A 72,089-nucleotide genomic window follows, 5' to 3' on the forward strand; every position below is an offset into this window, starting at 1 on the left:
GTCAGTTTGTACTGGTGTAAGAATTGGGACGTGTGGTCCTTCTTCTACGGATCGCCATACATCTCTACCAAGTCTCCTTAAGTATCTTTCCATTCTTTGTGACCAGTGATGATATTCATTTGCTACCAGTATTGGGGCTCGATTAGAACCCCCAACATTGTTGGAAACATTCAGAGATAACGATTGTGCCATATTTTTTTTTGAAGTTTTTTTTTAAGAAATGAGCTTCAGTGGTTTAGAAGGCCCTTTGAAAATCAGAGTTCCGTTTTTCAAAAAGCACCCACTATGGCTCTGATACCAATTGTTGAGAGAAAAACTTTGAGACACACTTGAACAAACGTTAGAACAAGTATATTGCGGAATAGTTAATCTCGAAGGATCTAAAAGCTCAACAATAATATTAATAAGTTAGAGTTAGATAGTTAGAGAGTTAGTTGCGGAAAAGTAAAGAAATGGAAATGACAACAAGTGTTATATCAAGTATACATATAAGTTGATTCATAACAAGGAATGCATTCAAACCAAGTTAATAAGGAAGATCAAACTTAGTGATTAAGTCACAAGAGACTTGCTTCGAAGAGAGATTATAATCAGTTATATTCTAGTAAGGTTTGAGAGTAAGAAGTGATGCGTAATATAGAGAGATAGAAAAGATAGCTTCAGAGTTGTATTGAATAAGAACGAATGAGCTCTATTTATAGAGTCTCGTGAAATACACTAGATTACCTCTCTAAGAGTAGCCATGCAAGACATACCGGACAATAGAGAGTATTACAGAAAATAGACAGAGTAAAAGTAATCTAGTAAAAGAGACTGCGGTTGATGATGACTCCGGGTGAGGTTGCTGATGATACCTTGACTGCGGGTGCTTGTAGGCTGCGGTAGCTGAAGTTCAAGAGGGTCACTTTTCATGATTCAACAGGTAATATCATACTTCAAACCTAGAGATATGACTTGTTGACTATGAGTTGGTTATGCATTGATAGTGCGAAAAAGCATTGGTAACTCGATGTTATAAAACGTACGCTTGGGTGTGATTTAACAAGTAGTAGAACAAGCATATGAGTCGAAGTTTATCTGTTCCTTCTTGGATTAGAAGCGATATCTGGGACCCATGTACCGAGCCCGGTCAGAACTAAGTTGATGTGTTCAATTAAGTTCTATGTCAAACAACTCGGAAATCGGGAAACACACTACTAGACAAAAGTAAGACATTGTTCCATGTATTTGTCCAGCTGATATCTAGAACAGAGGGTTATATGATCACTTATCTGAAATGGCATATCATCATCTTTTTAGTTCCGAGAAACCTTGAAAAGAGCTACGATTGCTGATCGGTTCTTGAAGTCATACTTGCAGCTATAGTTATTAGACTTATCCTAGTGGGAGACTGTTGGATAAGGTGTCTAAGTCCATAACTATTTCTGGTATGTACTTGACCCACCCCGGTATGGTCCATTTGGGTTTCATGGCATCATGAATTTGGATAGACTAAATGAGAGAAATAACACTTATGGTTTATTAATATATTATAAGTTCTAATATATTAATAGTATTATTTAATTAGTATTGATTAAGAATTAATTTGGAATTAATTAAATGATCAAAAGATGACTAATTAAATATATGGGTTGATTATGTAAATCATCCATAACTTGTATAGTGGGCTAAAATGCTCCATGGATTATCAAGTTGGGTTAAAACCATTGCATGCTCCATGGAGGCTCCATGGGAGTTACAAACCCATGCGTCATGGAAATGAAGAGTTATGTCACATTAGGGTTTACATGGTGTAACCCTAGATGTGACACACTATATAAGGAATATGATACTCACCAAAATTGGCTACACGAAGAACAAGAGAGGGCAAGCCGATTTTTACAAGTGTTATACATTCTCTAAAGTTATTCCAAAGCATTTGGTGTTGTGTGAAACATTTGAGGCATCACACTTGGGGTGCTAGGCTCTCAAGGTTTTCAAGGAATCATAACAACTACAAGGTATGTAATTCTAGCCATCTTTTTGATTAAAAGTTCCCCATGTATGCCAGATAGGATTATGAACATTGGAAATCATATTTTGCATGTATTATAGACAAACATAGATCCAAGGTTTTCTAGAGTTGCATGTATGCTTAGGAGTGTTAGAAATGCTCAAAACCCATCAAGAAGAACATAAGCGGCCCTCAAGACTACTACAACAACCAAAGTTACCTGAGTGGAAGTGGGAGAAAATTTCAAAGGATTTTGTAACCAAGTTGCCCAAGACTACTACTGGTTACAACATTATATGGGTAGTTGTCGATAGATTAACCAAGTCTGCCCACTTCCTACCAATAAAAGAAACTGACAAGATGGAGAAGCTAACCATGATATACCTTAGAGATATTGTCATATTACATGGAGTACTGCTATCTATCATCTCTGATAGGGATTGCAGATTTACCTCCCAATTTAGGAAAGGTTTTTAGAAGGCTCTTGATAATCGTTTGGATTTGAGTACAACCTATCATCCCCAAATGGACGAACAAAGTGATAGATTTTGGAGGTGCATGGGATATTCATCTACACTTGGTTGAGTTCTGATACAACAACAGTTATGACATGAGCATCAAGGTTGCACCGTTTGAAGCCTTGTATGGTCGGAAATGTCGTTCTCCTATTTAACGGGCAGAATTTGGAGATACTCAGCTAGCCAAGAAGTTCGCAGGTGATACCTTATTAACTGGTCCATAGATAATCCACGAGACGACTGAGAAGATATGACAAATTTGTGAGTGCATGAAGGCAACACGAGATCGACAGAAGAGCTATGAGGATACAAGATGCAAAATCCTCGAATTCCAAGCTGGAGATAGGGTTATGCTTAAGGTCTCTCCTTGGAAAGGAGTAATAATATTTGGAAAGTTAAACCCTAGATATATTGGACCTTTCAAGATCCTCGACAAGATCGGTCCAATAGCCTATCGACTTAAACGTCCCCAAGAGCTCGATAACATGCATAATGTCTTACATGTGTAGGATCTTAGGAAGTGTCTCTCCGACGAAACCCTAGTCATTCCGCTCAACGAAATTCAGATTAACCGTGAACTGAACTTTATCGAAGAGCTAGTCAAAATCATGGATATAGAGGTCAAGCGACTCAAGCAGATTCGAATTCCCATAGTCATGGTACGATGGAACTCTAAGAAGGACTAGAATAGACATGGGAAAGAAAGGACCAAATGAATAACAAGTACTCTCACTTGTTTGAAGCCCGATGATAAGATAAATTTCGAGACGAAATTTCCTAAATGGGGGGAGAATGTGACAACTTGGAAAAATCCACTCACCGATCATGATTAGGAAAGAGTAGGAAAAGATTAGATTTTAATAGCTTAGTCTTTTACTTTTTTATTTATATCATAATATAATCAAATATGTTGTTACATTTAGAGTTAAATCAATTGTTAGGCTAAAAATTAGCGTGCAAAAAGTTGTACAATCTTTTAAAACGGTTTAGATATTTAGATAGTACTCTTCGATGTGATCTGAAAAATATAAAATTCATAAAAATCCAACTCCGATGGGAGGAGTTATGGATTTAGTTAAAAGTAAAAATCAACCACGTAGTTAAAGTTAATTACGTCAAAATGGCATCAAGAGATTGGTTGAGTTTTTGCTAGTGCAGTCAAAAGGATAGTTGTAGTACTCCTTGAGATAAAAACTTTAAGATAAAGAATGTAGAAATTGGGATCCGCATGAGAGAGATATGATTTTTGTAAAGTCGTTTAATCTTGCCTTCGTTTGGCTTAAAAATAAAAGTTAAAACTAGCTAACGCAACCTAAAGGAAAGTTATAGTACTAGTTGATAGAATTACATAGATATAAAGAGGGCTTAGATCGGATCTCGCACGAAAAAGTTATGATTTTTGAAAATTCTTTTCGTGCGCGTGAGGGGTGCGTCTATGCCCGTCGCGCACCTGACACCGGATTCGAGTAGATTGCGAGCGACGTGGCTAATTGGGGGGGGGGTGACATGTCTCAACTTCCTATGGAGCCACGGTGTTCATGCCTGTCCTACAGGGATCTTGCTCGCCGCACACCTCCAAAACTCGACTATAATTAGGAGAAGTGCCATTCCATCTCTACACACCTATCTAGTCTCTCTTTCACTCTCTACCTCGAAGTTGATGCTTCCTAGGCAGTTCCCCAGAGTCTCGAGCTCGATCGTACCCTACACCAGCAGTTTCAAACAGCTAGGGTGAGTTTCACGGCCCCATTTTACTATTTCAAAAGGTTTCGCGGGGAGGGGGGGTTACATGTTATATTTAAACTACTTTATAAAAATATATTTTCTAAATATATTAGTAGTTTTTATAAATGCATATAACTTTAGGATGATATATAGATACCATGCCTAGATGTAAGCTATGATATTATGCCTAAGAGTTACGATGCTCAATAGTCTATGAAATGATTTTACATAGATGTTACGCTTGTCAAATTCCTAGGATAACTTAGTGCCTAGAGGCTATAATGATCAAATTATTAGGATATGCATTGTACCTAGTTGTTACTCTGCCAAATATCCTGTTTTCAAAATAAACATAATTATAGGGTATATATATATGTTAAAAGATTATATATATATATATATATATATATATATATATATATATATATATATATATATATATATATATATATATACAAATATAATTATGAGATAAATAAATAATAATTATCATATATAATAAAGGTATATAGTGATAATTATGAAGAACTTTTATAAAATAAAAGATTCAAAGATAAGATAAAATACGCATAGTTAAAGTGTAAGTGAGCTTAAATTATTCATCCTTTAGCCTTGATTAAATTCGGCTACCCCGACATATAATCGTTAATTTTAAAGAGAGCTGGAAAGATATGTATAGATCTATATGAGGTTTGACACCCCCACATGCGATTGCTAGCTACAATCCCAGCAAGATACCTTTCTTTTATCAGTTAATTTATGGCATTCGATGAAGCGTCATGCGGGGTTATTATAAGTCTACAATGTCGAATATAGGGGATAATGGTAATGCGATTAATAACCTTAAGGGAAACGACTACGAACGACGACACCTTCAAGTAGTAAAAATGTTAAGATATCCTATGATAAGATAAATCTAGGATAAATAAAACACCCTAAAATACTTAGGAGGTCAGGATTCTCAAATAATAAAATAAGATGTTTTAAAAGAGATTATTCCAAAAAGAAAAGGATTGTTAAATCTAAAAGATCATATAAAGCAGAATACTAATAAAAAATTGTGAACTCACCAAAAACTTGTTGACGTTTTCAAAATACATGTATTCTTAGGGAGATGAGTGTAGAGAACGAGCGGTCTAAAGAAGGAGTTTTCATGGAAGAATTTTGGAAGTTGTTTCTGTTTGTTTTATGTTTAATTTCGTTTAAGATGTATGGTTGGTCTACTAAAACAATGTAATGCCTACATTAAAATAAATAAAAGTATCGTTTGTAATATACTTGTGTGTAATGTTCAATATATCTAATTGTCAAGAACCAATTAACCCTACGTCGCACTGCCTGACATTTCTGCCACCGGCTGGGCAGGGTGTGACATAACACATATTCTGCCTCTCCTCATTAACCCTCCCATCGATCAACTGCATGTGTCTATCTCGGTCCTTCTACCGATCACAAGGGATATACGTGTCTTGATATTTTGACTCGGTATGTGTGATCATATCTCATCATGTCATTTTTTATGGAGATCACTTTCCTTACTCTAACTTTCATCTTGTTCCTATTTCATCTAACTATGATCAGTTAACTCCTGATGACAACCCCCACTCACTTTAACTTCCACCTCAGTTTCCTTTTAAACCAAACATGTGACTACCCCACCATCATTTCCCCTCCTCCTGTTTCTCCTTCTTCGTCTGCTGGTCATCACATGACCACTTGTTCTCGAACTGGTTCCCTCAAACTGTGTACTATCCGTAATCTCTCTGCTACATCGACATTTCTCCCATTCTTATATCTACAGATCTTGTTATGTGTGATCCAAATTGGAAGTTAGCCATGGATGCAAAAATATCATATGTTACTGACAATCAAACATGGGATCTTGTTCATCGTCCTCCAACCACCAATATTGTTGGCCGTCGATGGCTCTATTGTCACAAATTTATTTCTCACAGTAATCTCGATCACCACAAGGGTCACTTAGTCGCTCAACGTTTCTCTCAACAATCTAGACTAGACTTTGATCACACCTTCAGTCAAGTTGTTAAACCTGCTACCATTCGCACGGTTCACAGTATCAATGTTTCTCATCATTGGACCATTTATAAGATTGATGTCAAAAACGCCTTTCTTCATGGTGACTTAATAGAAGAGGTCTACATGAAAGAACCACCTGGCTATGTTCATCCAGATCACCCTAATCATGCGTGCCTCATGCGCAAGGCTTTATATGGTCTTAAACAGGCTTCGCGTGCCTGGTACTAGCGGTTTGCTATGTATATCTCCTATGTTGGTTTCACCAGCAATCGATCTGATAGCTCTCTTTTTACATTTCATCATGCATCACAGACTATATGTCTCCTCATTTATGTGTATGATATCATTATCACGGATTCCAGCCCATGACTCATTACGAGAGTCATTACTCGCCTCTCCACTATGTTTACAATAACTGACTAAGGTCTGCAGCCTTGTTTTCTCTGCAATGCTGCTACTCGCACTACACACAATATGTTTCTTTCCTAGACTACCTTTTCTAAGGAGATCTTATCCCAAGCTGGTATGACCTCTTGCAACCCGTGTAGCACTCCCACGAACTTTGAACCGAAACACTCTTTATCCGAGAAACCGGTCTCTGATCCGACCCTATATTGAAGTTTTTTTGGGGTCCTATAATATCTGGCCTTCACTCGTTCGGATATTGCCTATGTGGGTTAGCATACCCCTCTCTTTATGCATGATCCTAGTGAACCTCATTTTCAAGCCCTTAAGCGCATCCTCTGTTATCTTTAATATAGTTGCTGAAACTGCATGACTTTGAAAACTCCTTTTAGAGATTTCATTCTCTTTGTCTCGTTTCTAACCCAGTTCAGCATCAAAGAACCAAACATGTGGAAATAGATTTACATTTTGTTAGGGAACACGTTGCCATTTGTCAGGTTCACGTATTGCATGTTCCATCAGCACATCAGTTTGCCGATATATTTACCAAAGGACTACCTACATGACTATTTATGGATTCTTGCGACATTTTAAACATTAGAGAACCCCATGCTCAAACTGATGGGGAGTGTTAATTTATAATTATTTGTTTATTTATTGATGTTGGTGTAGGTTTTACATACATATATAGTATAGGGTCCTTTGCGTATTTATTTATGTAACATTGTATTAAATATTGAGGGTAATCTAAAGCAAACCCTATGAGGGTTATTTCCACAAGCACTTCTTATCACGATGAATTATATTTGTTCGATACAATGTTATCGATATAAAGGGCAAGAAAAGAATACGATGGAAAAAAATATAATAACTTAAATTAAAATAATAATAAAAAAAACTTGTGTTGGATTGATACTGCATATATACTATAATTTTTAGTTTTTAAATAAAGAAAAAAGTAAAAAAAAAAAGGATTTATACAATGAATATTGTATTGAATTAATATAAGTCAATAAAGAACTTCGGTTCCTTGTTTCTTACTTTGCATTAGAATTCGAATGAAAACCACCCTACTACCCTACTGGAGGCAATAATTTTTTATTTTGTAAGGATCAATCAAATAAGGTTTTCGTTATAAAAAGATAAATATAATCCCTTGGCAAATACTTTATTATTGTGACGGATTATCCATTGGGTAAATTAAACAAATCCTTAGCTAAATCTGTTGGTAAATTACCAACGGAAATGACCAGTAGTAGACCAGACAGGTTAAGACCATGGACCATTCAACCCGAACTGGGGTACTTTTGTGCACCTCTACTGATCAACATATGATCAATACCGAACCGATTGTGCACTGATCTATCACAAATCCCAAATACCGTATATAAGGATCTGGCTAAGGATAGAAGCTTTTTTATAATGTTTTCTTTACGACGAGATAATGAAGTTTAAAGGAAAGTACATACACCCATATAACTATACAATTTTCATTCACTGCAACCTGCAATTCCGTATGGTACTATTTATAAAATGAATAAGAGCCAAGGACATTGGGATGCTGTCTTTGTGGGCTTTAGAATGATTTTACTGTCTCATAATTAATGTGTAGGGCTCTCAAAAAGCTGTAAGAAAGTCTTGAGTGAAGGTTTCCCGTTTATGGTGATTTCCGAGAGAAACGGTTACCCTTATTTCATATATATCTCAATTATTGAAGATAGAACAAAGGACGCTCTCCCATGTCTTGGCTTTATTAGGACAATTTCGTCAACAAGAAAGACAGCTAAAAGTGTTTTTTGTCCTTTGAATAAGAATTGGAGTTACCCTCTTTTACTTCAGTACTGTAGGAAAAACGTCAATCCTATTGCGCGTAAACCGACTATCGTTCTTTTGCTATAATGTGAAGATGGACCCTACCGATGGACCATCCTTGCTCCTCGTAAGCAAGAAATGAAAGTTTCCGACTTATATATGTGTACCGGATACTTCACATTAACTTCATGGATTAGAAGGACACAACGTGTCCATACCATAATTCTTAAAAAGAAAGAGTAAATAACACATATTGTCCTATGGTATGAGACAATTTACATGTTTGGTCTTTAATCTTTTTCTTTTCATCCTTAAGGTCCAGTTAGTTTTATATTTATATGTTTTGTCATTCCCAAACATAAAAAGACTATTTTACCTTTATTTAATATTTTTTTTTAAACTTTAAGTTATATTATTATTATCATTATTATTGTTTATTCTTTTATAGGGACCTACCATCTTACTCCACCCCATCCTGCCTCCGTTTTAAAGAATACAATGATACATCTGTTTAGTTTACATCCGACAACCACCATCAAGCGTCATGTAATCAAAATAAGACCCGATCAAATCATAATCAAATCGATCAAAATCAAATCGTTTCTACAAAAGAATCTAAAAGCAAAACTCAATTTCAAAGTAATTATTGTGTTATTGTATTCATAACTGTGGGCCAATCAATTTTACTTATTTTAAGAAAGTGATTAATATATATTATTGAAGTAAAATAGATTTAATAAAGGAAAATTGCATATTTTAAGGGATCATAGATTCTATTAATTTTAAAAATCCGATTTTACGAATTATAACTATTTTAATTCGGACATTCTGACAGAATATGTTTATTTATTTAATTATTTACTCAAAAATAAAAATATTCTTGAACCATAAATTCTTGAACTTCTTGTAGAATAACAATTTCTTGAACAATCAATTGAAGAATAAAAACAAAAAATACATTATTTCTTATAGAATACGGTTAACAAATTATTGGCCCACATTTATGAATACAATAACACAATACTTAGTTTAAACAAATGAACCTATATATATATATATATATATATATATATATATATATATATATATATATATATATATATATATATATATATATATATATATATATAAACTAGATGGAAACCGCGTTGTCGGTCCTCTCAAAATCAATTGTTCCCAAAAAAAAAAAGAAACTACACCTCTTCCCCTTTGTGTTGGAAAGAAGACGAATAGATAAAAACCCTAGATCTTTAAGCCCCCAACTTTTTTACGGTTGGAAAGAGTATCTAAGGTCATTAACTGTTGGTAATATTTTTAATAATAATATGAGTCTTTTGAGTTATCCTCATGACTCAAATTGAGTAGAATAAATAAAGGAGAAAATAGCTTATTAATTATTAAGGTTTATTAATTAATCAAAAAATATTTAGGAATTAATTTGAGAATTAATATAATTCAAAAGGGGTTGAATTTAATTGATCAGTAGTTGGTTAATTGTAATATTCTAGAAACCCTAAAGGGATAGGAATAATGAAATTTGCATTTATCCCACATGGGATGGAGATTCAGTTAGGGTAAGGATCCAAGGCCTATAAATATGGTGCTTAGGATCTCATTCTTTTCGCTCAATTGGCTTGATTTTCCACCTCCTTCTTTCTCTTCATCTAGGGAATGAAATTCTTAACCCTTATTAGGGTTTGTAGAATTTTGATCCATTCTCCTAGTTATTATTATTTTCTCTTTAGTGTTTATTGGGTGCGATACCATTAGATGGATTCTGGTTTGGGTCCTATCATCGAAGCAACCTAGAGGAGGACAAAATCTCAAGCATGGAGATCAATGACTATATAAGAGGTATGCTATTCTTCAATCTTGATATTTTATGTTAAAGTAGAGTTGAAGTAATAACATGAAACTTAGTTCCTTAGGGTGCACAAACACATAAGATTATATGTTTCCGTTGCACATAATTGTGTGTTTAGATGTATAGAAAACTCAACAGTGGTATCAAATCCTTAGTTTATTATTACTTGCACTATATTCTCCATTTGATTTGTTAAAACTTGTTTTTTCAATTGGAAAAAGATGTAAAAAACTGAAACTGGTAAAACCTACTAATCGCATAGGCCATACAGCTTCTTCTGGCCACGGTGCGACTTGTCGGATTCGGGTTTTATATTTCCCTTTAAAATTTGAACTTTAAGGATTTTTCTAATGTTGATAATTATCTTACTTAAAGTGTTTTAAATCTATATTATGTTTGGGTAAATATTATTTAATTAAGCGTTTTTAAATTTGAATATTTATCTTATATTAATTTAACATTATTTAAATAGTGATTTAAATTAGATTGTTTGAAAAGTCACCCCTTATTTGTTTTTCAATTTAACCACTAAAACCCGTAAATACTTACAAAACAACTCTTCCACCCGGTTAGTGCTAGTTTCAAGGGTTAAACTGTAAAAAATAAATAAATAAATAAATAAATAAATAAATAAATAAATAAAATCATGGATTACTTTTTCGATAATAAGGTTAAAGTTTAAGGTCTTTTCTGGAGATTTTTTTTTATTAATGACTTTTCTAAAGATTCTTTTTTATATATACAAAATTTATTTAAAGACAACTTATATTTAGTTTTTAGAAAACATAAAATAAATATATCATCCATATCCATTTCACTAAAAAACTCATAATTTTTTTTAAAAAAAAAACACAATAATGATAACTTATATATAATTTTGTTGATAAAGATATCATCTAAATACAATTCCTAAATAAAGGTCCATGATATATGTGTCCTAAAAAGAACAATAGGTGGATGATGATGATGGTGTTGATGGTGGGTCGGAGATGAAGATTACAGAAGGTGGGTCGGACATGGTGTTGATGGGGGCTACCAAAGTTTTGTGGTGAAGATCGTGTTGTTGGTGGCAAAGGGTGGTGGTGGTGATAGAGTATGGTGGTGGTGGTGGTGACAGAGTATGGTGGCGGTGGTGGTGGTGGTGGTGCTGACAGAGTATGGTGGTGGTGATAGAGTGTGGTGTTGTTGGTGGCTAAATACAATTAATAGAACTTTTGTTCATTTGTCGTAAGAAATGTGTTTCTAGGCTACATAATGTATGTTGGAGCTCTATTTAGGAATACCAACATCTGATAATCCTTTATTTGCTGGAATGGCGTTCGATTGTGAAATGAACTTCAGTAAGTTATAGTTTTATGGTAAACGTTTTACACTCAAGACCTAAAAATTCAACAATGAAGTAACATTTGGCATAGAAATGCACTTCTTGCGACAAATTAACAAAGTTTTCGTAAGTTATATATGACATCTAAGGTATGATTATGATTGTAGTAATGATATTTACTAAAAAGTATCACAAAAAAATCCAAAAATTATATAAAAATTATCATTATTAAAGTTTTTAATAAAAAAATTATCTATATTTTGAGTTTTTTTATAAATAAATATAATTTTTCTTCAAATAAATTTAGTATATATGAAAAAGAAAATCTCTATAAAAGTCTTTCAACTTTAACCTTAATTACGAAAAAGTCATCTACGATTTTGTAATTGTTGTTATTGTTGTTGTTTAACCCTTAAAACCAGTTACAAAGTTTATTTTGTAAGTGTTTATCGATTTCAATGGTTAAATAAAAAAAATCAGGGTTGACTTTTTTGTGAATACATCTAAAATATAGACTTTTTTTTCTTGCAATTTTTCCATAATTTTAATATTGATTATAATTTAGATTGATGAACTTGAATATTAAACCCTCATAATTTATGAATTGTTAAAATATTGCATCCTTGCAATTTATTTAAAAGTAATAACAGACAATTAAATTTAAAGAGTTTTAAATTTACCCGTTTATATATGTTTCAAAATAATATTTATCCTATATATAAAAGATTTACAATAATTGTCCTCATATGTTTAAGTATTGACATTATCAGTCTTATCATGACTAGGCTCACCTACTTTAATGTTATAAGAGAGGATTAAACAGGTCTCTTTGATTCCGAATGAGGTTGGTTTTTTAAAAGCCCTTAGGCTTACTCGCCTGTCACACACCCGGCCGCTGGCGGAAACGTCAACGTGCACAATGTAAATTAGTTATCATAGTTATTGAAAACACATTGAACAATACAAATATAATCTTCTATTATTACCAAAATAGAAATTACATTGTCAATGACAATTTGCTAAATCATGACACACACCTAACAATTCGGCGTTTACCAATGTGTAGTAAAGTAACGAAAGTCTTTTGTGTAAACTCTTTGTGTAAACTCTTCTAAGCTAGTAATATACCTAATAATACATGCATTAAGATACATCAACATAAGATTGGTGGTAAGTTCTACAGGTTTTGACACGAAGTACTTTTATAACCAAAAGAACTTTATACAATTTTATCTGGTTGGCCAACTTTTATAAGAACATACTTCTCTATCAAAAGTATAAAATAGATGAGTTATAAAAGTGTTTTTAGACTAAAATAGAAATGTTGTTTGTTCAAATCCAAAAATACAAAATTTAATAAATATATAAGTAAGTCAAACTTAAATCAAATTTTACGGTTCCCATGACCAAAATGTATTTTATATAAGTATTTTAAATACCAATTTATTATAAATAGTGACACGTCATACCTTGTGAAAATATTAAATAATCAACATCACTCTTGTAATTCCATACAAGGGATTGTATTTTTTATATATATTAATCACAAATTTCGAGTTTATGGCCTTTGTATGGTCGTTTCGTAGTGTTTATTAAGTGTTATCTTACTTAATTCGGGAATCGACACTTAATTAGTGGGGAAAACTCCTCCCACATAAAAGTTATGTGTTTGTGTCGCAATAATTATTAAGTATCATTTTACTTAATTTGGAAAGTGATATTAATCAGTGGGGCAAAATCCTCCCACGTAAATGTTATGTTTTCGTGCAGAAATGTAGGGTTTATATTAATAACTTATTACATGTAAGTTAATAAACCTTGACCAGTCGTGTCATAATATTAATTGAGTGTTATATAATTTAACTTTTGGTAATGATATTTATTGTTTTGAGTCACAAACTATCACACTACATATGGTATCTTTCAACTAGTAAAAGTGAATAAAAACACCGTATAAATCTTATTTCAAATCTATACGGTAATGAAAATAATATGGAGTCTATAATGAGTTCGTAACCGAACTGTGACACAAACCTCTGCACCAATACTACAAAGGGGCATGCTAAAAGTCCACAATAACGCTTTATCAACGTCATGGGTTAAGTAGTGTAAAAAAGCCACCGACTGATTTCAACTAGCCAGACGATGCTTGTAGCTCGCAACCCTGGGCGGGATGCATCTCGTATATGTCTATACAACTGATCTTATAACTGGCGTTCCACTTTACATACATATTAACGGTTATAACGCATAGGGATTAAACTAAGATATATTGTCTTAGTGTAGTTACAAACATAGCCCATATAGTTTAGCAAATGATCCTAGCTCCTACGGCTTTTAGAAGCGAACATAGCTCATATAGGAGACCCATGTGTGTTGGATCCTAACAATGTGTCTAGTCATCCGACTCCTAAATTTTCCATTATAACATTATTGAACACATATAATTATTTGATGTTTAAGAATAATTATTGGTTGAAGTCTTATAGTGTATGAGATTCGTTAGACTTAACATATTTCCAAATCTTATTGTTTGTCGTGATGAAATTTGGGCAACATAACATTTTCTTTTATAACAATTTCCAAGTATCAACCAACGTGACACCAATAATATCCATAAATTCAATAAGTTACACAATCAATATGATACATAATTTCATAATAAAGTGACTCTCAAATCCGGAAATCAATTATGCTATCATATGTAGCAAGATTCATAATTTAGTAAAAAAATGATTTATATTTTTAAAATAATTATAAAAATATAATAAAAATCAGTTATTTTAAACTCATTTTTACATAACTTTATAGAATATATAAATAATAGTTGATTTTTGATATTTTTCAACTAATTATTATATAATTGTTCAAAGTTTGTTTTTCAACCAATTTAGGCAATGTATTTTCTTTTTTTTACATAATTATGTTGAATAACAACTTTGGTTATATATATATATATATATATATATATATATATATATATATGTATATATATATGTATGTATATATATATGTGTATATATATATATATATATATATAATGTTTTTTCATACATTATTGACATGTTCATGCTTATATATAACAAAGATCATAGTTTTATAAATCATAAAATATACATGTGTTCTTATAGTAATCTACTAATGATCTTGTGGTTTATCTTAACATTTACCCTCATATTTGTTAACAAGGTATAAGTATATCATCTTTTAGCATTTTACTTTAACTTGTAAGGTTTATTGGTGATTTATAACATTTTAGAATGCTATGACACAAACCTTCAACCAATAACAAAGTATGATGCTTTTTAAGGTATGAAAACTTGTAAACCATCAAAAATTCAATAAGTAAGCATGTATTCTTCCCCAAAGTCGTAAGATCATAAAAGAAGGGCCATAAAAACTCACCCTAGTTGCGTGAGTTCAATTTGTTCGGGAAATCGGAAACCGATTCATGTTTTCTCGTTTTTCAACCAGGGAACCTTTTGGACATGCTGAGTACACAGGGTTGTAGATATGCACGATAGGAGTTTCGAAAACCAATTTTTATAGCCTAAGACTACCAGAACAAAGCTCGTCAGAGCTTCATATGCCACTGACCATGGTGGCGTGTGGTGGTGGTTTTGGCCGATTTCTGAGTTGCTTTTAAAGGGAAATACAAGGAAACTCCCCTAGGACTATTATGGAGATGTAGGATGTCGAGAGGAGATTGGAGGTGACCTGAATTGATCGCAAAAGAAATGCCAGTTGGCCTTCAATGGCGACTGTTTTATCGAACTAAACAACCTCTACATGGGCTATTTTGGTCCTTCAATGGCAAAAATCTGCAAGGTATCATACTAGAGTGAGTTTTAATTAGACAGGTTGCTAATTATCCTAAGTAATATAAACGAAAGTCATAGTAATTGTAAAGCCGAGAACGTGCGTATAGACAACGTCCAAATCAGACTTCATATGAGGAAGTTATGATTTTTCAAAAAATTTACCATAGAAGTGCAGAAATAGAAATCGAAACTCAGATCGGTCGATTATTAGCCGAAACAACCTAAAAAAATGATGAACATCTCGTATATAGGAGTCTATCAAAATAAAGATAGTCGAGAATGGATGTCGTATGAAAAAATATTAATTTTAAACGGAGTTTAGCAGTCTTAGGCTTCTAAAATAATTAATAAAAAATAAAGTGAGATCTAGCGACAGAATCTAAATGAAAGTTGTAGATCTTGTCGATAGCTACACATGGGTATAAATAATGTCAAAGACGAAGCTTGTATGAAGAAGATAAGTTTTTTCAGAAGGTGCGACGTAGCCAAACAATATTTCAACACATGTTGACTTCCTGGAGGATGGGCTTGCCGACCAAGACAGGGCGCATCACACTCCTTGTCTGGGCGCGACACACACCTCTAAAAAGTGCTCTATAAATAGATCGGCAAACCTAATTTGTTCCCCGCACCGTTCCAAGTCTCTCTCTCTCTCTCTCTCTCTCACGAGTTTCCCTATATTTTAGCCCTAATATCTCCTTCAGTTTTTAAGTTTCTAGCACAGCTCTGAGGTTCCTGAGAGCCCAACAATTAGAAGCTATTGAGTCAGAGTTCTGTGCGGTAATTTTTCAGATTTCGTTAAAATTCCTGCAAGTTAAGCTGCACTTAGTTTATTTAAAGTGTAACTTATATTTATGTTCATAGTCGTTATTATGAACCTATAAATAAGATTTATCAGTGATTCCAAGTCATTATACTGATTGATCTGCTTCCAAGAATGATGTCTAGGCTGGATTTAGTGAGGAGTTTAAAGTGGGATTTCCAAACAGTATACTATGTATATCAAATGGACCCTATCTCCAATATGATCCTACCGGATTGTTCCTAAGTTGATAGATCTTGATGTAGAAATTAGGATTAGTGAGAAATATAGACTATCATTAGTTGGCAGGAATATAAGACTAAGACTTAGTGACATTTGTACTTAGGTCACATCAAGGGAAGAGCCAAGGTGTTAAGTGGAGTGCTGTCGAATTCTCCAGCCACCCACCTAAGCCAAGTGAGTGCATAGTCTCTTTCATTACCATGATTTTATACAAGTATTAATTAAAGTATTAAATATTTTACAAAGAGTTTATATGTGAGTATATTTTTATTTCCTGGAATATGCGTTAAAGACGTATTTGATTGTATACTATATGCCAACTAGTTATGGTTCTATATATGTTAAAGGATATATATCTGTTATTACATAATTTTAATAATAGAGGTATTAAAAGAGATAAAGATAAAATTATAATAATACCTAAAATACTCGGTGTCAAATATATTGTAACGTCCGGTTCTTGGTAGGTATTTTAACTAAGAATTCTCATTTTTCAAAGGGACTCGACGAGTTGGAGGCCCCAAACTCGTCGAGTAGAAATGGGAATAATTTTGGACGCGGGTTGAGAAACCTACTCGACGAGTTGGGGAGGACCAACTCGATGAGTTGGAGCTGAAAGATGAGCACTTAGGGAGGTGGTTCAGATGAGCACTTAGGGAGGTGGTTTAGATTCGGGTTTCGACTCAGGTGCGAGTGCTGAGTCGATTAGCAAGTAGATGCAGGAGTTCATCTCGTCGGAGATTACTTGTGGTATTTTGGAGCAGACCGCTATGATTTTTGGTTCAGTTAAGGAGGGGATCTTGGAGTGATTGGATAGTCGCCTCAGGAACTTTCGGGCCGAGATCGATGTGAGGCAATTGGGGGCTCAACTGGAGCCCAATTCTTATGGATCCCTGAGATCCTTTAGGAAGGAGGACCCTACTATTAACTATGGTCATTTGGGACTGGGGGTGGGTTATGCACCTTCTCTTGAGGAGAGTCTACCACATGATTGGATCACTGTGGAGGTTTCGCGCGCCCTACGAGAGGAGTTACCGGACATCATTGGGCGTGTCACTGATAAAGTGGTGGCCAGACTCGAGGGGTGGACCTCAGTTATACAGGTGGTTGATGAAGTGGTCAAGGTAACTCAGGAGAATAAGATTGGTTTGGATGGACAGTTAGGTAAGAGGAAGCGGGAACATGGTCTGGGTCGACAGACCAATTAGTTGGGTGCGGCGGCATCAAGTTTCAGAGACCCGAGGGGTAGTGGCGGTTACATGAAGGACGAAGGGGTACAAAACGATGTTTGTAGCAGGTCTAAGTGCAGAAGGTGCGGGTGGAAGGGTCACAATCGCCAAGAATGCACGTTGGAGGTGGAGTTGTGCCATCATTGTCATCAGGCTGGTCATATCAGGGCGAATTGCCCCCGCATAGAGGTTAGGGCTGCTCAGGATTTATCGCAGGTACTTCTACAGGAAGTCAAGATCGAGCCGCAATAGATCGCTTATATGTAATTTGAATTCCTATTTCTGTAATGAAATTATGGTGTAATTACTCTTATTCAGCAGTTGTATTTGCTTTGAAATCTCATTGAATTTTAGGTAAGTGTATCCATGGGTTTATTTCTCTATTTGTATGTGGATTATAATTTCAAGAAATATCATATGCCAATTGCATACCATGAATTGTTAACAGATTAGAAGAGGGATTGTACTTAGTATAGAGAGTTCCAAGTGTTCAGTGTTCTTTCGATTCGTAGTGGAGATCGGTCAAGGGTACTATGAGGAAGGCATGTGGTTAGTTTCATCAAGCTAGTCTACCCGTATCGATGGGATATAGTGGTTTTATCATCTGTTCGGGTACGAACAACATTTTCCTATAAGAGAACTTATGGGTTCTAGCACTACCGACGTTAGGAGACGAGTGGTAGCAGAAGGATGCGGGTGTAGTCACATGGGTTGTTTGACCATTGGATGTTCCAAGGAAATTGCATTCTTCGCATGGGTCATGATTGATTAGAGTTCAGTGGTTATGCGAGGATTCGTCAGCCAAAGTAAAAGTTAAGGATTCTAGTCGCCAGCATTGAAACCCAAGGTGTTGGTATAATCTCGTGGAAGGTGGGTTAAAGTATCGAACTGGATCCGATTTCAAGAGTACTCTTCAAGATTTCAGAGGGTGAATGATCATAGGGTCGACTAGTAATTGATCACTAGCATTCGTAAGCACAGGTTGTCGACAGTGGATTATTAGGAAGCAAGAAGAATTGGGAATCCTTCAATTCTCATGTGCCGTAAAGACTTCGTTGAATCAAAGTGGGGGAGAGTCGATCAGATATTCAGGAGTAGAAATTGGTGTGAAAATAGGATGAGTTTCGCATCACCGATAGGGACAAAGGTGGTCGAGTGGTCGTCTAGGATGAGGATTATGAGTTGGGAGTTCGGAAAACGTTCCAACATTTGGTTCACACTTTTTCATTTGCATTGGATAGCAGGCCTCGGGAAAAAGGTTAGGGATTTCAGTCCGTACATGAGTTCAGCTTGGGATATTAGATCGTCTTTATATGCTCGACTTTGGATATGTTCGGATTAGTAATCAGCGGAAAGACCATGGTTAGCGGTTGAGTTAGCATGAGAAGTGTTGTAAGTCTGCGGGTGTGTCCGTAGCATTCACAAGGCTTTCAGATAGTGCTAGAAGTGTTGTAAGTCTGCGGGTGTAGACGTAGAATTCACAAGGTTTTCAAATAGTGATAGAAGTGTTGTAAGTGTGCGGGTGTAGCCGTAGCATTCACAAGGTTGTCAGATAGTGATAGAAGTGTTGTAAGTCTGTGGGTGTAGCCGTAGCATTCACAAGGTTGTCAGATAGTGTTGGAAGTGTTGTAAGTGTTGGGTTTTGAGCATTCTAACACTCCTATGGTGTACATGCAACCCTAAATACCTTGGATCTATGTTTTCTCTAATATACTTGCAAATGCTAATATTCCAAGGTATTACCCTATCTAGCATACAATCATAGATATTTGGGTAATAATATAGATAGAATACATGCCTTTTGTACTGTAGCTTAACTCCATGGGGCTTGAGTTCCTAGTGCCTCAAATGTGACACCTCAAATGGCTCACACAACATCAAATGCTCTTCGAATAACTTAGAGAGAAATCCACACTTCAAGAAATCGGCTAGCCCTTCTTTTTCCCACACTAGTGCCAATTTTGGTGAATAATATGATACTTATATAGTATGTTACAATTAGGGTTACACCATGTAACACTAATTGTCGTGACCTTTCGTTTCCATGACCCATGGGTTATGTAACCTCCATGGAGCATCCTATGGGTTTCACCCAACTTGATTATCCATGGAGCTTTGGCCCACTATATAAGTTATGGATGATTTACACAATCAACCCATATATTTAATTAGTCTTCTTTTGATCACATAATTAATTCTAAATTAATTCTTGATCAATGCTAATTAAATATTATTATTCTTATTATTAATATATTAGAACTTATAATATATTAATAACCATAAGTGTCTTATTTCTCTCATTTAGTCTATCCAAGTGCATGATGCCATGCAACCCAAATGGACCATGCCTGGTCGGGTCAAGTACATACCAAATATAGTTATGGACTTAGACACTAATCCAATAGTCTCCCACTTGGATAAGTCTAAAACTATTATTTCGTATGACTTCAAGAACCAACTGGCAATCGTACATCTCAAAAGCCGCTGTCGAACTCTGACCTTGTAACTGAACTCTGACCTTGTCAATGACTTGTCCATTAGATAAGGGATCATATATTCCTCCATTCTAGATATCATATGGACCGAGACATGGATTATAAATCATTCTCTCTGTCCATCTGCTGTTTCCCGATTTCCGATTCATGATGACTGACTGATTGAACAAATCAAATCAGTCCTGGCTTGGCCAAGCACTCACATGTGTCATCACTAAATCATCGAGGGGCCCACATATATCGCTTTTATCCCGAAGGTAAAAGGAATGGATAAACTTCGACTCATATGGCTTGTTCTACTACTTGTTGAATCATACACAAAGGCACGTTTTATAACATCGAGTTACCAATGCGTTTTCGTGCAATCAATGTACTATCAACTCATAGTAACAACTCATATCTCTAGGTTTGAAGAATATACGATATTATCGTCTCATGATCACTCGTGATAAAATCCATGAAGTGATTCAAATGAGCGCGGGTTGAATCCAATACTCAGAACTTATGAGCACTCATGAGTGTTGTAGCACCACTTTGTCCACCAACTTGGACCTCTACAAGCCAAACCATGACAGTCTTGATTCATATCTACTTCCAACATATGACCGACTGTGGATGGTTTGAATAACTTAGTCATTCAGGAAGAATAACCTAGTTTATTCTGGAAGTCAAAACATGCAGAATGAAACACAAGAATAAATGAATCTAATATGGTATCAAACTATGAATATAAATAAAACACTTTTTATTTATCACCATACTGATTACTCATTATTCATTGTTTCAGTTTTATCAACTTTATACTTGAATTTAGAAAACACTAGTTGTCCCATGCTCCAAGCATGTACACTATGTTTTCTAAACAATAGCTTTGCAATGCACTCTATGTTTGTCTATGATCCTCACTTTGTGAAATAGATCGATTGAACGTACTTTCAATGATTCTCTTTTCACACTCCCAAATCCTTATCGAAAAATGTAAGAATTCCAAATTCCTAACATTTACCAAAATCTGTTTAGATTTTAAACTTATATGCCCAGACCCTCTTGTAATGAATATGTACAAAGTCACAAAGACTTGTCATCAGTCATTACAGGTTATTCCAATGGAGATCAATTCCATGGAGACGAAGTATCAAAGCACATTGCTTTGAATATCCTTCTTGCATTAAGTTTTCTAATCTTACACATATAACTTCCACATATGGAGACAACTCCATATTCCTATTTTGACTACTACTTCTGAACAAGAGTTGTCTCTTTTCCAGAATATGTCAATATGGTCCTTCTAATATTAATAGTATACTTCCAACTGTCCTTGAGCAACCAATCTTTGGTAAAACCTTAGATTGTCCTCGACAATTGCTTAATCACTTTATTCATATCCAATTCTAGACATTTTTCCCCTTAATGCCCCAAGGCATTTGGAAAAATTCAGAAAGGATAAATATTATAGCACATGTAATCGATCTTGTACCCAAAGTAAATGGGACACAATTCATGATGTTTCACATAAAGACATGATTCTAGACCAGTCTTTTGCTACAATATTTTTATTTGCCATGTTCTCAAAATTTGACTATGAAGAGGGATGCCGTAATCATAATCGAATTTTGAGAACGCAATATATAGAATTTCCTTAAGTTGAACCAATCCAACATGAAATTCACATATATATTCTTGACTAAAACGATTAAAATCTCAATCTAAGCCTTTTAGAATTGAAATGAAGTATAATTTCCTCTCCCTTAATTATAGCAAAACAACTTTTTCAACCCCTGCAACCTCACGAATTGAAACTTTTGTTTTCTATAATTAACATTGCTAACTTGCAATACTTATCATAATTATCATGCTCCCACTAACATGATGATTATCAGCATAATACTTATGCTCCCACTAGCTTTGACATGTATTCAGAAATTAGTGGACTTCTAGAAATCAATACTTTATTGACTTTCTTACCAAAGTTCAAATTTCTGATACTAGATTGCTTTGATAACACTTTATCAAAATCATACACCTTATTGTAGATAGCCCACTGGTGTGTCTAAACAATTTAAGAACTATGAAAAGGGATGTCGTAATCATAGTCTCAATTGGTTAGACCTTTGCTATTTCTCATAAGTCCATGTTAGTGTACTCTACTAACGACTTTGAGAATGCAAAGATTACTATCTACTTAAAAAACTACTTAGTGAAAGTGTTTCCTCACCATCATTTTCATGAATCGGAGAGAAACCTTATGACACTTAGATTTTTATGGTGTATGAGTTCCTACCCATATGAATTTGTCAAAACCATAATCACAAGACAAGGTTAGTGACAAATCCAAACTCATATGGATTAAACTTGTGCAATATTAAGTTCTTGCCACCTGGCAGCACAAAGGCCTGCCATAGCTTCCAAGTAGTCGTGCAACCAATTGAGAACTCTCATAACTACTATGCAAAGTCAACTTGAATAGGCACAAAATGTCAACACGATAGGTTATACACCTCAAGTCGTGTGCTAGTGAAGAATTCCAGGTTTTAATCTTGATTAGGTCTTGAAACTTTCAAGAGCTTTAGGACTCCCACTGTCCTCTTGACATATAAGACTCACTTGCCAAATATACAAGAGATAGTACGGATTCCTTATCAAGACAAACACTTCACACACTTGGTCTAAGTTGGTCTCTGTTTTATCCAAAACATCACAACTTACCAATTTCAAATGTACAAGAGTAGATAACCTTTTACTCTTCCATTTGACTAGTGTTAATAAACCTTCTTTAAGATATGTCACTCAAGTTACAATCTTGTAGTATGACTCTAAGAATTGTTTTGGAACGAAGTATGACTCATCTTTTTTATTTAACCATTTCAACAATTCATGACTCCTCTTCTTAGTCATAAAAATGCACTAAGATGACCTTAGAGGATCAATTGTGATATGGTATCTTAATCATTAAGATGATCATAAACATGATACTAAAGTACTCTCCCATCTTTTCAGATTTGAGAAACTTTTATCTTCCTGCCAAATTTGATTTTTCTCATTCGTTCTGCCATACATTGAAGTATTTTCAATGTTTTTCAGAATTATACTTAAACTTGTAAGTATAACCATATTTACTAAGCTTTAGTAAATCATGACGAATATTCTTTGTGGTGGACCTGACCAGCACACACCCAAGTGTACCCGATCCCTTTTTCCTTCCCTTGACTAATATATACATGTGAACAAGGAATTAGTCTTAATTTTCCAAAGATGAAAATTTTCATTCATCATACTATACAACTCACATGATTCCAAGTTTTGGTCCAATTTAAACTTGGGTGATGAGAAACTTTCCTTATTTGGTATATTTAGACACTACCACAAATGAAAGAATCAAAACCATTTTCCTATATTACTAGCAATGGAATCATATAAGCAACAAATTTTTTTTCCACAAATGCCATTGTAAGGATACTTAAAATAAATAAAATCAAAAATTTCCTTTTATTTTAAAAATCTTTGCGGAAAAACTCATCCTTACAATCCATATGAAAACCTTGTTGTTATCTATTCTTAAGCAATGAGTCATAACTCCTAAGTAACAGCTCAAAAATTCTGATGCGATCAAAGTCCATCTTCGCGATCAGAATCAGCATGTACTTCCTTTAAGCTTTCTCTCGTTTCTTTGATTCTTATAACATCAACATGTGACCCAGTCACATCATGTAATAAGAATCTCCAAGTAGGAAGTTAATAGAGTTAGACAATGGACTTTACCTGAAATAAAGTCAAACTCATTGACTTTACCATCCTTAGGTAAGTTTGGCAGCTTCGTAACCAAAGCCCCTTCCTTTGGCAATAGAAACATATGGACCCTTAGGTAATAGTACATGGGACTATCTCAGACTTAGCCTTTCTCTTTACCATTTGGTAAACCAAGTTGACTATGGCCAATCCCTTTCCATTGGGAAGAGAATGCTTTTCTGGATTTCCTGTGTCACTATTGTCCCTGTCCATAACTTGTTGGGAAGTCGATCTTCTAATCAAATTTGCTTACTAGCCTTCCAAATCATTGATGATTCAGCAGTACCAAGCAAATAGATAAGATCATTAAGGGTCTTGTCATAGTCTGTTTCATAGGAGTCCCAAAGGAACTCACTATGTGACTTAAAAAGTGATTGAACAACCAACTTTCTCAAGACTTTTACACCCAACTTTCCCGGCTTGTCAATATGTGACTTCATCTCCAAGATGTGATCACACCTAGACCTTGCCTTGCCAATAGGGCTTGAGTGACCTTGAACTTTTCAAGAACTTGTGGGTTAGGGAGAATAACTGGAGGAGGTGAAAGAAGTAAAGTTCTAAGAGATTTGGGAAGATCATAGATGTCTGAACTTAGACATCTTTTGGGAGATATTCAAGATAGTTGATCTAAAGTCCTTAATATGACACCCAATATGAAATATTAAGGCTAGGACCCAACAAACTATTTTATAACTTAGAAGAGGGATGCCGTAATCCAAGCTATAAAATATTTGAAGGGAGGTGAATGACGATTCACCAATTTCCACCAAGATAAACGAAATGTATTATTAGGTTTTAATTGGATTTGAAACTCCTAGATCTTTTGAGATTCATTGAACTTTTCAATGGCATGTTTCAATCTCGAGTGTGCCCTTCAGGTTTTGTGACTGGGATGCCGAGGATCACAAAACAAGGTGTGAAGTAACCATGCAAATTACTTGGTACCCTTAAGTGTTTACCCTCAATCGATGTGTCGGTTAACCACACACGCTCCATCGATACTATGATAAACATTAAGTTACCCTTTGCCTACCTTGTTAAGTCCAGGTTAGTGTTCCGGTTAACCACACACGCTCCACTAACGTCTTAAACAAAGTGCAAAGTGTAATTTCATGGATTAGCACCTTATTCACATTTTCCTAAGTAACTAATATTGGGAATTTATAAGTGTTCAGTTACTTAGTATTTATCATTAATACTTTTAATGAAGGGAGAATTATAGTCCTTGTCCTACCTGTTCGGCTAACGACCCTCCACTAGTCAAGGAAGCGATGGGTGAGAGTAGACACCCATTAAGCTGTCATTTTATAGGCAACAACCTTATAACACCTTATAGACCGACTTCGTGAATGAGGCCTACTAATGGTAAGACTGACTTGCTCTTATATATATATATATATATATATATATATATATATATATATATATATATATATATATATATATATATATTATTAACTTATAATATTATAAAGTATAAGGGTTGAATATTAACTTTTAAAACTCTAAGGGCTTAACTTGGAATTAAAGTATTCTTGAGGGAAACTTTACATATTCCAAAACTTGAGGGCAAGTTTTGAAAATATTCAAAACTAATTAATTCCATAACTTATGTGTTTAAAGTAGTTTTAATTAAAAAACTCTTCAAGTTCCATAACTTGAGGACAAGTTATGGAAGACTTTAAACTAATAAAAGAATGTAACTTTTCTTTATTTTTGTAACTTATGGAACTAATTAAGGTTACACATTTTATTACTTAATGAAGTGACTCTTGAACCACCATAACTTGAGGACAAGTTATGGAGTCATAAAACTATTCAATGAAGACAAGACTCTTCATTTTGTAACCTTTGCCAACTTTTATGAGTTTTAAGAAACTTTAATGTGAATTTTCATGTAACTTGAGGACAAGTTACACAAACACATTTTAGAATCAACTTTTAGATTAAAATGGATTGAAAACAACTATTCAATTAACTTTTCTATTAATCTAAGCAACTCATATGAACAAAGATAATTCACATCAAACTTTTCCATGTAATTAGCAATACTCTTAAACTAATACACAACATGAATCTATTGACAATTATCTTTGAAATTGGATTAGCATGAACATTACCACATCAAAAATAGGTTTATAAGTTCAAAAACAGCTTAGGGTAATGTTCCTAGTCCAATTCCAGCCAAAACACTCAAAAATCTGCCAACAGGAAGTCAAACTCGTCGAGTTCAACATGGAACTCGTCGAGTTCATGCTCAAATACATGAACTCGTCGAGCTTTTATTCCAGAACTCGTCAAGTTTTCTGTTCTGACAGATTCTTGGCTTCGAAAAATCAATTTGCATCAAGTATAAGAGAAAGCAAACCTGGCTTTGATACCACTGTTGGGTTTTGAGCATTCTAACACTCCTATGGTGTACATGCAACCCTAAATACCTTGGATCTATGTTTTCTCTAATATACATGCAAATGCTAATATTCCAAGGTATTACCCTATCTAGCATACAATCATAGATACTTGGGTAATAATATAGATAGAATACATACCTTTTGTAGTGTAGCTTGACTCCATGGGGCTTGAGTGCCTAGTGCCTCAAATGTGACACCTCAAATGGCTCACACAACATCAAATGCTCTTCGAATAACTTAGAGAGAAATCCACACTTCAAGAAATCGGCTAGCCCTTCTTTTTCCCACACTAGTGCTAATTTTGGTGAATAATATGATACTTATATAGTATGTTACAATTAGGGTTACACCATGTAACCCTAATTGTCGTGACCTTTCGTTTCCATGACCCATGGGTTATGTAACCTCCATGGAGCATCCTATGGGTTTAACCCAACTTGATTATCCATGGAGCTTTGGCCCACTATATAAGTTATGCATGATTTACACAATCAACCCATATATTTAATTAGTCTTCTTTTGATCACATAATTAATTCTAAATTAATTCTTGATCAATGCTAATTAAATATTATTATTCTTATTATTAATATATTAGAACTTATAATATATTAATAACCATAAGTGTCTTATTTCTCTCATTTAGTCTATCCAAGTGCATGATGCCATGCAACCCAAATGGACCATGCCTGGTCGGGTCAAGTACATACCAAATATAGTTATGGACTTAGACACTAATCCAACAGTAAGTCTGCGGGGGTAGCCGTAGCATTCACAAGGTTGTCAGATAGTGTTAGAGTGTTGTTAGCCTGCGGGGTAGCCGTAGCTTTCACTAGGTTGATAGATAGATAGTATGGGAGTGATGTTAGATCACGGGATGAACCGTAGCACCTACCAGTTCGGGTACAACAGTGAGGGCGTGGAAAATCCACACATTAGTTTACAACTTTTCCCAGATGAATTAGACCTGGTTGAGCCAATTTCTAGACCGTAAGGACACCATTGCGGTCATGGGAGCAAGGAAGAGATGGGTCGTATAAGGTCATTTGTGATATAAGGTTATCTTGGTCATGTAGCATTCACTTTTAGCTTGGATTTGGTGACGATAGGATTCGATATATGGACCTGATCGGTTGGATAAGGAGGACGTTAGAGCCACAGTGGCAAGTAACTAGTGGCAAGTATTGTCAGGTGAGGATTTCATTCGGAAGTCGCGAGAGGTGACTGTATGGGAGCCTCTGACTCAGTAACCAGGTGGGAACTCGGTACTTCATATGACGGGCGGACGAGTTGAGGTTAGGGAGGTCTCGGCGGATTTTGGAAAGCAGTCGGGAGGCAGTTCAGTGTTTCGGGCAGTTTCGTTGTTTCGGGCAGTATTGGTGTATTTAGGATTTCACATACAGATGGAGTAACTGATTGATTGGGAAGTGATAAGTCACTCGCAGTGGGATTAAATAATCTTAGAGTAGTTGATTTGACTCTGTTACGCATCTCTCGTATGAGTCTAACCGTTGTAGGAATGAATCTTCTACTCGAAGGATTATCTGATCCTTCGAGTAAGTGTTCTGTAGCCGTTTATGGACATTGACTTGTTTCCTTTTCAGCAGCAGCATGAGGGGTGACAGTTTGGTCTGAGAGGTCTGATAGGGAGCCAGATCACTGAGACCTTAGGGTTCGGATTTCAGGGAAAGTATGATTGGTTTTACTTGAGGAATTGGTGAAGAGTTCTTTCAGGTTGTTTCAGCACGGGCGAGCTATCGGAAAGCTAGATTACGATAAGTTTCAGGTCACAGAAGGTAGGAGTAGTTTACAAGGGTTGAAGGTTCGGGTGACATATCCTGGATAGAAGTTTCAGTTGCCTTGGGAAGGCTACTGATCGCGCGTATTGATGGTTGTACCCTCAGGATGGCAAGTGCCAGTGCTCGTAAGAAACGTCAGCTCTTTCATGACAAACATAGGGAACTACGGGCTTATAGCGTGAGTCATTTTAGGGATAGGTGATTGTGGTAGACTTTGAGGACGAAGTCCAAGATAAGTCGGGGAGAGTTGTAACGCCTGGTTCATGGTAGGTATTTTAACTAAGAATTGTCCTTTTTCAAAGGGACTCGACGAGTTGCAGGCCCCAAACTCGTCGAGTAGAAATGGGAATAAGTTTGGACGCGGGTTGAGAAACCTACTCGACGAGTTGGGGAGGACCAACTCGACGAGTTGGAGCTGAAAGATGAAACCCTAATTTTGGGGTTTTGCACCCTATTTAAGCATCCTATTCTCCACTTGTTGGCCTCAATTGTTGCCTCCATCGTCATAAACACTAGCTAAGAAACCCTAATCCACCCTTGAGTGTTTTGGAGCCATTATTGTGTGGTCTTGATGATTTTGAAGCTTGAGAAGGAAAGAGAAGCTTGAGGATTCAAGAGGAAGTCAGTAGATCCAGAGTACAAGCCACATTTCGGACTAATTTGAGGTATAAAGCTTATACCTTGGCTTTCTATCACTTAGATCCTCATTTAGGATAGTATGTTGTCACTTTTGGGCCACTTTGAAGTCATTTTCGATATTTGAGTGTATTTATGGAGTTGTGACTTCAGATCTAGGCACATATGAGCTCATGAAGCTCAAAGTTGCCAGCTTTATTAGTCCATGGCCTTTCTCCATGCCCTAGATCTCCTTTATAGCTTGGTTTTTGGTGTTTCTAGCTCATAACACCATGCATGAATGTAAAGTTAGCAACTTTACCTGTTATGCTAGCCCTAGGGAACCATATCTATGATTTAGAAGCACTGGAATCGATTGGAATCGACTGAATTAGTGAGGGATAAGAGGAACTTGACGAGTTACTCATGCAACTCGGCGAGTTGGATCGTGATTCCCTACTTTTCTGATTCCGAAGCAACCCGAGTGAGTCTAGGAGATGACTCAGTAAGTGGATAAGGTTCTCCGAGTTTTGAAGACTGAGGAACTCATCGAGTGAAAGAAAGAACTCGACGAGTTGTTCCGGTTTGTCCCGACTCTTTTTGAAGGAGAACTCGACGAGTCCAAGGAGGAACTTAGCGAGTTGTGAGTAAAATGTCCCGAATCGGTTTGTAGGGGAACGCGAAGAGTTCATAAAAGAACTCGACGAGTAGGATCGAGATTTCTAGAATTTCATGGATCGGGAACTCGACGAGTTGAGTCAACCAGGATGATGACTTTGACCAGAATGTTGACTTGGATGTTGACTTTGACAAAAGTTGACCCATGTAGGGTTATGAAGTACAAAATGGGTCCAAAAAGGGTAGTTTCAGGTAAAGGTCTAGGCCCAATTGGAAATTGGGCCATATATAGGGCTTTAATGGACTTTATGGTTTTGGACCTTATTGGTTTTGGGCTTGGGCCTTAGTTATGAGTCTTGTTGGGCCAGGGGTAAAATGTTCATTTTAACCCAAGATTTGGATTATGGTACATGGTTTAGAACTTAGTTGCTAATTGGATTTTGTGTTGGAAATTGTTAGCTTGGGAAGCCATCAGGGCAGCAACTAGGGAGTTCGGGCAGCGAGCTTCAGCAGTGTGAGGTGAGTTACCTTCTTGTAGAAGCGAGTCTAAGGCCACAATGCCAACCCACTAGTAGGAGATGTTTGTTAGATGATTGTCTTTGTGATAGTTGTTTGGTATGCCACTATCTGTTATGTTTATGTGTTAGTATGATATGTTACTATGTGGTAGTGGTAGGGGGTGAAATAGTCCTCGGTTACTGGTTGAAAGATACTGAAGGCAGTTACCGGTTGAAAGATACCGAAGGGGATGCCAGCTCCCAGATATACTAGGCAGTATGTGATTTATGTGCTTATGCTAGGATATTATGTAATAGTGGTAGGAGTGAAATAGTCCCCCTACCGGTTGAAAGATACCGAAGGGGAGGCCAGCTCCCGGTTACTGGTTGAAAGATACCGAAGGGGAGGCGAGCTCCCGTTTACCTGTTGAAAGATACCAAAGGGGAGTCTAGTTTCCAGTTATGCCAGTCAGATACCGGTTGAAAGATACCGAGGGATTGGTATTATGTCTATATGGTATGTTGTATGATGGAGGAAGTCACTAAGCTTACTGCTTACAGTTTTCAGTTTTGGTTTCAGGTACTTCGTTTTTAAAGGAATAGAGTCGGCTCGATCGCAGCGCATCACACTATGTTTTCCGCACATGAGATCTTTGGGATTACACTCTGATATTGTTTTATGATAACATGTTTAGATTATTGAAACTTTGGTATTGACATGGGATGTTCTTATGGATGTTTTTATACTGTTGGTTTTATGAATTATTAAACTAAAAATGCAATTTTTAGTCTTAAATTTTGGGATGCTAGATATATACGCAATGGTAGGATAATGTTACCTAAGTGGAGTTGGTATTGGGAGTTGAGCGGTGTAGTCTTACCGAGGGATAAGATAAGACTTGAGTTTAATTAAGTTGGATATCAGGAAACGTCTTCTTAAAAGTATGTGTGAGGTGTGAATGGAGGTAGAAGTCTAACATTTATGATCCAAGAGTATCGATAATCATTCATTCCAGATCCGAGAGAATGGATTAGGCATAGTCATTCATCATCGATCGGAGAGTATGGATTAGGTACAATCATTTATCACAAATCTGAGAGTATTGATAGTCATTCATTCATGATTCGAGAGTATGGATTAGGTATAGCTATTCATCATTGATCCAAGAATATGGATAGTCGTTCATTATTGATCCGAGAGAATAGATTAGGGATAGTCATGCATCACTGATCCGAGAGTATGGATTAGTTAAAGTTATTTACCACTGATTCAAGAGTATGGATTAGGTATAATAATTTGAGTATTCCATTCTTTTCTCTGTTGTCTCTATTGATCCTCGTCTATTGCTAAGGAATCCCCATAGCAGCATAGTCAAATTGTTGTTCACAGTAATCCTTCTGGATAAATGTCGCAAGGTCGTATAGGATGAATATGTGAGGATCGATGTGATAGGCTAGATTACTTATATGAGATATAATTATGTGTTAATGATAAAAGTTGATCTCACAGGTTTTTCTAAGATATACATTATTAAAACATTGTGGGATTGAAAACTCTATGTATCTCACCAGGTTTCCCAACCTGACCGAATCAGTTTCTTTGTATGACAGGTAACATTATGAAGGTATATGATTTTTGGACGTGATGAGAGATTCAAGGAAAAGTATGTTGATGCGACCTGGCTCCAGACCACTTAAGCTGCCGTGAGATGGTCGTCAGAATAGAACCTGGAAGGCCACAAAGTAAGAAGAGGCGTCAGCCGCTCTCCGGGAGGAGGTCCCGGAAAGACGCTCTGACGGTCAAGTTAGTGAGGTGAATATGGAGTATGGAGATAGATGGTCGGTGTAGAATAGCTTACCCTTCAAGGCAGAGTGATCGAGCTTTTATACTGAAGATCTTCCTCTGTCCGTACGAGGGACAAGGACTGCGGTCCCGACAGGATCCGCCGCTCTTATTGGAGGGCCATGCTCCACGTTTGTGTCCGGCCCAACGATTGGTCCAGGAGATAATGCTCTGACTATGCTCTTTGACGCCTGGAGCCGTTATCTTTGGACTGTAGCTGAAGGACAATATTTGGCGAGGGCGGACTTCCTACGTGATCGCCTCGCGGGAGTCCTGGGTCGCTGAGGCGGTCGAGTCACCGGCCCTATTTCTCGCTGTGAGCGCCTCGTCGGGGGTTCGCTTGCTTCTGGCCCGCTCTGAGGGGCACGTCATCAAGTCCCCTAGTGCAGTAGTCATAGTGTATGCTAGCTAGCTATGATGTTCTGGACTTAACTGCTGGTGCACGTCTCACGCTTTTACTCGGCCGTCGCTTCGTTACTAGTGATGTGACGTTACGATGTGTGCGCGGCGGTTACGTCAGTCATGTCAGGGATTTTCGTGAATCCCGCTTTTTTCTCTTTTTGTTGCTGCCAAGCGGTTTTCTTTCTCGGTTTCTATCTTGTTTCTTCATATCTCCTTCTTCTTTCCTTCTTCTGTGATTTGCCATGGCTTCCTCTCAGGGTTTGATCCCCAGCTCCGCCGAGTTCGTCACCCTCTAAGAGGCTTACGGCCTTACTCCGGCTGACGAAGTGGAGTTTTCGGTCTCCGGATCTCTGATTACCCGACCTCCTTCTGGGAAAGTGGATGTTTATCTGAAAACCTTTGATACCGGTCTTCGCCTTCCTCTGACTGAATTTCAGGAGGAGATACTCCGACGCAATGGGTGCAATATTCAAATGTTGACCCCGGCGATGTTCATAAGATGGTAGCCTTCGAGATGATATGCCGAGCCAATGGCATCGTTCCCGAATACTATGTGTTCAAGTTGTTCTTCCGGTTTGCTGCTACCAATGACAAGTACACCTTCTCTGCCCGCCGGGGAGGCCATAACCTTGTCCTTGATAGCAAGCCGCCCAAGAACTGGCAAGACAAGTGGCTGTTGGTCAACCAAGAGCTGCTTAGCCGTGATTATCCTTGGGTAACCACGTTATCTGACACTATCCCTAAACTGTTCCCCCATAATCAGGCAACTTCCGATCTCTTACGCACTCTCTAGGTGGACGTTAATGTGATGTCAGAGGTCATACTTGTTAGTGTTGGAATGAGCCCCAACTGGCGCGCTCGGGGGGAGATGTCCATCTTCTACACCGTTTCTAACGGTAAGTGGTTTCTTACTTCTTCCATTGCCTCTTTTTTCCTTCTTCCTCCTCCTCCCCCCCCCCCCTCTTTATTTTGGAAAATAATGAAAAGAGAAGTGGGGACCTCTCGCTTGTTTCTATGTTCTCGTGCTTGTTTCCTTACATTTGACATACGATTGATAGGTGTCGAATGCTCCGTCTCCATGGACTCTATGCTGCGGGGAGGTTATCAAGGAAAGCTGGAGCACCGTGTGGTTCCCCTGTATGAGACTTTGCCTCCTCCTCGCCGTTTAGGTGTTGTTACCTCGGCGCCCACTCAACCAGTGGGAAGTTCTACGGTGTCGGAGAGCCAGACAGGTCCCCACACTGTTGTAACCCCTGTCGCTACGTCTCGTCGTCCTGTTGAGCCGATAATTGATAATGTGGTGGACAACAAGATCGAGATTACTGTCAGCGTTCGTCCTGTTGTAGAAAAGAGGAAGGTTGTGCAAGCGATGAGTGGGCTGGTGCCTGAGGGTAGTTCAGGACCTATTGGGCGGCATGTGATGCAACGTCGCGGCCTTATGCGCCTGCTGTCTTCTGCGCCTTCTCATTCAGGGGATGTGCTAGTGATACCCGATGATGACGTTCAATAGTCTGAGGGTATCGTAGGGGCGTCTCATCAGCCCATTGTTCCTGTGCCAATCTCTCTGAATCCTGGTTTTAGCCCTTCGTCTTCGAAGGGTAGTCCTGAGCGATTGTTTCAAGAGTCTGCTGATGTAGGAGTACTTCACAGTGCCCCTCCGTTTGTTCCAGGATGGAGTTTGCGATCCGACTCCCGTTTTTCTGTGTGTTCTGTCGCTTTGGACTTTACTTGCCATGCCCTTCCTCCTGCTACCGTCAATGATATGGATTCGATGAGTAACGCCGTTTTGGCTCACAACCTTGCTTATGCCGCTGCACAGGCCATGACATACTTGGCCGCTGGGTCCCGCATGTGCAACGGTTCGACGAGCTGGAGCACGCACACTCTGTTCTCTCGGCGACCGAGGCTGGTTTGCAGGGCGAGGTGGCGGGCCTTAGTGCTACCGTTCAACGATTGGAAGGTGAAAACAAATCTTTGGTGTCAGAGAAGTTGGTTTTAGAAGATGTTCGTAGTGCTTTGGAAGGTCAAGTGGAATCTCTGACCTAGGCGAATGAAGGCATGATGATACAAAATGAACGTCTGGAGCGGGATCTTGTTCACCGCGAGCGAGAGCTGGAGGTATTAAGGGTTGTCCGTAATTGGCTACTTCAGGTTGGCTTTGTGCACGTGGTGGATAAACTTCTTGAGCATCCCGAATTTACAGGTGGTATTAGCCGTATTCGTCATGCTGCTTTTGTTGCTAGCGAAGAATCTGGTTGGGCTAACTTGAAAGCACAGTTCGACGCTGGGACTTATGACCCTTCTGCCAGCGACTCGCGGTCTAGTCATTCTTCGGCTTTGGATGATTCTCTCTTGGCTTTCGCAACCATGGATTTTGCTGGCTTGCTTGTGTTGGGCCACCTGGACGTGGATGGGGTGCGGGCGCTATGTGCTTTTGATGAAGGTGAAGACGTTGTGGAGAATTTGAGTGTTGGGGTTGGTAGGGCGGGTGACAGAGTTAAGGTCGATGATGCTGGTGGAGTTAAGGTTGATGATACTAGTGCTGGTGATGGTGTGTGAAGTTGTTTGGAGCTGCCCTGCGAGGGTGTGAGAAATCTTGTGAAGCTTTGTCTTGTTTTGTTATGTTTCGACCGTTTTGTGGCCTCTAAGGCCTTTATTATATCTCACATTGGTAATTTTGATTTTATGGCCCCTAAGGCCTTCATGTATGAATGAACGATGGTTTTGTTTCTTGTTTGCTAGAACATGCGTTTTGTCCTGGCTATGTTGAACCTTCTGTGTAGGTTGTTTGTTTTTTTGTGTATGTGTATTATGTATTCTACTATTTTGTCGCGTGCATGTGGATTCGCTAAGTATCCTCTGTGTCGCGCTTTTCTATCTTAGAGATATGTTAGGCACGGTCGCTACATTTCATACTAAAGATAATGCAATTTTTTTATTCATGTGATTCTGATACATATTAATTTTGCACTTTAATTCCTTATCGGACTACCCTAAGTGTCCGCCTGTTGGTCCGGGTGATCAATCCGGCCACGGGATGTCTTCCTTGCTCTCCCTACTATATAGGGGTGTTATGCCGTCATCCTCCCTTCTATATAGGGGTTTTCCATTGCTCAGAAGTGGAACCTTCTCAGGTTCCTTGCATTCCATGTCCTTGGTATTTGTCTTCCTTCCGGGGTTTCCAGGGAGTATGACCCGTTGTGATGCGCTTCTATTACTTTGTATGGTCCCTCCCACGTTTGGCTCAACTTCCCGTGGGGCTGTGCATGGCTAACTTCATTCTTCCACAGGACATAGTCTCCAACCCGGAAAGCCTTGTCCTTGACTCGCTGATTGTAGTATCTTTCCACTACCTATTTGTAAGTTGTCTGGTGCATGATCGAGCGCTCTCGCCGTTCTTCCAGGAGGTCCAAGTTTTCATTTAGATTTTCACTATTTTCTCGCTCCTGGCAATACTCTGTTCGTATTGACCCTATCATAATTTCTGCTGGTAGCATCGCCTTAGCCCTGTAGGCCAGGCTGAACAGTGTTTCCTTTGTGCTAGTCCGTGGCGTGGTTCGATATGACCAAAGGACTTCCGGTAGCTTGTCTACCCAGTTACCTTTTTCCTTGCCCAACCACTTCTTGATCCCTTGCACCAACGTCCTATTGGACACCTCTGTTTGCCCGTTGGCTTGGGGATGCGCCATGGATGTGAATCTATGCTCTATTCTTCTTTCGCTACACCAGCCCCTGAAAGGATTTTCGGCGAACTGCAAACCATTATCACTGATTAAGATTTTGGGTGTCCTAAATCTCGTTGTGATGTTCTTCCAAACAAATTTCATTATCTATTTTCCAGTGATACATGCCAGCGGTTCGGCCTCTATCCACTTTGTGAAATAGTCGACCGCTACAATTAAGAATTTTACTTTCCCTGGTGCTTCTGGAAAAGGGCCGACGATATCGATCCCCCACTGATAGAAAGGCCACGGGCTAACTATACTCGTTAACTTGGATGGTGGTACCCCTTGTGCCGGCGAGAAAGTTTGACATTCTACGCAAGCCCGGATTAATTCGACTGTGTCCTAGTGTACGTCTGGCCAGGAGAGCCCCATGTGTAGTACTTTGCCTGTGAGCGCCCGCGCTCCCTCATGGGCTCCAGCTGACCCTGCATGGGCTTCCTTTAGATCCTTCTTCCCTGACTCACCATCTATGCAATTGATCCATGGAGTCGTATGGCCTTTTCTATACAGTGTTCCCCCCAGGATTGCATATTGGGGGGCTCGTATCCTTGTTTTCCGAGCTTCCCCGTGGTCGTCGGGGAGTATGTCGTACTGCAAGTAGTCCATGGTGGGCGTCATCCAGTTGGGTTGCGCTGTTGATAGGGAATCAACCTGGCGTTCGTCGATACTCCTTTCTTTTAATACCTCCACTAATACTTCCTTTGAAAGGTGCCCAAAGCATGTTGACGCTAGCTTTCTGAGGGCATCTGCTCGCCTGTTGTTTGCCCTCGAAATCTACTTTATTGTGAAACTCTTTAGCGAGCTCGTGATTCGTTGTACCGCCTTGACATATTTCTCCATTAGATGTTGAATGGCCAGTAGTAACTACGCTTATGCTTATGTTCCGTGTATCGGTTATGACATACTATGTTTTAATAAATCAATGAAAAACATTTCTTTGGAAATACTTTTCATGGGAAAAATTCCATAATATAAAGAATACTATGTTCTAAAATAAGCATAAATAAAAAGGTCTTTTCTGACCGTGAAAATGGGGATGTCACAGTTGGTATCAGAGCATTAGTTTAAGTGAACTAGAAATATTTAATGGTTTCTTAACTTAAACTTAGAATGCAAAGCAATGATCATGAGATGTGTGTCTATTAAATTTTAGGTAGTATACCTAAATCGACACTAGCACTAGCTTACTTTAGGATAAGATGCATAATTTGTTGTTACGTGCTAAATGATATATATTATATGATGCCTTATGTTGCCAAAGTGCTATTACATAAATGAAAGGTCTATTACCGACCATAACTTGGATAAAAAAAATTATATGTTCAGGTTTCAAAACGTTTAAGTACGGTATTAGAACTGGCATATAACTTTTTGGAGTAATAAGGAGGATTATGTGTCTAGATATAATTAAAATCTTCTCTATCATAATATACTCGTGATTTCAGTATCCTGAATGATTGTTCTAGTGTACAGAACATCATGGTAAGAACATGAAGAGGATTAGGAAACATTAATGGAAACCGACTAGCCGAGCCTGAGCGAGTGATGGGTCATGCACCGTTCATCGCACCTGCACTCCAACCTATCACAATAGCAGGAGTTTAGGCAATGTTGCAAGCCATGTTAGACCGGTAGATGGAGAAACAAGGGGCTACTTCGGGAGAATAGGGAAGAACCTACTGCACTAGTTGTGCGACCCGAGCTGAATGAGAAATAGTCAGAGGAAGGAAACTATAGTTGGACTATTAGCCAAGCTGAACCACGAAGGGTTAGGAGGAACAACCTTGACGAGGAAATAGAGAAATATGGATGCAAGTAAAAGGACATCATGGCTTCCAAACCACCAAGTATTTCTGGTAGCCCAACACTAGTGGAAATTATGGACTTGATATCTTAAATGGAAATGCTATTTGAAAGCTATGACTTCAGCAATAGAAGAAAGACTATCCTTACAGTCAGACAGCTATAGACCGGATTGTTGATCTGGTGGAAACTATTGGCTGATACTATGCCAAAGGGATAATTGATGGATTTTGAGAAAAACAAACAATTCCTATATGTGCATGCAACCCTAAAATCTTGGATCTATGTTTTCTCTAATTGAACATACAATTATTGAACATCAAATGGAAACCCCTAGGAGGTAAAAGCTATTTTCCAAATTCATATAACTAGCTTTATAATAACATACCTTTGATTGTTATATAGTAATAACAATAAAATCCTAGTCTTCTTGAAACCTTGAGAGCAAGCGTTACAAGTGTCACGCCTCTAATGGTTCACACCCAAACTAAGCAAGAGGACGACAGACGAGAGAGGAGAGGAGGATGGAGAATTTTGGCTATTCCTCTAAGGAATCAAGTGGCCAAAAATGAGAAGGGGTAAGGCACTTTAAACAGTGAGGTAGCTTAGAGCCAAAGCTAGGGTTTTAGAAGGAAGCCCTAATTCCTTAGCTTAAGGACCAACCAAGCCCATGAACTCCCATCCAAGAGCCCTTGGACGAAAAATCCAGGGCCTTCCTAGAGATTATCACCCAACCTCCTCAAGGGAGTTTCTAGATCACATTTCCTCAACTATCAATAAATTGCCAAACAGCCCCTGCACTTTTCATTAATTCAATTAATCCCAAAATTAATTCCAATTAATTTTGATTAACTATTAATTAAATACTATGATTTCTAATTAATATATTATTTTCATAATACATTAATAAATCATTTATCTCAATTTATTATTCAAATAATAAATTCAACCTCTCTCCAAAAATCATCATGTCTAGTTGCAAGTTATGAGGGCAACCCAAAAGGACTGAGCTACTATCAATTTAAGTATATACCAATTATATTTATGGGCTTAGACACCAAATCCAACAGTCTCGCAATTGGATAAGTCTAATAACTATAGTTGTCAGTATAACTTCAAAAACTGATTAGCAAATTGTAGCTCTCAAAGCCGCTGACGAACTTTGACCCAGTCACTTGCGTGTCCTAAGATAAGTGATTATATATTCCTCCGTACTACAAGATATCGTAAAGACATGAGACATTGAATATAATCAATCTCATTGTCTAAGTTCTGTTTCCCGATTTCAGATTATGACAAATAATTCAGACTACCAATTGAACACATCAATTCAGTCCAGGCTTGGCTAAGTGCTTTAGATGTCGACATAAAATCATCGAGGGGCCCACAAATATCACTTTTCCCGTTAGGGCAAAAGGAATGGATAAACTTCGACTATTCACTCATCAAATCACACATAACAATATGTTTTATAACATCAAGTTATTGATGCGTTTACGTATTATCAATGCACATCTGACTTGTAAACAACAACTCATACATCTCTGTTTCAAGAATATAAAATATTATTGTCTCAAAATTACTTGTGATATAATGCATGAAGTAATTCTCTGAGTGTGGGTTTATCCAATACTCAAAATCCCCATTTCCAAGTACTCATGAATATTGCAGCAAAACTATTGCTATGTCTAAACCCTTAGACAATCCACAATTCAATTCATGACAATCTTAATTCACTACTTACTTCAAAAAGTACGAGCGAATGTGGATGATTGAATAATCCAATTATAAGGGAAGTAAAACATGTGAAGTGAAACACAATAATAACCTAATTAATTATGGTCTCAAAATTATTGACTATAAATAAAACTCTTATTATTTAATCACCATACTAATTAGACTTAATTCATTGTATAATGTTTCGAGTAATCAACTAAACACTTGAATTAAACTTCAGTCATGCCATGTTATTAACATGCATACTATGTCTCTCTATGATCCTTCCTTTGTGATCAGATCTATCGGATATTATTCCAATGATACTCATTTCACAATTTCAAAATCTTGTTTCTACTACATGGATTAGAGTTCAACTTTAATGCAATATCCTTTTGTGATGTCGAGGCTTCAAATTCACAAAGACTTCGTCAACAATATTACAAAATGTTCCATTGAAACTTTGTTACTTAAAACAATTCCACGGTAACGAAGCTTCAAATTCAAGATACACTCCTTGAACATCTTCCTTTCATTAAAGTTCCTAACTTACATGTAGATTCTAATCATCAACTTCAATTATGGAAACATTTCCATATTCCCATATGACTATCAATTCCGAAACAGTCACCTCCATTCAGAATTATGTCAATATGGTCCGTCCAAATTAATACTATACTTCCAACTGTCCAAAAGAAACCAACCTTCAGTAAACCTTAGACTATTGTTGACAGTTGTTTAACAACTTTAGTCACACCAAGTTCGAGTCCTTTTCCCCTCTCAATACGCAATGCATTTGGAAAAATCAGAACAATTGAATATTATAGTGTATGCGATCTATCCTATATTCGAAACATATGGGACTCGATCCATAATATCTCACATAAAGACTTGATGCCTGATCAGTCTCTTTCTATAATATTTTCATATATCGAATTTCCTATTTTGAATCATTTCAACACGATATTGCTATATGTCCGAGACTAAGTTTTATTAGAACTTCAATCTAAACTTTTAGATTTGAAATGAAGTATGAGTGTCCTCTCCCCTAAATCTTTCTATAGTGAAACAATTCCCAACCTTTGCAATTTGCAAAAAAAAAATTAAATATTTGTTTCCTACAATTAGTATTGCCAACCTGTAATACTTCGCATAACAACTATGCTCCCACTAACATAACAATTATGCTAAACAATTATGCTCCTACTAGCTTTGACATGTATTTAGAAATCAACTTGACTTACAAAAATCAATTTTGACTTTCTTACTAAAGTAAAGATTTCTGATATGTGACGAGTCTTCATCTAGACTTCTCAAGCTTATACACCTTCATTAGATAGCATATATGTGTGCTTAAACCCTTTCAGAACTTACAACCATAAGTTCTGATCATTCAAACTATTCCTTTCTATTTCTCACAATTCGAACTATGAAAAGGGATGCCATAATCATATTGTGAATTTGAGAATGCAATTATCATAAGTACAAACCACAATGATATTTATCAAATCTTTTAAAATCTACTAGCGAAAGTGTTTCCTCATAATCATTTTCAAGAATTAGATAGAAACCTTTTGCCACCTAGATTTTATGGTGTATGTGTTCCCATCCATGTGAATCTATAATTTCCAACTTATAATCATAAGACAAGGTTTATAATAAATTCAAATTCTAATTTAGCTTTCATGGACTGAACTTTACTTGTTCTTAATTTCTTGCTTTCTGGTAGCACAAGGGCCTACCGATGCTTCCATGTTGTTTAAGTAGTTCACGCATATTGATAAATGTACTTTCACCGATCAATGTGCTCTACCTTTTGTAGTCAAATAAGAACCATAGAACTCATAAGCATTGCCAACGCAACTGGAAGATGCACAGAAATAAGAATGTGTCAACTTAACACGATATGTTATCAACCTCAGGTCGTGTGCTAGTGATAACTCATGTAACTAGGGTTAGAATAACATACCTTTGATTGTTATATAGAAATAACAATAAAATCCTAGTCTTCTTGAAACCTTGAGAGCAAACGTCAGAAGTGTCACGCCTCTAATGGTTCACACCCAAACTAAGCAAGAGGATGAGAGAGGAGAGAGGAGAGGAGGCTTGATAATTTTGGTTATTCCTCTAAGGAATCAAGTGACCGAAAATGAGAAGGGGTAAGGCCCTTTAAATAGTGCGGTAGCTTAGAGCCAAAGCTAGGGTTTTAAGAGGAAACCCTAATTCCTTAGCATAAGGACCAAGCAAGCCCATGAACTCCCATCCAAGAGCCCTTGGACGAAAATTCTAGGACCTGTCTATATATTTTCGTCCAACCTCTTCAAGGGAGGTTATAGAGCCCATTTCCTCCACTATCATTAAATTGCCAAATAGCCCCTATACTTTTAATTAATTCAATTAATCCCAATATTAATTCTAATTAATTTCTGATTAACTATTAATTAAATAATATGATTTATAATTAATATATTATTTTCATAATACATTAATAAATCAAGTACTCAATTTATTATTCAAATAATAAATTCAACCTCTCTCCAAAAATTATATTGTCTAGTTGCTAGTTATAAGGGCAAACCCAAAAGGACTGTGCTACTATCAATTCAAGTATATACCAATTATAGTTATGGGCTTAGGCACATAATCCAACAATAATCCCTTAAGATGGCTTGGTAACTTCCTTGAGGAGTTAAATATGCAATACTGCTCAGCAAAAGACCTGATGGAGATCAACAACGAATTCCAAAATATGAAGAAAGGAAAAACGAATGTCAGCGAGTACGCTTCAGCTTTCACTAAGAAGATGAACCTAGTTCTAAACTTGGTTTCTACTAAAATTTCCAAAGTAAAAAAAGTTTTCTATTGGATTACTAGTAAATTATGGGCCAACGGTGAAGTTAGCAACCACTTTGAAAGCAGCCATATGGGCGGATAAGAATGTAAAGACCCAGATAAGGGAAAAGGGTCTAGAAAGAGGAGAGATAGGAGAGAAAAGGAAGATTGGGGGATCTTCAAAATCCGATAAGAAAAGTAGGTTCTCAAAGTCTGAACCAATAACAAGAGGTCTGGGGGTAACGATGAATCCAAGTGGTGCGAAAAGTGGAGAAGGAAACACTTTGAAGGATGCCTTGAAGGAGTGACTTGCTTCAAGTGTGGGAAGACTGGTCACTATGCTAATGAATGCATGGCCAAGAAAGAGGTCTACTTTATGTGTAGTTAAGAAGGACACTTCAAACAAGACTGCCCAAAAAGGGAAGGAGTTGCAAACCCAAACATGCATCCAAAACCAAAGGCGAGAGCATCCCAGATGATCTTGGATGAAGAGAGAGATTAAGCATATAATGCCTGAGTAAAATGAGAGAAGGAAGCCGCTCCTCCAAATTCAAGATATGAAGTAGTCAACCTATATAGATAGTATTATGTAGCCTGAGGAAAGAGGCATAGTGTGGGGTGAACTTGATTAACACTGTAATCGTTTTTAAGAAATAATATAATCCTTAGTTATGTTATATTTTTCAATGTGTTAAGTTGTTGTATGGTTTTCTTGTATGGTGACTTGGAAGAACTACGAGACAATTCTTGGGACGAGTATGAGTAGGTGTGAAAGGTAGTAGAGGCTTATACTACAGGAAGCACATGACTCGTACTTGGATGAGGGAGGTTACTAAGGCACTAGTAATTGAATTCGTTTTGTTCATGTCCCTCAATACCATCGTTTCAGTAAATAACTAAGAAATGAATTCTATTTAGACCTTAGTGGTCATATCAAATCGAGTCTGAATAAGATAAAAACTACGAAATAAGTTACTCAGTTCAGAAAACCATGTTGAATATAGCATCCAACTTTAGTTAAAAGATTGAAGAAAAAGATGATCAGAGTGACTAATAGAGGTATTACGACCGCTACGAAAGACTAAGCAGCCTGTAGCTAGAATTCCTACTTGCTGTGATAAGATTATATGACATTAGAACATGAAGGAAGGTATCTTCCATGTTGGAGTCTGAATCAAAGATACCTAAATCTAACCATTACACCATGCAATGTAAAGTCATTAAAGGATTATCCTTTTATTTGTTACAGTAGTTCAAGTAAAGACCTTACCATAGCTCGAGTCCGTTCTAGAAGGAGCAGGAGTCTTCAATAAAGATAAAATTTATAATGAAGAGCATATGCATGATTGAGCACTGCCAACACTTAATAAGTCCGAGAGTTAGAAACTCATTTGAAGAGACATAAGAGTTACAATTATTACCTAGAATTGAAGGGTAATGTGAGAGTCATTATATGAGACCCATTTCCTGATGATCCTGGGACGTAATCATCCTAATAGAGAAGTTATGCTTCTTCAAAGTTTCGCGATTAACCGACACGACTATGCATGTCGAAAAAGTGAATTTTAGGTAGGTTTCTTATTAGCCTAAGTAATTTAATCAAAAGTTGTAATAATTGTAAAACCGAGAACATGCATATAGAGAATGTCCAAATCTGACTTCATATGAGGAAGTTATGATTTTTCGAAGTTTCAACCAGTAGTGAAGATATAAAAATCGAAATTCAAATCGGTTGATTATTAGCCGAAACAATCTAAATGAGAGTCGAAGATATCATAGATAGGAGTTTGTCGATATAAAGACAGTCGAGAACAGATATCGTATGAAAAAAATATGAATTTTAACGGAGTTTAGAAGTCTAAGACTTATAAAATAATAAATAAAAATAAAGTGAGAATTATCCGACGGAGTGTAAACGAGGGTTGTAGATCACGTTGATAGCTACGTGTAGATATAAAGAATATCGAAAACAGAGCTAATATGAAGAACATATGCATTTTTAAAAATTTTGAAAATATGTGTGCGCGCGGGAACTGAGCGGCGCGCACCTTCTAGAAGGCGCGAAGTGGCTCCACAGTTTTTCAACACATCTCAACTTCTTGAAAGAGGGCTTGCCGACCAATACAAGGCCTGGGGTGCTCATTGTCTGGGCGCAGCGTGCACCTCCGAAAAATTTCCTATAAATAGATTAGCAAACCTCATTTGTTCCCAACACCCTTCCAAGTCTCTTTCTCTCTCTCTCTCTCTCTCTCTCTCTCTCTCTCTCAAAGTCAATGTTTTTTCCGCGCAATTTCCTGGTTTTCGCTAAAATTCCTGTAAATTAAGTTTCACTTATTTTATTTCAAGTGTAACTAATATTTATGTTCATAGTGATTATTATGAACCTATAAGTAAGATTTATTAGAGATTCCAAATCATTATACCGATTGCTCAACTTACGGGAATGAAGTCTAGGCTTTATATATATATATATATATATATATATATATATATATATATATATATATATATATATATATATATATATATATATATATATATATATATATATATATATATATATATATATATATAGACACACACACATAGAGAGAAAGAGCGAGAGAGAGAGAGAGAGAGAGATTTCACTACACGAAACAATTTTTAATTTATTATTATTATTATTATTATTTTTATTATTATGTTACATGTATCTGTTATAATATGTGCTTTGTTATGTACACGTTGTAATTACTTTATTTCTCGCACTCATTTAAGCTACTATGTTTGTAAATGTTTAATTTATTATTATTATTATTATTATTATTATTATTATTATTATGTTGCATGTGTGTGTTATAATATGTGCTTTGTTATGTACACGTTGTAATTACTTTATTTCTCGCACTCATTTAAGCTATTATGTTGCCCGATTTTTGTTAGGAAGTTTTGGGGTATTAGACTTAGGTTATTGTACTTTAAAACTAATGTTTCCAAACACATCTATTTGTATAAATTTTAACAAACCCGAGATCTCTATGTGAGCTTTATATTTATCAAACTAAGAACACAAACTTAGTGAAGACCTCTATAATAACCGTTACTCTTAGATAACGGAGAACGTCGTGTATAGATCTATACAGATTGACAACCCCGTCTGTGGTTATTAGTTACAACCTTCATCTGGCGAGACAAAACAGACAATAAGTTCTTATTTTGTTTCACTATTCACGACGTTGATGAAACGTTGTTGGGAGTACAACACCATACTTTTTGTTGTGCTTCACAGAGGCGAAATCAAGTCATATAGTTTGGTTCTAAACTCTACATAGACCCGAAATTCACTACAAAAATACTAATACAAATTAGAATACGACAGTAGTATAAGGTTATACTCTTCGATCATGTTTAAGTATCGGTGTCAGGAAGACACTTTTAGGATTACAAGTACAATTACACGTATGTGAGGAAGACATTTTCCATTGTTATTTTATACACTCTAAATTATGAATTATAACACGTAAGTCATTTTTATATAAAAATTCATTTTTAGCAAAACACACAGAGTCAAAACCTGTGGAACTCAGCACAATTTATGTTGACGTATTTTTAAACGTGTGTATTCTCAGGAAATTAGAACCTAGATCTCAAGCATTGTGAGTTATAGAATAACCTATCTTTCCTTGCCTTTTGTTGTTGGCCAACCTGTTCAGACATTTTGTTTATATTGATTTACGTTTTGTTGAACTTGTTTTGTAAACTTGTGTTTTGGAAATACTAGTCGATGGAACCTTTTTATTTCGATATTTGAAAGTATGTAATATCATATAAGTTTTTGTAATGTTCATTGTATGTGTGTTAACTGTGATCCAACGTTGGCATTGCAACACCGGTGTTATTTCGGAACTCATATTTACTCTTTTTTCACAAATAATATTCGAAATTAATGGACCTACCATTCTCAATGACAATTTATGTATAACAATATTTGATTTTTTAGTATAAATAACATAGGAGGAAGTGGATCGTGATGTTTCACTCATAAGCTATTTGTACAATCAAAGCAACAAAATTTTTGCAACTTTAGATAATTTCTTTTTATGATTGTCTGAATTTTTGAACATAATAATTTTTTTTTTTAATTTTAGAAAATATTATATCGGGGAGAAAGGCAAACAAGTACACGACATTGTAACACGTTTGAGTGTTATTTCCTTATTTAGCTTTCTTCTTGATGTGATATTTTTCATCTAACAGACTACGTGCTAGTAATATGTATAAATTTGGTTATAACACGTGGAAATCACAGTCGGTATGTTTAAAAATATTATATAGATAAAAAACATGTCAAAAAAAAATTAAGGTATTGTTGATTGTAAGTAGTTCTAAATTAGTTTGTTAAAATAAACATAATACTTTACCATATATTTCGAAAATTTTATTAGGATAAAATCTTGATTTTTAAATTTTAAATTGAAGTTGATATGTTAACAAACAGGGATTCTAGAAATTTTAGAAAGTAGACATATGTCATTTTTTGGTTACTAACCTAAAGACGGAGCTGTTCTTTTATTGGCCTTTGCATGGGTAATATGGACCTTCACGAACGGGATTGTGTTTCACAGCAACACAAAAAACACCACTCTCCTTGTTAGCCAGGTTAAGGCTCTTGCCTTCCATTGGCTAAAAATTAGAGCTAAGAGAGGTTGTATGTTAAAATGGGATAATTAACCTGTGTTTCAATCCGAAGGTTAAATGTGTTATTGTCTTGTAATCCTAGCTTCTCACCAGCTTTTTACTTGGAATGAAAAATTTCATGTCTGTTAAAAAAAAAAGTAAAATACTAGACGAGTAGACGTTCTGTTCTAAATTAGAAGGTAGCAAAATCATATATTTAAATATATACATATAGGTTCCATGTACATCACGGGGTTTTATTAGTCTCTACGTATATGTAGCAATAATTAGATAGGGAGTGATGCCTTGTTAGGTGGGGAAAGGTTGGATATTTATGGATTTTGTCTCATGTCCACAAATACAATTATACATTTGGTTGTATTATGTTTTTGACAGCCATTTCCAGCCATCTCTTTTCATGAATGCATAGCAAAAGCTCAAATCCGTAGTAGTTAAAGTGTAATTAATGCCAAAATGTTACGTGTTTTGGTCATTTAAAGAGAATATATGAAAAACATCATTGTGTTTTCATACATTCGTAATTACATATTCGAACAAAATATTACAGTTAAAAAGTTAATACTTTCATAACTATAATTACTTTGTAGAATTTAAATTAAATAAATTAATGTAAAGAATATTTTGGATTTTTTATAATGATTTTCAGTGTTATTGATGACTTCTACCGAGTCATTAGTGAAAATATAAGAAAAAACATTAATTGATTTAATTAAGAACATTAGTGTCTAATGATTCATAACGCTCTTTACATATTAAAATATAACTATTAAAACATGAAATTAAAGTATCTTGGTGGATGAATCCGGGGATGATGTTACATCCCAATTTAAAGATCAGAAGCATACCGAAACTGTTTTTTCTTTAAAATATATACTTCAACAATGGGAGATACAGTTGTGTAAACATGCATGCTCCATATTTTCTTTTTCACCAGCAACAAAATCAATTCATTAAAAGCATCTCTATTAAGAAGCTAAAGAGAAACAAAGTATTGAAGATTAATTTTTTTAAAGCAAAGAGAGGTGTTTTAACTCAATCGGTCCAACTAAAGTTACATTTGGTCTTCCTAGGTCGAATTCAGAAAAAAAATAAATAAATAAATAAATAAATAAATAATAAAAAAATAAAAAAATAAGACTCGGAAACCAGCCAGTCAAAGAGATCACATGCTTTGGGCTTAGTGGTGGAGAAGATGAAATTTTCTCTAAAGTTGCAAATTCCCCACAAGCAATACCCAATTACCGCATCCATCTCTCTCAGCAGTTGCGGTGTAGACCCTTGAATACCGTTAGCAAGCTCTTGAAAAGAATTAGGCCGAATTACATAAGACCACCATCAAGCAGCTCTTGAAAAGAATTAGCAAGCCTGAGGACCTTCGGGTTCCAAAATGCATAAACGGAGAAGAGAGGGAACATCAATCCCACTACCGTCCAAGTCGCATCTTAAAGTGATACAATCGTGAGCTAATCTCCACTGAACGACATTGGTTTTGATGGGGATCAATGAGTTCCATTGAGTAGACGAACTTGATATATGAAAGAAAGGTTGGTCGATTACTTTTTTAGCGCCTGTGAAAATACTGAATCAATCCAAGAGCTAACCCCACCTGTCATATCCGATTAATTGGACAATATTACAAATCGTAACACATAAATAAGTGTCTTAAGTGCAAACGGACGTGGAAATCTCTGAGAAAGTGTTAAGAGCCAACCCGACATGATCGTCCTTCCATAGTACCACGAGTGATTAAAATTGAGACTCTATAAAGAGTCTCGTTGTCAAGTGCAAATAGACGCGTAAATCTAGAAAGTAAGATGGTCCACCCAACAATCATCCCTAAACATGGTATGGAGGCCATTACCCACTTTCCCAACAATGTGAAAATCACTATTTCCTCCAACTGAGTATAAGTCATTAATAGAAGTGAGAATGTAAATCTATTTAGAACCGAGTCTATTATGTTGGTGCTAAAAAATCCCCATCGTGACCATAGTTTTCTTTCATCATGGAGACCCCATTTGGAACTTTGATCGCAGAGGACTTCAACCACCATTTTGCAAGGAAAGATCAGACAGCTCCAAATAAGCAACCAATATTCAAACCTTATTCATTGATGTCAAAGAAGGCAACCTTCCATTCAACCCAATCCATCTTCTTTTAATCTACTTCCCCACCCCAAAAACCATGCTCTATATATGCATAAGCACACATACATACATATACATACATACATACATGCATGCATACATGCATGCATGCATACATACATATATATATATATATATATATATATATATATATATATATATATATATATATATATATATATATATATATATATATATATACACACACATAGTGGTGTTAGCCTCATCTATCATGTATAAGCTTATTATGTAAAACTAGTATTTCGTCACCGTGCACATTGTGGCGTTGAACTCATTTGGAAAGGACCACAAAAGTATATAACTAAAGTTTATAAGTATGCATGGAGAAGACGAACAAAAATAAGGTTTAAAGTGTATCTTAATTGGTACAATACACAATCTACAATTAATTAAAATTTTATATATATATACACACACACATAGTGGTGTTAGCCTCGTCTATCATGTATAAGCTTATTATGTAAAACTAGTATTTCGTCACCGTGCACATTGTGGCGTTGAACTCATTTGGAAAGGACCACAAAAGTATATAACTAAAGTTTATAAGTATGCATGGAGAAGACGAACAAAAATAAGGTTTAAAGTGTATCTTAATTGGTACAATACACAATCTACAATTAATTAAAATTTTATAATAATAAAAAGTAATATGATTAAAATCAAAAACTTAAAAAATAATTTATATAAGTGACTAAAATGTAACTTTAAAATCGTAACATCTAATTTTCAGGTATTCATTTTTGACCCTTGAGTTTAGATTTGTTTGCAAGATTAGTCCTTAATGACATTTTCGTAATAATGGGTGCAACATGTGTACGCTGGGCGTACACCTTGGTACGCTGGGAATACCTGTCCCCATGCATGTACGCTAAGCGTACACTGGTACGCAGGGCGTACGCAATTTGGACCAAACTTGTAACATCTGGGTCAATGGAGGTAACTAGTTAATGATTTTTAACTTTGGATGAGGCTCACGACGTGAGCGGCCTTTTACTTGTTGACCCGGGTTTTCGAGTCTCATTATGTGAGACTATGGAGGCTCACCACGTGAGAACGGCATGATGTCTATAGGGGCGGAGCCATAATTTATGAATAAGGGGGACCGAGAGTCTTACATCATAATAACATATTAAAATATAATATTATACCTGAATAAAGTCATAGGGTCTAAAATTTTAAAATAGAAATCAACAAGGAAAAACTCATCTATATAAAATCTACATCGATCATTATATTAATCGTCTTCAAAATTTAATCAACTATAAACATTGATTCATATTATCCAACATCTTCTTTTCAATTCGTTTGAAAAGATGATGTTGGATAATATGATTTTTTACTAATGATTTACTATATGATTATAAAAAAACCAAATTTCCAATCATAATAATATAATTAATTATAAATTAAGAAATTATTAAAAATAAAATAACAATTAAAAATAACATTATTAATGTAGACTTGAAATGGAAACTGTAGCGAAGATGCTATCGCTGATTTCTAATTGAATAGGATCATGTATTTATGGAAATTTATGGGAGTGGGGTAATAAATAAGTAAAAGTTAAATCATTAGTAAAACTTTTAAGTCATATAAGAGAATTATAGGATGCACATTGAATATAAATAAAAATACAGGGGGTTATGATGTCTATACATACATTCCATGTGGGCTTGGTAACTATATTATTAATATATACAAAGTTTACACCATTTAGTTAAAATCGTTGAGGGGGGCCAAGCATCCGGCAGCCCACCTACTAACTCCGCCATTGGATGTCTAAAACCCTAATATTTCAAGTATTTATTGGAATGGGAAGGCTAGGATTCCCATCCGTAGCCTCCCTCACTCTCTTGCCCCCCTGAAAAACCTAATATCGACCTACTTGGAGTTCTTAGCCATTTTTGTGTCTTTTGAAGCTCTCTTTGGTGGTGTTTGTTTCATTGGAGTGGAAGAAGAACTTGGTGGAGCAAGATCTTGGCAATCCAACTTCTACCTCACCCTTTTTCAAGGCTTTTGGACCATTGTAAGCCATAAAGATCTGACCTTTCCATCTAATGGATGCTAAATCTAAATATTAATCTCCTTTTTGCATGATTGTGTGGGATTTCAAGCATGAGGTCCATAAAGTTGGCAACGTTGTGGATCATTAAGGTATTTTATGTAGTATAATCCTTGGATCTGAGTTTTGAGTAGTTTTAGACTCCACGCTTGAGTCTTGATCTCATTTTCCCCTCTTTTGATCTAGTGAATGTTTGAGTCATACATCGGACATGCTTGACTAAAAGCTATAATTTTTATCCTCATTTGGGAGAGGAAGGACCCCCCTGTAATGTCCCGAGAAATGACTGAATGGAATAAGAGCTTACAGCTTAAAGTTGGCCATGCAGTTTTCACGACTTGAGGATTAAGCCACCACGTAGTGAGGATGGTCGCCTGTGATATCCCCACATTCACGGTCATTTTAAAAATTTTATTTATGCTTATTTAAAAATCGGAGTATCCTTTTTTGAAGAATAATATTACAAAATTTGTTCTTAGAAAAACATGATAATGATATTATCAAAGCATTTCTGAAGAAATGTATTTTATTTATATTAAAACATTGGGATGGCATCGTCAATACAGAAACATAAGCGTAAGGATATATTACAAGCCTTATAGTAATTAAACTAATGACCTAATACTCCTTGAATCTCTTAGCAGAATGTATCTTTCATATAGCCACCTGTGATACAATAAACTGAGTGGGTAAGGTTGGGAAATCTGGTGAGTACATAGGGTTTTCAACCCATAATAATATAATTATTATGTTTAATCATCAAACAATTAATCCAATTTCTCATCCCCATTATCTTCTTTATTCATAAGGATCTTCCCTACGAATCATATATTCTTCATTTATTCATTCCTAAGGAATGTCCTAAGGAATAGGCACGAAGTCCATCGCTGCCAGGATTTATCTAATAGGCACTAAGTACATAGTTGTCGATGTTATCTATTAGGGACAGCTGCCAATGTTATCTATTAGGCACAGCTGCCAAGGTTCATTTATAAGGCACAACTGCCATGGTTTTTAGAGTACATCTGGTGAACACGTAGTTCAAAAATACCTACAGGTTGCAAGCCTGCTAGCGTTCCACGAGACTATCTAGAATCGTCTATGGTTGTCATCTGTACTCTACTAGATGACCGGATCAGCTTTAAAGTAAAGGCTTATCATCATCTTTCATCTCAACATCTATATCATCTTTCTGTTGGATTAATGTCTAAGTCCATAACTATAATTGGTAAGACTTGACCCGACCCTGCATGGTCCATTTGGGTTGCATGGCATCATGCATTTGGATAGACTATAATGAGAGAAATAACACTTAAGGTTGGTTAATATATTATAAGTTCTAATATATATTAATAAGGTTATTTAATTAGTATTGATCAAGAATTAATTTGGAATTAATTAAGTGATCAAAAGGAGACTAATTAAATATATGGGTTGATTGTGTAAATCATTCATTCTTATATATGTGGGCTTGTGATCCAAGATTCCTTATGTTGGACTAAGTCCATGGGGTGACCCATGGATACTCCATGGAGGTTAAAATCCATGGAGCATAAGGAATGGATAAAGTTATGAGTTACATGGTGTAACCCTAATAGCCACCATATAAAAGAATCCCATGGCTCAAGAAATCGGGCACTAATGTGTGAGTGTGAGGGCTAGACGATTTCAAGGAGTGTTTAAGTTTCTCTCAAGTTATTCCAAGTGTATTTGGTGTTGTGTGAACCATTTGAGGTGTCACACTTGGGGCACTAGGCACTCAAGCTTCATGAAGACATTCTACATCAAAGAGGTATGTATTATATCTTGTTATATTTATTATTTTGTATGCTAGATTAGGATAATACCTTGGATGTTCATAATTATATGTATAATAAAGAAAACATAGATCCAAGGTATTTAGGGTTGCATGTACACTTAGGAGTGTTAGAATGCTCATAACCCAACAGTGGTATCAAAGCCTAGGCTTGTTTTCTTGTTATACTTGCAAAAGTAGCTGAAAAATCGAGTTGGATGCATATATTCGATTGTTTTGGCTGGAATTGGACTAGGAACATTACCCTAAGATGTTTTTGTAAACTTGTTTTTGATGTGGTAATGTTCATGCTAATCCAATTTCTAAGATAATTGTCATAATTTCAAGATTTGTATTAGTTTGTATGTTCATGCTAATTTCTTGAAGATTGATGATTTGAATTATCTTGTTCTTATGAGGTTCTTAGATTAATAGAAAAGTTGTGTGAAATAATTGTTTTCAATCCATTTTAATCTAAGAGTTGATTCCAAAGTGTGTTTTTGTAACTTGTCCTCAAGTTATATAAAAAGTCACATTTAAGAATCATAAAACTCATAAAAGTTGGCAAAGGTTACAAAATGAAGAGTCTAGTTCTAATTAAATGGTTTTATGACTCCATAACTTGTCCTCAAGTTATGGAGGTTCAAGAGTCTCTTCATTAAATTAAAAAAAAAAGTGTAACCTTAATTAGTTCCATAAGTTACAATAAAAAAAGTTATTTTTTTATTAATTAGTTTAAAGTCTTCCATAACTTGTCCTCAAGTTATGGAACTTGAAGAGTTTTTTTTTTTAATTAAAACTACTTTAAACTCATAAGTTATGGAATTAATTAGTTTTGAATAGTTTCAAAACTTGCCCTCAAGTTTTGGAATTTGAAAAGTTTTCACTTATGAATACTTTAATTCCAAGTTAGCCCTTAGAATTTTAAAAGTTAAAATTCAACCCTTATACTTTATAATATTATAAGTTAATAATATTTATATATATGTATAAGAGTAAAGTCAGTCTTACCGTTAGTAGGCCTCATTCACGAAGCCGGTCTATAAGGGGGTATAAGGTTACTGCCTATAAAATGGCAGTTTAATGGGTGTCCACTATCACCCACCGCTTCCTTCACTGGTGGAGGGTCGTTAGCCGAACGGGTAGGACAAGGACTATAATTCTCCTTTCATTAAAAGTATTAATGATAAATACTAAGTAACTAAACTCTTACTAATACCCAATCTTAGTTACTTAGGAAAATGTGAATTTGGTGCTAACCCATGAAATTACACTTTGCACTTTGCTTAAGTCGTTAGTGGAGCGTGTATGGTTAACCGGCACACTAACCTGGACTTTACAAGGTAGGCAAAGGGTAACTTAATATTTATCATAGTATCGGTGGAGCGTGTGTGGTTAACCGGCACACTGATTAAGGGGTAAATATTAAGGGTACCAAGTATATTTGCATGGTTATTCACACCTTGTTTTGTGATCCTCGGCATCCCAGTCACAAAACCTGAAGGGCACACTCGAGATTGAAACATGCCTTTGAACAGTTCAATGAATCTCAAAGATCTAGGACTTTCAAATCCAATTAAAACCTAATAAATTATTTTGTTTTTCATGGTGGAAATTGGTGAATCGTCATTCACCTACCTTCAAATATTTTATAGCTTGGATTACGGCATCCCTCTTCTAAGTTATAAAATAGTTTGTTGGGTCCTAGCCTTAATATTTCATATTGGGTGTCATATTAAGGACTTTAAATCAACTATCTTGAATATCTCCCAAAAAGATGTCTGGTCTAGACATTTATGATCTTCCCAAATCTTTTGAAACAAGCTTTCCTAAATGAAGATGATGTCCCATGGATATCATACTTCTTTCACCTCCTCCAATTATTCTCCCTAACCCACAAGTTCCTAAAAAGTTTAAGGTCACTCAAGCCCTATTGGCAAGGCAAGGTCTAGGTGTGATCACATCTTGGAGATGTAGTCACATATTGACAAGCCGGGAGAGTTGGGTGTCAAAGTCTTGAGAAAGTTGGTGGCTCAACTACTTTCTAAGTCACATAGTGAGTTCTTTTGGGAATCCTATGAAACAGACTAAGATAAGACCCTTAATGATCTTATCTATTTGCTAAGATCAACTTCCTAAAACGCTATGGACATTGACAATGATGACATTGGATATCCAGTAAAGCTCTCTCTTCCCAATGGAAAGGGATCGGCCATAGTCAACTCGGTTGACCTAATGGTAAAGAGAGAGGCGAAGTCTGAGATAGTCCCATTATCAAGGGTCCATAGGTAACTATTGCCAAAGGAAGGGGCATTGGTTACGAAGCTGCCAAATTTACCTAAGGATGTTAAAGTCAATAAGTTTGGCTCTACTTCATGTAAAGTCCATTGTCTAACTCTATTAAGTACATGCTGATTCTGATCGCGAAGATGGATTTCAATCGCATGGTTCGGTGATCATAATTTTGGGCTATTACTTAAGAGTTATGATATTTATATTGCTTACGAATAGATAACAACAAGGTTTTCATATGGATTCCGCAAAGTTTTAAAATAAAAGAAAAAGGTTTTGATTTTATTTATTTTAAGTATCCTTACAATGGCATTTGTGAAAAGTTGTTGCTTATAAGATTCCATTGATAGCAATATTGGAAAAATGGATTTGATTCTTTCGGTTGTGGTAGTGTCTAATATTACCAAATAAGGAAAGATTCTCATCACCCAAGGTTCAATTGGACCGAAACTTGGAATCATGCAAGTTGTATAGTATGATGAATGAGAACTTTCAGCTTGGAAAATTAAGACTAATTCCTTATGTGAATAAGGAAAGGACTAAGGGATCGAGTACACATTCTTGTGCACTGGTCAAGTCCACCACAAAAGATCAAGAAGACTATTCGTCATGATTTACTTAAGTTCAGTAAATATGGTTATACTTATAAGTTTAAGTATAAGTCTGTAGCATTGGAGAAGTTTCAATGTGAGACAGAACGAATAAGAAGAATCAAAGTATGGCAGAAAGATAAAAGTTTCTCAAATCTGAAAAGATAGGAGAGTACTTTAGTATCATGTTTATGATCATCTTAATGATTAAGATACCATATCACAATTGGTCCTCTAAAGTCATCTTAGAGCATTCTTATGACTAAGAACAGGAGTCATGAATTGTTGAAATGGTTAAATCAAAAAGATGAGTCATACTTCGTTCCAAAACAATTCTTAGAGTCATACTCCAAGATTGTAACTTGAGTGACATATCTTAAAGAGGGTTTGTTAACACTAGTCAAATGTAAGAGTAAAAGGTCATCTACTCTTGTACATTTGAAATTGGTAAGTTGTGATGTTTTGGATAAAACAGAGACCAACTTAGGCCAATTGTGTAAAGTGTTAGTCTTGATAAAGAATCCGCACTATCTCTTGAATATTTGACCAAGGGAGTCTTATATGTCAAGAGGACAGTGGGAGTCTTAAAGCTCTTGAAAGTTTCAAGACTTAATCAAGAATAAAACCTAAAGTCCTTCACTAGCACACGACTTGAGGTTTATAACCTATCGTGTTGACATATTATGTGCCCATTCCAGTTAAAGTTGGCTTTGCATAGGAGTTCTGAAAGTTCTTAATTGGTTGCATAACAACTTGGAAGCAATGGCAGGCCCTGTACTGCCAGGTGGCAAGAAGTTAAGATTGCATAAATTCAGTCCATATGAGTTTGGATTTGTCATTATCCTTGTCTTGTGACTATGGTTTTGACGATTCACATGGATAAGAACACATACACCATAAAATCTAAGGGTCATAAGGTTTCTCTCCGATTCATGAAAATGATGGTGAGGAAACACTTTCACTAAGTAGATTTTAGCTAGATAGCAATTGTGATATTTGCATTCTCAAAGTCGTTAGTGGAGCGTGTGTGGTTTACCGACACACTAACATGGACTTGTGAGAAGTGGCAAAGGTCTAAACAATTGAGACTATGATTACGGCATCCCTTTTCATAGTTCTAAAATTGTTTAGACACACATGTGAGCTATCTAAGAGAGGTGTATGATTTTGATAAAGTTTTATCAAAACAATCTAGTATCAGAAATCTGAACTTTGGTAAGAAAGTCAGCTGATTTCTGAGTACATGTCAAAGCTAGTGGGAGCATAAGTGTTATGCTAATAATCATCATGTTAGTGGGAGCATGATAATTATGACAAAGGTTGCAAGTTAGCAATGTTAATTATAGAAAACAAAAGTTTCAATTCGTGAGGTTGCAGGGGTTGAAAAAGTTGTTTTGCTATAATTAAGGGAGAGGAAATTACACTTCATTTCAATTCTAAAAGCTTAGATTGAGATTTTAATCGTATTTAATCAAGGATATATATATATATATATATGAATTTCATGTTGGAATGGCTCAACATAAGGAAATTCTATATATGGGTCCATTATTTGCGTTCTAAAATTCGATTATGATTACGACATCCCTTTTCATAATCTGAATTTTAAGAACTTGGCAAATTGAAATGGAAATATTATAGCAAAAGACTGGTTTAGTCTTTATGTGAGACATCATGAATCGTGTCCCATATGCTTCGGATATAGGATCGATTACATGTGCTATATTCATCCCTTCTAAAATATTCCAAATGCCTGGGGCATTATGAAGGGAAAAGGTCTAGAATTGGATATGACTAAAATGATTAAGCAATTGTCGAGGACAATCTAAGGTTTACCAAAGATTGGTTGCTCAAGGACAGTTGGAAGTATAATGTTAATTCTGGAAGGACCATATTGACATAATCTGTAAGGAGGCAACTCTTGTTCAGAAGTGATAGTCAAAATGGAATATGGAAGTGTTTCAAAGTTAGAAATTATTCAATCTGTGTAAGATTAGGAAACTTAATGAAAGAAGGATGTTTCCAAGGAGCTGATCTCCTTTGGAATGCTCTGTAATGATTGTTGTCAAGTCTTTCTGACTTTGTGCATAATCATTAAGAGGATCAATGCATATAAGTTTAGAATCTAACAGATTTCAGTAAATGGCATGAATTTGGAATTCTTGCATTTGCAGTAAGGATTTGGGACTGTGAAAAGAGGATCATTGGAGTGATGTTCAATTGATCTATTTTACAAAGTAAAGATCATAGACAAACATAGTATGCATACTTGGTGTATGGCATGACTAGTGTTTAGAAAACATAGTGTACATGCTTGGAGCATGGGACAACTATTGTTTTAAATTCAAGTATAAAGTTGATAAAACCGAAACAATGAATAATGAGTAATCAGTATGGTGATAAATAAAAATGATTATTTATATTCATAGGGTTTGATACCATATTTGATTCATTTATTCTTGTGTTTCACTTTGCATGTTTTGACTTCCAAAATAACTAAGTCGCTCTTCCTGAATGATTAAGTTATTCAAACCATCCACAGTCGGTCATATGTTGGAAGTAGATATGAATCAAGACTGTCATGGGTTGGTTTGTAGAGGTCCAAGTTGGTGGACAAAGTGGTGCTACAACACTCATGAGTGCTCATAAGTTCTGATTATTGGATTCAACCCGCGCTCATTTGAATCACTTCATGGATTTTATCACGAGTGATCATGAGACGATAATATCTTATATTCTTCAAACCTAGAGATATGAGTTGTTACTATGAGTTGGTTATACATTGATTGCACGAAAACGCATTGGTAACTCGATGTTATAAAACGTGCCTTTGTGTATGATTCAACAAGTAGTAGAACAAGCCATATGAGTCGAAGTTTATCCATTCCTTTTACCTTCGGGATAAAAGCGATATCTGTGGGCCCCTCGATGATTTAAAGATGATACATGTGAGTGCTTGGCCAAGCCAGGACTGATTTGATTTGTTCAATCAGTCAGTCATCATGAATCGGAAATCGGGAAACAACAAATGGATAGAGAGAATGATTGATAATCCATGTCTCAGTCCATATGATATCTAGAATGGATGAATATATGATCCCTTATCTAATGGACAAGTCATTGACAAAGGTCAGAGTTCATCGACAAGGTCAGAGTTCGACAGAAGCTTTTGAGAGCTACGATTGCTGATCGGTTCCTGAAGTCATACGCAATAATAGTTTTAGACTTATCCAAGTGGGAGACTGTTGGATTAATGTCTAAGTCCATAACTATAATTGGTAAGACTTGACCCGACCCGGCATGGTCCATTTGGGTTGCATGGCATCATGCATTTGGATAGACTATAATGAGAGAAATAACACTTAAGGTTGGTTAATATATTATAAGTTCTAATATATATTAATAAGGTTATTTAATTAGTATTGATCAAGAATTAATTTGGAATTAATTAAGTGATCAAAAGGAGACTAATTAAATATATGGGTTGATTGTGTAAATCATTCATTCTTATATATGTGGGCTTGTGATCCAAGATTCCTTATGTTGGACTAAGTCCATGGGGTGACCCATGGATACTCCATGGAGGTTAAAATCCATGGAGCATAAGGAATGGGTAAAGTTATGAGTTACATGGTGTAACCCTAATAGCCACCATATAAAAGAATCCCATGGCTCAAGAAATCGGGCACTAATGTGTGAGTGTGAGGGCTAGACGATTTCAAGGAGTGTTCAAGTTTCTCTCAAGTTATTCCAAGTGTATTTGGTGTTGTGTGAACCATTTGAGGTGTCACACTTGGGGCACTAGGCACTCAAGCTTCATGAAGACATTCTACATCAAAGAGGTATGTATTCTATCTTGTTATATTTATTATTTTGTATGCTAGATTAGGATAATACCTTGGATGTTCATAATTGTATGTATAATAGAGAAAACATAGATCCAAGGTATTTAGGGTTGCATGTACACTTAGGAGTGTTAGAATGCTCATAACCCAACACTTTCATCTCTCATCATTCATATCATCTTTCTTCTACCTATCTTTACCCGATATATTTATAGGTATAAAAATACATATATAGTTTAAATTATGTAAAACATGTATAAATTGTTCATCTAGCATAGATATCAGGAACACAGATAATAAGCACATACAGCATGGATTAATATTAAATTCTTCATATCTATGTGTAAGATGAAAGTAACTATGCACTCACTTGTTAAAATGATGACTTGAAATTCAGGCAGCGCTTCGCTTCTAGCAATTGTCTTTTCCTTTGATGTAACCAAGTGTCATTATCACAAATTTTTAGTCTAATAATTATAGCGACTAATTATTAGTCTAGATTCATCCTTAACTCAAAGTCTACTTCAAGATCTATCAAGTAAGGAACAACCAGGTAGGATCATATCGGAGGTAGGGTTCGTTTGGTATACAAAGTATACTGTTTGGAACTCCCACTTGAAATAACTCACTAAATTCAGCCTAGACATCATCCCGGTAAGTAGATCAATCACTATAACAACTTGGAATCACTGATTAATTTTTTTATAGGTTCATAATAACGATAACGAACTTAAACATAAGTTATACTTAAAGTACGGTAAACATAACTCAACTTACAGGTGGTTTAGCGAGAAACGGGGCTCTACGTGGGCAGAACTTCTAAGCCGAAATCTCTTCTACTCGGGGATTTCCGGCGCTCCGCGCTTCGCTACTAACACCTAAGAGATGCTAGGGGAAGTCAGTGGCTTTGGGGGTGTTTGGGAGAGATTTGGTTGAAAAAGTGTGAAGAAATGAGTGAAAACGAGCTCTATTTATAGGTTGGGAATTTCACGTACGCGGAGTGTACTAGAACACTACGCGGGGCGTACTGCAGTATGATGGGCGTACGCATGCTACGTTGGACATACACATGCTACCCGTCGCGATCTCGTGCCAAGCCGTGGGGAAGAAGGTGTGGCCTAGATCTTGGCGCGTGTCACTCCGAGGTTAATCCGAAAATTAATTATCTTCTAAAATTCGTAACTTTCGCATACGAGCTCCGTTTTTTACATTCTTTATATCCATGCATAGGTATCGATGTGATCTACAACTTTCTTTAGACTCTGTCGGCTATTATTGACTTTATTTGCAAAGTTATATTTTAACAAGCCTAGACAGTTAAAGTCCGTTAAAAATTCATAACTTTGTCATCAGACGTCCATTTTTGACTGTCTTTATATCGTGGAGCTCCTATTAATGAGATCTTCAATTCTCATTTAGGTTGTGTCCGCTAATATTCGATCGATCTAAAATTCGATTTCCAGGCTGTATACAGCTACGCTGAATCTTAAAAAAATCATAACTTCCTTAAATGAAGTCAGATTTGGATGTTCTCTATATGCACGCTCTCGGTTTAACGTCTACTAAAATTTTCATTTAGATCGCTAAGGCTAAAAAGTATTTCGTCAAAAATATACTTTTTGCGATACGCGGAGGCGTGTCGATTTAATCGCGAAACTTCGGCAAGTCATAACGTCTTTATTATAAGTCGGATTTCAGCGTTCTTTATATGTACGAAATCAACTTGGGTTAAGATTGTTTATTCTAAATAATCTTCTATCAAAAAGTTCATTTTTAACACTTATTATCTCTAAATTGACTAGCCTAAATCTGCAGGCATTACATCGCCTTACCGATTATTCTGTTCAGACTTGCTCACGACGTGATCCTGGAGGGGGTCACGTCGCGATGAAGATTGGAATCGAGACCAAGCGAGTTGATTGGCTAAGTTGACTCGTTGAGTCGGGGCCGGGTCGAGTTGATGCTCACGACGTGACTATGGGCTGGTCACGATGTGAGGGCCAGCTGTTGGAGTTTGGATCATGGACTTGAGACCATTTTGAAGCATTTGGGCCTTAGTGTTATCTAGATGGGTTGGACCATTAGCAGGCCTATTTTGGGCTTGGGCCATTTTGGGCCTCATGATTTTGGACTTAACCTTAGGAAGTGACTAGGGAATTGGTGTTGTCTGTGTTCAGTGTGAGGAGTCGTTGTGTAGCAGATTTCAGTGTGAGACTTGCTATCTTCTGATTGAGGTGAGTTTTCCTCACTGTACTTGTGGGTCGAAGTCACCAATGTCGTCCGATTAGATCATGTATCCTGGTATATAGGATGTCGTTATGTTGTAGTACTCTGTAGATCTCCATGTTTGTTTTCTGAATGGTTATATGCTTATTTGTTGCTAGATATATGTTAATTGATATGTATATGTCGACATGATATTGTGGGGTTGAGATTGTACATCTTTGTGTTGTCAGTCAACAGACCGAGGCATTTCGACCGAAAGGTTGTGGGCTGGGGCATTCCAACCGAAAGGTTGTGGGTCGGGGGTAATCCAACCATTAGGTTGTGGACCCAGTATGTATTGGCAATCCAAACGAAAGATTGTGGGCCGGGGCATTCCAACAGGAAGGTTGTGGTCCGGCGGTAATCCAACTGAAAGGTTGTGGACCCGATATTTGTCTGTTTATATATTTGTGTGGTGGTACTTTGGGGGAACTCAATAACCTTTGGCTTCCAGTTTCAGTTTATTGTTTCAGGTACCTCAGAGGATCATGGGAAAGTGGAGACCTGACCGTACACATCTCCTATTTTTATGATATGGGTTCTTCGTATACTTTGATATGACATTGTTTGTTTTTGGAAAATGACTCTTTTTGCAAACTTTGATGGTTAATCGTTGTTTTTGAAATTTTTTTAAATTTTATGGCTTTTGGGATGTTACAAGTTGGTATAAGACCCTTGGTTTGGGAGAATTGGATGAACATTCGTGTGAATCCAGATTAAAACTGGGGAACTGTGAAAGTTTTCAAAATGTTTTTTTTAAGTAATCAAAGAAGGATGCGATGTGTACGATCAGCCGGAGCAAGAAAGTATACCCCAAGTTACCCACACTGTTATTTGATGTTATGTTTATGGTACAGTAAAATTCTAGTGATAGGCTAGAGATCATTAGGAATTGCATGATAAAATTGCCTGATATGTGATTCCAGGTAGCCTAGGATTATTTTTTTGTATGAAATTAACATCATTGATGTAGTTGCTTAGTGTATTCTGTTGGGTTTTGAGCATTCTAACACTCCTAAGTGTACATGCAACCCTAAATACCTTGGATCTATGTTTTCTCTATTATACATGCAAATATGATTATCCAACAGTCTCCCACTTGGATAAGTCTAAAACTATTATTTCGTATGACTTCAGGAACCAACTGGCAATCGTAGCTCTCAAAAGCCGCTGTCGAACTCTGACCTTGTAGATGAACTCTGACCTTTGTCAATGACTTGTCCATTAGATAAGGGATCATATATTCCTCCATTCTAGATATCATATGGACTGAGACATGGATTATAATCATTCTCTCTGTCCATTTGTTGTTTCCCTATTTCCGATTTATGACGATTGACTAATTGAACAAATCAAATCAGTCCAGGCCCGGCCGAGCACTTACATTTGTCATCACCAAATCATCGAGGGGCCCACAGATATCGCTTTTATCCCGAAGGTAAAAGGAATGGATAAACTTCGACTCATATGGCTTGTTCTACTACTTGTTGAATCATACACAAAGGCACGTTTTATAACACCGAGTTACCGAATGCGTTTTCGTGCAATCAATGTACAACCAACTCATAGTAACAACTCATATCTCTAGGTTTGAAGAATATAAGATATTATCGTCTCATGATCACTCGTGATAAAATCCATGAAGTGAGTCCAATGAGCGCGGGTTGAATCCAATACTCAGAACTTATGAGCACTCATGAGTGTTGTAGCCCCTTGTCCAACATCTTAGACCTCTACACGCCAACCCATGACAGTCTTGATTCATATCTACTTCCAACATATGACCGACTGTGGATAGTTTGAATAACTTAGTCAATCAGGAAGAACGACCTACTTATTCTGGAAGTCAAAACATGCAAAATGAAACACAATAATAATAGAATCTAATATGGTATCAAAACCTATGAACATAAATAAAACACCGTTTATTTATCACCATATGATTACACATTATTCATTGTATAGTGTTTCAGCTATCAACTTTATTCTTGAATTTAAAACAATAGTTGTCCCATGCTCCAAGCATGTACACTATGTTTTCTAAACACTAGTCATGCCATACACCAAGTATGCATACTATGTTTGTCTATGATCTTCACTTTGTGAATTAGATCAATTGAACATAACTCCAATGATCCTCTTTCACAGTCCCAAATCCTTACTGCAAATGCAAGAATTCCAAATTCATGCCATTTACTGAAATCTGTTAGATTCTAAACTTATATGCATTGATCCTCCTGTAATGATTATGTACAGAGTCACAAGGACTTGACAACAAACATTACAGAGCATTCCAAGGAGATCAACTCCTTGGAAACATCCTTCTTGCATTAAGTTTCTTAATCTTACACAGATTGAATAATTTCCAACTTTGAAACATTTCCATATTCCATTTTGACTATCACTTTTGAACAAGAGTTGCCTCCTTACAGATTATGTTAATATGGTCCTTCCAGAATTAACACTATACTTCCAACTGTCCTTGAGCAACCAATCTTTGGTAAACCTTAGATTGTCCTCGACAATTGCTTAATCCGTTTAGTCATATCCAGTTCTAGACCTTTTCCCTTCTTAAAGCCCCAGGCATTTGGAAAATTTTTGAAAGGATAAATATAGCACATGTAATCGATCCTATATCCGAAGCATATGGGACTCGAGTCATGATGTCTCACATAAAGACTAAACCAGTCTTTTGCTATAACATTTTCATTTCTATTTGCCAAGTTCTCATAATTCAGATTATGAAAAGGGATGTCGTAATCATAATCGAATTTTAGAACGCAAATAATGGACCCATATATAGAATTTCCTTATGTTGAGTCATTCCAACATGAAATTCATATATATATATCCTTGACTAAATACGACTTAAAATCTCAATCTAAGCATTTAGAATTGAAATGAAGTATAATTTTCTCTCCCTTAATTATAGCAAAACAACTTTTTCAACCCCTGCAGCCTCACGAATTGAAATTTTTGTTTTCTATAATTAACATTGCTAACTTGCAATCTTTATCATAATTATCATGCTCCCACTAACATGATGATTATTAGCATAACACCCATGCTCCCACTAGCTTTGACATGTAATCAGAAATCAGCTGGACTTCTAGAAATCAATACTTTATTGACTTTCTTACCAAAGTTCAGATTTCTGATACTAGATTGCTTTGATAAAACTTTATCTATATCATACACCTTATCTTAGATAGCTCACAGGTGTGTCTAAACAATTTTAAGAACTATGAAAAGGGATGCCGTAATCATAGTCTCGACTGTTTAGACCTTTACCACTTCTCAAAAGTCCATGTTAGTGTGCCGGTTAACCACACAGCTCCACTAACGACTTTGAGAATGCAAATATCACAATTGCTATCTACTTCAAATCTACTTGGAGGAAGTGTTTCCTCACCATCATTTTCATGAATCGGAGAGAAACCTTATGACCCTTAGATTTAATGGTGTATGTGTTCTTATCCATGTGAATTGTCAAAACCATAGTCACAAGACAAGGATAATGACAAATCCAAACTCATATGGACTGAACTCAATCTTAATTTCTTGCCACCTGGCAGCTCAAGGGCCTGCCATTGCTTCCAAGTTGTTGTGCAACCAATTGAGAACTCTAAGAACTCATATGCAAAGCCAACTTTAACTGGAATGGGCACAGAATATGTCAACACGATAGGTTATAAACCTCAAGTCGTGTGCTAGTGAAGAACTTCAGGTTTATTCTTGATTAGTTCTTGAGACTTTCAAGACCTTTAAGACTCCCACTGTCCTCTTGACATATAAGACTTTCTTGTAAGATATTCAAGAGATAGTGTGGATTCTAATCAGGACAAACACTTCACACAATTGGCCTTAGTTGGTCTTTGTTTTATCCAAAACATCACAACTTACCAATTTCAAATGTACAAGAGTAGAAAACTTTTACTCTTACATTTGACAAGTGTTTTAAACCTTCTTTAAGACATGTCACTCAAGTTACAATCTTAGAGTATAACTCTAAGAATTGTTTTTGGAACGAAGTATAAATCATCTTCTTGATTTAACCACTTCAACAATTTATAGCTCCTTTTCTTAGCTACCAGAATGCACTTAGAGGATGAATTGTGATAAGGTCTCTTAATCATTAAGATGATTATATAACATGATACTAAAGTACTCTCCCATCTTTTCAGATTTGAGAAACTTTTATCTTTCTGCCTAAGTTGATTCTTCTTATTCGCTCTGCCATACATTGAAACCTTTTCCAATGTCTCAGAATTACACTTAAGCTTGTAAGTATAACCATATTTACTGAATTTTAGTAAATAATGACAAATAGTCTTAACGATTATTTGTGGTGGGCTTGATCAGTGCACAAGAATGTGTACTCGATCCTTTACTTGACTCACACATCCATGTGAACAAGTAGTTAGTCTTAATTTTTCCAATGCTTGAAAGTTCTTATTCATCATGCTATACAACTTGCATGATTCCAAGTTTCTATCCAACTGAAACTTAGGTGATGAGAATCTTTCCTTATTTGGTAAATTTAGACACTACCACAAATGAAAGAATCAATTTCATATTTCCACTCTTGCTATTAATGGAATCTTATAAGCAACACAGTTTTTCACAAATGCCATTGTAAGGATATTTTAAAATAAATAAAATCAAAAAAAAAATTTCTTTTATTTTAAAACTTTGCGGAAAAACTATCATTCCAATGCAAAAGCACATGAAAACTTTGTTGTTATTTATTCCTAAGCAATATATCATAACTCTTAAGAAGTAGCTCAAGAATCCGATATTCAAACTATGCGATAGAAATCCATCTATGCCATCAGATTCAGCATATTCTTTCTTTAAGTTTCTTCACTTTTTCTTTGATTCTTAAAACATCAACAAGTGACCCAGTCACATCATATATCAAGAATCTCAGAATAGAAACTTAGCAGAGTTAGATAGTGGACTTTACCCGAAGTAGAGTCAAACTTATTGACTTTAATATCCTTAGGTAAATTTGGCAGCTTCGCAACCAATGCCCCTTTCTTTGGCAATAGACCCTTGATAATGGGACTATCTCAGACTTAGCCGTTCTCTTTACCATTTGGTCAACCGAGTTGACTATGGCCGATCCCTTTCCAATGGGAAGAGAGAGCTTTACTGGATATCCAATGTCATCATTTATCAATGTCCATAAAGTTTTAGGAGGTTGATCTTAGCAAATAGATAAGATCATTAAGGGTCTTGTCATAGTCTGTTTCATAGGAGTCCCAAAGGAACTCACTATGTGACTTAGAAAATAGTTGAGTCACCAACTTTCTCAAGACTTTGACACCCAACTCTCCCGGCTTGTCAATATCTGACTACATCTCCAAGATGTGATCACATATCGACCTTTGCTTGAGTGACCTTAAACTTTTCAGGAACTTGTGGGTTAGGGAGAATAATTGGAGGAGGTGAAAGAAGTATGATTTCCATGGGACATCATCTTCATTTAAGAAAGCTTGTTTCAAGAGATTTGGGAAGATCATCTTTTGGGAGATATTCAAGAGAGTTGATTTAAAGTCCTTAATATAACACCCAATTTGAATATTAAGGCTAGGACCCAACAACCTATTTATAACTGGAAGAGGGATGCCGTAATCCAAGTTATAAAATAGTTGAAGGTAGGTAAATGACGATTTACCAATTTCCACCATGAAAAACGAAATATAATTAAGTTTTGATTGGATTTGAAACTCCTAGATCTTTTGAGATACATTGAACTTTCAATGGCATGTTTGAATCTCGATTGTGCCCTCTCAAGTTTGTGACTGGGATGTCGAGGATCACAAACAAGGTAATTTTATGGGCTAGCACCAAATTCACATTTTCCTAAGTAACTAAGATTGGGAATTTACAAGTGTTTAGTTACTTAGTATTTATCATTAATACTTTTAATGGAGGGAGAATTATAGTCCTTTCCTACCCGTTCGGCTAACGACCCTCCACCAGTCAAGGAAGCGGTGGGTGAGAGTGGACACCCATTAAACTGTCATTTTATAGGCAGTAACCTTATACCCCCCTTATAGACCGGCTTCGTGAATGAGGCCTACTAACGGTAAGATTGACTTTATCTTATACATATCTATATAATTAAAATTATAATAATAGTATAAGGGTTTGAATTTTAACTTTTAAAATTCTAAGGGCTAACTTGGAATTAAAGTATTCATAAGAGAAAACTTTTCAAATTCCAAAACTTGAGGGCAAGTTTTGAAACTATTCAAACTAATTAATTCCATAACTTATGTGTTTAAAGTAGTTTTAATTAAAAAAAAAACTCTTCAAGTTCCATAACTTGAGGACAAGTTATGGAAGACTTTAAACTAATAAAAGAATGTAACTTTTCTTTATTTTGTAATTTATGGAATTAATTAAGGTTACACATTTTATTACTTAATGAAGTGACTCTTGAACCTCCATAACTTGAGGACAAGACTCTTCATTTTTGTAACCATTACCAACTTTTATCAGTTTTATGAAACTTAAATGTGACTTTTCATATAACTTGAGGACAAGTTACAAAAACACATTTTTAGAATCAACTCTTAGATTAAAATGGATTGAAAACACATAATCAATTAACTTTTCTATTAATCTAAGCAACTCATAAGAACAAGATAATTCAAATCAAACTTTTTCATGTAATTAGCCTAATCACTAAACTAATACAAAACATGAATCTATTGACAATTATCTTTGAAATTGGATTAGTATGAACATTACCACATCAAAAACAAGTTTATAAGTCCAAAAACAGCTTAGGGTAATGTTCCTAGTCCATTTCTAGCCAAAAACCTCGAAAATATGCTGTCTGGGGCTCCTACTCGTCGAGTGTATCAACCTACTCGCCGAGTAGGATGATTTTCTTCATGGACTCGGCGAGTTCATCAGTGGACTCGGCGAGTCCAGTGCCCAGAATGCCCGAAATTCGACTTTTTCAGCATTTTTCAGCAATTTGCATCAAGTATAATTGAAAACAAGCCTAGGCTCTGATACCACTGTTGGGTTTTGAGCATTCTAACACTCCTAAGTGTACATGCAACCCTAAATACCTTGGATCTATGTTTTCTCTATTATACATGCAAATATGATTATCCAAGGTATTATCCTAACTAGCATACCAAAACATTGATACTAGGATAATTAAATAGATAGAATACATACCTTGTTGTTGTTGCTTGACTCCATGAAGCTTGAGAGCCTAGTGCCCCAAGTGTGACACCTCAAATGGTTCACACAACATCATGAACTCTTGGAATAACCATGAGAAGAAGACATACAAGTTCAAATTGGCTAGCCCTCAAAATATGTATCACTAGTGCCAATTTCTTGAACTAAAGGGGTTCTTATATAGTGTGGCTATTAGGGTTACACCATGTAACTCATGACTTTACCCATTCCTTATGCTCCATGGGTTTTAACCTCCATGGAGTATCCATGGATCACCACATGGGTTAAACCCAACATAAAGGAATCTTGGATCATAAGCCCACATATATAAGAATGAATGATTTACACAATCAATCCCCATATATTTAATTAGTCTCTTTTTGATCACTAAATTAAGTCCAAATTAATTCTTAATCAATACTAATTAAATAACATGATTTCATATTAATATATTAGAACTTATAATATATTAATATGTCACAAAATGTCTTTTCCTCATAAACGGTCTATCCAAATGTTCCGATGCCATGCAACCCAAATGGACCATGCCGAGTCGGGTCAAGTACATACCAATTATAGTTATGGACTTAGACACTAATCCAACATATTCATCATAGTTATACATAAATAAGATTTTATAGCCTAAGAATGTTTAATTTAGCCTTATTTCCTATTCTTGTTTAATGAAGGGCTTAGGGTAGAATCGAGTATTCGATTGTCTATGAGAACCAGTGTTATGTATCATTAGCATACACGAGTGCTGCAGGGTTGGTGGAAGTTTCATAAAGAGTTTATGTGTGAGCTATCGGCCAGTGAGGAATATCTAGCCATTCTCTAGGAGCAAGGATAGGATGTATGCATATGCTAGTGTTGTGTAGTCATGGTTTTTGTGATGATCCTTTGAGACAAATACGGGTAGGTGTGGACGGTACTATGGGCCCGTACTACTTGAAGCACAGGACCCGCATGCGTAGCAAGGAAGTCACAACTCCTAGGTATTTGTTTATTAGGATAACTTGTATGGTATGTTATGCGCTTTGTATAATATACCATGGTTTATTTTTTAGTATGGTGTTCATGAGGGGATCAGGTTACGAAGCTTGAGCGGGCGGACAGGATAGGCCAGGGTTGACTGAAGACCATGTTAGGGAGATGATTCATGCTGAGGTTGTTTCTATTGTCTGGGGGAAGATACCGGAGTTGTTTGGGTCTATCAAGACCGCCATGTTGGAGTTCTTTGACGACCGTTACGCTACACTTTCTGAGGTTCCTGTTGTTGCAGCTACCACGACCGTTGCGGCCGAGGGGTTCGTGAAGAGAGAGCCTTTCAATACCGGGATTTTGATAACAAGAAGCCCCCAGTGTTCGATGGAGTTCAGGACCCGATTATCACGATGAGGTGGTTGTCTGATGTTGAATGGGTGTTTCTTTACATGCTCCTGCCCTGCTGACCAGAAGGTCAAGTGTGTTCTAAACCTTCTCCGGTCAGGGGCAAAGGACTAGTGGAGGTTGGTGAATAGCTCGTATACTCTGGATCAGAGGGTTGTCGTGTCTTCGGAACAGTTATCATAGATGTTTCGTTCGAGATATGTTCCATTGGTGGAGCGGAAGAGTCTGGCTCAGGAGTATTTGGATTTGAGACATGGAACTGAGTTGGTGACTGAGATCACTAAGATGTTTACGGTGAGAGCTATGTTTTGTCCTGAGATTGTTGCTTCTGATCAAGCTCAGATGACCCGGTATTTGAGCATGCTCAAGATGGAAATTTCATAGTTTATATCCACACAGTGCAATGGTACACTTGTGGAGCTACAGGAGGCTACGAGAAGGCAGGAGATTGATATGGAGCTCCATGTGAGGGAGCGAATGTAGGCTCTGGTTCAGACACACCCTGCGGAAAAGCGGTTCAAGCCTGCTGTTTCTTGGTTTGGAGGGCAGAGGAGTCATACTTGTCGTAAGTGCGGCAAGGTTCATGAGGGTGTTTGTCGATCTTCATCCGGTTGCCACAAATGTGGAAAGGAGGGGTATTATGCCAAGGATTGCCGTCAGCAGGCTCCTGTACCGAGCACCAGGATTTGCTATCATTGTGACCAGGTAGGCCATGTGAAGGCCTAGTGCCCATTGCTTGTTGCTAGACCGACGTAGGCTCCAGCGCCGGCTACTCTGAGGATCACTGATGGGCACCAGGGTAGGGCGGAGGCCCCGAAGGCTCGAGGACGTGCTTTCCAGCTCAATGTAGAGGAGGCCAGGGCGGCGCTGGACGTCGTTACTGGTATTTTTCTATTTATATTTATGTCGAGTTATTATATTATGATATGCTTAAATTTATGATTTTGATAGGTACTTTCCTAGTAAACTCTTTGCATGCTCTTGTTCTTTTTAACTCGGGTGCGAGTCGATCTTTTGTATACCTGACATTCAGTGGAGGATTTGATATGCCTCTTGGGGAGTTAGAGTGTCCATTGCAAGTTTCTATCACCGACGAATACGGGGTTTCTACATCCAGGGTTTATCAAGGTTGTGTGCTGGATATTTTTGGGATGTTTTATCGAATCGATTTGATTCGTATTCCCATGGGGGATGTATGCATTATAGTAGGGATGGATTGGTTGAGCAAGCTTGGTTCTATGATAGACTGCGAAGGTCAGTGGGTGGTGGTTCAAACCCCTAGTGGGGGAGAACTGGTTATCTATGGGGAAGGCACCATGATTGGGTCAGCTTTTTATTCGGCTTCCAGGGATCGGCAGTATATCCAGTATGGTTGTATGGGTTTTCTTGATTATGTAGTCGATACTCGGGTTGAGAAATCGGTTTTGGTTTTAGATGTGCCAGTTGTTAGGGAGTCTGTTGATGTGCTTTCAGAGAAGTTACC

This window comes from Lactuca virosa, chromosome 1, assembly GCF_052849685.1.
Source record: "Lactuca virosa cultivar CGN04683 chromosome 1, Lactuca_virosa_CGN04683_v6, whole genome shotgun sequence".
Classification (NCBI taxonomy): Eukaryota; Viridiplantae; Streptophyta; class Magnoliopsida; order Asterales; family Asteraceae; genus Lactuca; species Lactuca virosa.